The sequence below is a fragment of the Abrus precatorius genome, unplaced genomic scaffold, assembly GCF_003935025.1.
Source record: "Abrus precatorius isolate BTA unplaced genomic scaffold, Abrus_2018 Scaffold10, whole genome shotgun sequence".
Lineage (NCBI taxonomy): Eukaryota > Viridiplantae > Streptophyta > Magnoliopsida > Fabales > Fabaceae > Abrus > Abrus precatorius.
Genome location: NW_020874292.1, coordinates 32,320,867 through 32,386,811, shown reverse-complemented (window position 1 = coordinate 32,386,811; position 65,945 = coordinate 32,320,867). Strand labels below are relative to the sequence as shown.

Below are 65,945 nucleotides of genomic sequence, written 5' to 3'. Positions count from 1 at the left end.
TCGTTTACATTGACGATGTTTTAATTTTTTCTCAATCCATTGATCAGCATTTTAAACATATAAATGTTTTTATCAATGTTATTAAACAAAACGGTCTCGCCGTTTCAAAATCAAAAATTAGTCTTTTTCAAACTAATATCAGATTCCTTGGACATAATATTCACCAAGGTACTATTATTCCTATCAGCAGATCCATTGAATTTGCTGATAAATTTCCTGACAGGATTCTTGATAAAACCCAATTGCAAAGGTTTTTAAGACTGAAAGGAAAGTAGGCAGTAGCAGGACTACTAAATGATATGCAGAAATTAAAAGTGCAGTATGTAAAACAGTTAATTCATAAAGAAACTAGAACGGTGGTATAACCAACACAGATCTAGTAAAGAGAGAAGAGAAGAAAGCCGGAGCGACGGTAGTCCGAACAGGACCGGCTAAGAGGGAGAAGAGAGGAAAATAATTTGAAACAGCAAATTTTATTGAAAGATCTCAAAGAAGAAGAAGGCTTACAAGAAGTTTTTCTCTCAGAGCTTCTCTCTCTTAAATCTCTCTTATCTTGCTAAATGAAAGGGTACCTCACAATATAGACGAGGCCTCCTTATATAGAAATTTTTAAAGTACTATTTCTACAGTTCCGGTTGGTGACTGGAACTATTCACTATAGTACCGGTTACTAAAGATCTTGGATATCAATACCGAAACAATCATCTTCATTCTGATTATCTTCAATATTGGCATCTTGGTTAGAAGTTTCTCCTTCTTCTTGGCTTTGCAATAACAGGAGAACATCTTGAAGATTTTTCTTCATTTTTTCTTTGGTGTCGCATCCTGATAAGAATGCTGCAATTTTGGATTTCTGATTAAGGAATTGAAATGTTGCTGGGTCAGCAAGATTTAATAATTTGGGATTTTTTCCAAAATATTCAGCAACTCCTTCTGGTCCGGCATGATCTGCATTGAATTGATTCCACCACTTTACAAAGGAATACCTATGCAATAGAGGGAGAGTGTCTTCATTCTCTGTCTTGCCATATCTGTATTGCCATGAGAATACCCATGCCAGGGCAAAGTCAGAGAAGTATTTAAGATCTGCTGGAATTCTTGATTCTCGCAGATATCTGCCTTTGTAGATCTTGTATCCTTCCTTGACAGGGGTGGGAAGGATTTCTTCTATTGGCCCAAAATAATCCCACCATTGGAGGAACCAATTTGGAAAGTCATAATTCTGATTCTTTTTAAAATATATTAACCAAGAATGTCGGTTAAGTTTATTCTGGAACCAGAAAGTTCTTGTCCAAGCGTCAATGTAATCCCAATAATTGTATCCTGCTGGATCAAATGGTTGGGAAAACTTTTTATAAGAATTTAAATTTTTTCCAAAAGCCTTTGGAGTTAAGACTTTCAGGAGTGGTTCTTTCAAAATTATAGGGGAAAAGACAGGTCTGCTATCCAAGAGAAATTCTATCAATTTCTCGAAAAGGTCAAACAAAATATTCCATTCTTTGATTGGTATCATGCTTATACCATTCGAAATAATATTAATTATCCCTGGCAAGAAGATGTTATTAGCACCTCCTCTGCTAATGTTATAACCTGGCAAATCAAAGATGGACAAATAGACCAAAGTGATTTACCGCCCACATCTCAATACCAATTGCCTAATTTGAAAGACAAAAGCGGTAACCCTGTTACTGCCACTCCTTTCAAGTCTAAGAGTGCTGATGAGTCTATCACTCCTCATGACATCCAAGGCCTTATGGAACAGGCCAATTATACCAATAAATACCTTCAGGTTTTAGGAGAGAAAATCTCTGTTAATCCTGTCAAAACGAAAATTGAAGAAACTGCTTCTTCATCCTCCCAACCACAACTAGAAAAACCTCTTTTTAAACCTTTTAAGATCAGCGCCAAAGCTAAGCAGAAAATCTTAGAACTTAGGCAAAAAGAGAAAACCAAAATAAATGAGGAAAATCAAAATGAGTTGCTTAGTAAAATTATTAGTCTCCTCACTACCATCCCAGACACTCCTCGGCAAAGTCAGATTAGCTCTGACTTTAAACAAATCAAAATCACAATCTGCTTCGGCAGACCCAAATACCTCTTCTTCTGGGTCATCTACCCCCATTGAGTCATCGACTCAAAAGGCAATCCAAATTGTTGAGTCATCAACTCAGCAATCTGGAACTCCAAAAGAATCCTCTAAAAAGACTGATTCTGTTGTAAAAACCACCAAACAAACCAAAGCAGACTATGCTCTCCCAATTAGTACGCTTTTGGTAATGAGCCAGATGTTTTTATATCATGTCTAGACTCTTACGCTCTTTCTCTCGTATTTCTTTTCGTTCTGGCTCCAGTTCCTCCTCCTCCTCTCCTACTAAAACCAATCTCTTGGCCCTTTTTGATACAGGTGCTGATTCAAATTGTATCTTAGAAGGTCTAATTCCTACAAAATATTTTGAAAAAACCTCTGAAAAACTCAGCACTGCTAGTGGTTCAAAGCTGAAAATTAATTACAAACTTTCTAAAGCCGTGATTGAAAATCAAGGGCTTAAGGTTGAAACAAATTTTCTTCTTGTTAAAAATTTAAAAAATGAAGTTATTTTGGGAACACCGTGCTGATGAGTCTATCACTCCTCATGACATCCAAGGCCTTATGGAACAGGCCAATTATACCAATAAATACCTTCAGGTTTTAGGAGAGAAAATCTCTGTTAATCCTGTCAAAACGAAAATTGAAGAAACTGCTTCTTCATCCTCCCAACCACAACTAGAAAAACCTCTTTTTAAACCTTTTAAGATCAGCGCCAAAGCCCACTAAAGCCAGACCAATTCAGATGAATGAAGAACTTCTTCATTATTGTCAGAAAGAGATTACTGATCTCTTAGACAAAAACCTAAGGGTTTCCTTATCTATAATGAATTTATGAGATAACATCATAAGACTCATTAAGGGAAGAGTAAGTTGGAGATTGGATACTCTGATTTTCGATGACAAACCTAAGGATTTTTTATGTCTTTTGCTTAATTTTTCAAATTTCTTCAATTTTGAGTGATATTTTTCTTCTGATTTCAATTATAAAATATATCAAAAAGGAATTAAAATACTTACATTTGCATTCTTCTCCTCAAATATACAAGTAATTGTAAAAGTTCTAAGTTTAGGAGAAATTTAACTAAAAAATCTAAACATTTAACATGAAAAGTGTTTAAGTCATAATCTAAAATTACCTAATTTATACATTTATCAGTAGTCACGACATACAAGTTTGTCATAAATTATCTAATTTCTCTCCTTTAAACACTCATTCCCAATGTACTGTGATAATAGAAATACAATGTTTCCAGCACTTCTCGACGTCTTACTCAATTAGATAAATAGTTATCGATCCCATGCACACTAATACAACGTATACAATAATGGCCCCTAAGCAAAGGTAGATTCCAAAGTCCAGTCAAGAAACGAATGTGAGGCCATGTGACGTATTCACTCTTAGAAAGAATGTGTACACATATACGAATGTCGTTCACTACTCTACGTTCTCATTAGATTTTTTATCGTCTTCGGACTTTATATCCTTAGTGTATCTCTGTAACTATTTACATTAGATTTATTCCATATTTGACACTTATATTCATCCCAAGAATCCTTTCATTCTCCCTTTCATAAGATCGTGCTTAGTAAAACACCTTCGAACTAAGTCCATATCATTCATAACATAGAAATACAACTTTTTTTTCAAACATGTATTTTCAAGGCAATATAGTCATTTCCAGCCAACATATACCATGACACATTCAACATTTTCCCTATACATCATCATTTTCATGTGCCATATATTGAGTTCTCATCACATATTTCATACCAACATAATATGATTCCTTAAACCAAACAATCAAACACTTATATCACTCAAACATGTATTCTCATACATGATCATATAACAATGTCTCCATAAGTAGAAAATATACACTTAACTAAATGATAAAATAGAATCCTCTTTACTTCGAGGTGAGTATTCGGAGAGACATTTATGAAAGTTGTAGTTCAACACACAAGTACTTCCTGTGTATCAAGAGATATCCTTGAGAAATGAAAAACAAGAATAATGAACAGATAAAATAGAGTTGAACCTAGATAAACTTACTTGGAGTCGTTTAGATTTGATGTCTAAATTCGGATTTAAGGAGTGATCAGAGTTTGGAGGAGTTTTATCTAAGAAAAGGAAGTGAGAGTTCAGATAAAGTTGAGAGGAGAAATGGGGTTTGGAATGAATGAAATTTTTATATTGAAAATCTCTTAAATATACTTCAGCTTCGTGCGCTCTCACTTGAGCGAGGAACTTCTCGCTTGAGCGGGGTATATCTTGCCTAGGCAAAAATACCAGATAATGGTCTCCCCAAGCATTTTCTGATATTCTCGCTTGAGCAAGATCATGCTCACCTGAGCGAGACAACGTCCAAAGAGTTAGACATTTTTCATGTGAGTCATCACCTGAGCAACTCAACTCGTCTGGGCGAAACCCCTGCTCGCTTGAGCGAGATCTTCTACACCAGACTTCAACAAAAACATCCATAAATCGTTGTCAAACACATTCCAACACTGTTTAATATCAAATAATTCATCAATTAATAAATAAATGAAAAAGAGAGTTTTACAATAAATGCCTCAAACTAGTTATAGATAAATAAAAGAGTGGTCTACAAAAAGTTAAATAAAGATAAATTTTTAACTTCAATCTATAATATTGAATTTAAATATATAGGTTGAGTGTTTTTTATAAAAAATTTATTTTTATATTACGTTTAGATTAATCAAAGTTTTTGGAGAGTAAAAATAAATGAGTTATGCTTGAAAAAAGTGATAATAAAGTAATAACAAAACTTAGAAGAAGAATAAAATGACAGTAGAAATGAAAAGTGAAATTCTAAAAGAGAAGAAAGTTATTATAAATTTTGAAACAAAAATAAAAAAATTAATAATTATAAGGATATTTAAAAAAAAAAGTTACATAAAAAATTAATAGGATATAAAAAAAAGGTGCAAAACGCAATCTCCATTATAAATCTCATTTTTTTGAATATTTTCCGTTTTCTTTTATTATAGAGTAGATAATTTTTTAATCAAATTTATATAATATTTTAATTGCACATAGCTTTTCTTATGTATATATAGAATCTTGAATAAATTCTCTAAAAAAATAAAATATTTAGTCGACAAATCCTACATCCTAGCTTATTATGTGAACATTTTAAAATCTTATGTTTCAAAATTCTATTAATATAAAATACTAATTCTTTGATATAAAATGTTGGATCTGAGTAGAGCATGAGAGGTCTACATATATCAAGTAAGTGATACAAGTCACTTAGACACTATATTCACCTATAACCTTTAGGCAATAGATATTAAGACACCGCCTTTTATATACATCTTTTATTTGACTTATACTTGATTTCCAACACTTATCCTTAAGTACAAGTCCTTTTTCTTTTCTTTTTTATTTTTATTTTCATCTCTTTTTTTTTTTCCTTTTACTTTATCTACCTTGATGAAGTCACAAATTCTTTATAATTTTTTTTTATCATATTTGTTGTTGTTGTGTTGTTTTCTATACATATATGTGTCTAAATTTTATGTAATTTTATCATAGTTAAATTTAATTCAAAATTATAAATTTTTCAAATGATTGCTTTTGTTCTTAATGCTTTAATTGATTTAGATCATTTAAAATATTGTAACATTGCTCATAATAAGCACTTTGATTTAATGTTCAGATTTGGAATAAGTTTTTCCTGCTTATGCATTGCTTAGACTTAGGAACGAAGATATATTGTGATTGTTAGCATTTATTGCAACACATGCTACTATTAGTTGAAACATCAAAATTTTATAACGAGAAATTACTATAAAATGCCAAGATATCGTATTTTACCTTGCTAACAATTTGAATTATGCAAAGATGATCACTAAACGAAATTAAATTTTCTTCTTTTGTTTTAGTTTTACATGAAAAATTGTATAACTTTATTTTTGTACCTATTGCTTCTTTTAAATAAATTAGGAGTACAATTTACAATGGAATACTTGTATGAATATTTAGAGAATTATAGATCATGCAATACTTATGTGAATATTTAACTAGACATTTAATTTATATGTATGTGTGTATCATCAAATTTATGTTTATTAATGTTTGTGTGTGTATCTATATACAATGGAAGTAAATAGATAGCACTTAGACCTATCTTTTAAACGTGTGCAAACATTTACCATTATTCAAATTCAAATCAAAGCCATCAAACAAATATTTGCATTATCCGAATTCAGATATTTACTTTTTCCACTGTATATCATTTTCTCAATATTAATATTATTTTATTTTTATATTTTTTAATTATTGTTTCTTTCTTCAGTTATAAGAGATAATAAAAATAAATTTAAAAAATCAGATTTTAAACAATGGTCACATAACTTGTTCACTCAATATAATTTACCTTAAGCATTTGACTTTCTCAAAAGTTTTATAATTTAAATTTAATTTTTATAAAATATTTTATTGAATTTAATCTTTACTTTTTTCAAATTTTTATTTTTATTTCTTTCAATTAGTATGATTTAATTAAAAGTTGACACTTGACATTTAATAAATTATGTTAACTAAAGAGACTAAAAGTAATAATTTAAAAAAAATAAAGACAATATTTAACAAAAAATAAAATAAAAATAAATTCCAAATTATAAAAAATTTAATTTGATATGTTTTAGAAACATCTTCAATAAAAGAAGTTTCTGCCAAAAATATTTGATAACACAGTCAAATTGTAAACTATTGTCTAATTTTATTTTATTTTTAAATTGCTCGAATTGCTATCTCGTCAGTTGATTAATTTTTTTAAATATATTTATATTATTTTATAATATTTTTATGATAAATTATATATTTATACACTTTTTATACCATTTAATATTTTTGTTAGATACATATCTTAAAATTAATTTTTTGAATTAGTTTTTTTATCCTATAATCATATCTATATGATTTTATATAAATTAAAAATTATTTGATATCTATTTTGTATATAGAAAAGAAAATAGTATAACTATATATATTAATTAATATGATGTATAATTATAATTTAAAAGTTAGATTATTAAAAATTATATTTTATTTAAATATATAATTTTTTATTTTTGTATATAGAAAAAAAAAACTTATTTGATAAGTGTAATTTTTGAAAATTTGTTTTCGAAAATTAAAAAAAAAAAAAGTACAGCGAAATACTCTTAACTTTTTCTTTCCACTTTTGAGTTTCTTACATTGTGGTTTATCCCTCTGAGTATGAGTTGCTTGAGGTGGAATTTAGTTACCATATGCTATTCCGCGCTTTTATCTTTTTCTGTTCTTTTTTATTTCATAAGGTACATTATTCTTTCCACTTTATGAATTTTGTTTAAATGAAGTTAGGCTAAATTTTCATTTTTAAAAGATAAGATTGATATATTAAAATTATATAAATCTATGAGTTTATTTTAAAAAGTTATTAAATTATCCGATTGTGTGTCTAAGAACTGAATATAAACATGAAAAAATAATAAAATTGGTAGGAAATATGCATTGAATAATAGAGCGAAATTAGTAGTAATGAGATGGAAACATAAAAGTTTGAAAGACGATTTTGTTGATTGATTAACCTAAAATGTTAAAACAACATAACTCGGGAATTAATGACATGATACATTAACAGAAGCATCTCCACTTAATTAAAGTGATGCGTGCTACCTAGCTTGCTTACACACTATAAATACGCAATTCCTGTATTGGCTGAAAATATTGTTATGAGCAGATAAATGAGAATGTCGGGTGTGAACGGAATCGTGGTTGAAGTGCTGAACAAAGAGAACTACTCAAACTGGAGCACGCTGGTGAAAAACTACCTAATGGGGGAAGGGCTATGGGACGGCGTCGTAGAGGGTGACACAGAGAAAGAGAAAGGGGACAAAACATGGAAGTCGAGAAACAGAAAGGCTTTACACGCCATTCAACTCTCTTGTGGGATCGGAACGGCGAAAGAAGCGTGGAATCAATTGCAAGTGTCGTACAGTGAGGACGTGGCAGCGTGGCACGAGGAAGCTACGCAATCACGTACCTATGACCCAGAATACGATCTCCATAATTTGGTGATGAAGGGGTTTTGGGACGACGCAGAATCGAAGATAGAATAGAACCCTAACGATATTTTCGAGAGATCCCCTGATGGAAAGACCGTTCTCCACGCCGCGGTGTCCAAAGGGTTAACCGATGCTGTGAATGTGTTGGTTAATTTGGGGAAGGAGCGGTTGGTCAAAATGCAAGACAAGAAGGGGTACACAGCTCTTGCTCTAGCCGCCGAGTTAATTGACGATGAGAAGATAGCTGAGTGTATGTTCACAGAAGGAGGGGATGAGTTGCTTAGCATTGCCACACACAAAGGTGAAATCCCTCTGCTTCTTGCTGCAGCTAAGGGCCACTCCCACATGACTCGCTATCTTTTCTCAGTCACTCCTCCCTCTGTCTTCACCGGAGAGAACAAATTTCTAGATTTGCTTCTTTCCCAATGCATCGCCAATGAAATATTCGGTAAGGCTTTTCTTCTTTCCCAACGCATTTTTTCGCTGTGTTTATATCCCATTTCTTCTTTTACAGATGTTGCAACAGCAATAGTTCAACACCCCAATGCTAAACTATTATCCCTGAAAAAATCTGATGGAAACATTGCGCCCATATATGAGCTAGCTAGCACGCCATCTGCATTTCAAAGTGGCGCCCAACTTAATTTGTGGGAGCAGTTTATGTATAAGAGTACGTTCACCTCTCTGCATTACCAAAGCCTCTTACGCTCTGTAAATAATATTATTGATTTTTAGAAAATTAGTTAGAATATTTCCAGTTTAACTTCAGAAGAACCTGGTGACAATTTAATTATATTATCATTTCACTGAAATTATCTCTTTTTTCATTGCAAACTAAATGACGCTTTTAATAATAATAACAAAAAACCATTTCGTTTCGATTCTGCTTCAAATAAATAATAAAAGCAGCATTTTTTTTTTAAGTTTTGTGTGAATAAATATGTCAACAAACAAACAAAATAAATATTTGAAGATATTATTTATTTTCCTTCATCTTTATAAAAAATCCTTTAAAGATCATCAATTTGAAATGGAAGGTGTATAATATTTGAATATAGATCGAAATAATAACTTATCCTTCAGTTTTATTATATCTACAAATCGGATTTCTCGCTTCTCAAATTTTTATACACACGTCTCCACAATGAGGATTTTATTGAATAGTACCCCATATATTAATTAGGTATCAAATTGATAATATTTTTTTAATTTATCAATAACAAAATTTAAGAAGTAATTATAATATTTTATTAAAATATAAAATTTCAGTGCAGAAATAACTTATTTTCTCATATTTTCTTTACAGTTTTGATAGTAAAAAATGAGAAGATACACGCCTTTGAAGACGAAAGAATCGAAATCGTATCCCATGTTGGGACTGACTATGAGGACGAACCAAATACAATCACAGGTACTTTAGCCGGTCAACTTCTAATTAAACTAGAATAAATTATAGTAATATTTTTTTATTATATTGTTATTATTAACATTTAATTTAAATATAAATTTTTATTTACTCATAAATTATCATAAAGTTAATATTAATTTTTTAATAACTAATATAAAAATTATATTTATGGTGTATTTTAATTAATTAAAAGTGTAAAAAAAAATTATGAACAGTGCACTAAAATTAAACTCATATTATTATGAGATAAAATTTATAAACTTTTAAGAATATGTTTAGATTATTTAATAAAATTAACATTTTTTTTACTATCAGTAGAGACAATTATTAGCATTGTTTCAAATTATCAAAATTATATCTTTCATAAGTCGATTATAGCTTATGGTAAGTTGTTGGTTGTTATCATTTGAGAGGTTTTATAATATGTTTTGATTCTTTTAGAAATAAAAATATTTTAATTTTTTTACTGGAACTTATATCTCTTTAACTTTTATCGCTTGTAAAAAATTATCTAACTATATTTATAGCTTTTAAATATAAGTTTTTGTTATTGGTTACAAGTACTTTCTTAAAAAAGAAAGAAAAAGTAAAGTAAACGAATGAGACATTTATTATTTTTTGCATAAGGTGCAACCCTTATTTATATATACAATATGTGCCATGGGTTTTGTACAATATTCATTTTATAATGAATTAGTCTCTAAAGTGAATAAATAAAAAATATTAACTTATTTAAATTAATGTGTCTCATAATTTTAACTCTTTAAAATTAACAATGAATATATCCTTGTTTAAAAATAATCTGAAAAATGCAATATTCATTTTAATGATTTTTTACTTGGAAAGTATGTTTCTAATTAACACTCCTCTACAATTACTTTATGTAAAATTTGTTCACTCCTCATACTTTGAGGAAAACATTTTCAAGGGAAAAATAAGAAATCAATCTCTTCTGCAATGTCATGTTTAGGTCGATTCTTGGTACGAGTTCAACAGTTCGTTTCAAGATCAAAGCTTCTAAAACTCTTTGTTGGTAAGAACAACACGAATGCTCCTAATTTATCAGTGTAGTATTTTTATTTTTTTAGCTTGAATTAGTTCTTTATTTAGCTAAGACTCACTTTTATTTTATCTATTTAGAAGAGTTGTAATATTCTGAAGAAGCATATAATATAATTAGTTCGAGTAAAATTTAAGAATAAAAATATGCTAGATTAGACTTTTTACAAGTACATATAAATTTTTTTGAAACTTGAGCTATAATTATTATTTATTATTAACTTTTTATTAAGTCAAGCTTAATATTTTTAAAAGTTTAAAATAGTATATTAACTTTTTTTAATGACTTACTTTATATTAAGATTTTTAATAGGCCATTAAATTTGTCTATAAATAAACTATTAGATCATATAAATAGGTATATCTCTATAAATGTCATAAAATTTATATTTAAATAAGTTATAAAAAAAGTTTCAATGTTTTTAATATTTATGATAAAATTATATATTTTTATTTATCATTTTTAAATAACATATTTAATTTAAATAAATAAACTATTAAACATATAACAAACACGAATATATGTCAGTTTTATATGGACAAATTGAACAATACTAACTTAAAATTTTTTTACAAGTGACACTCTTTCTTTAAGATAGAATGTAGTAAAGATACTTTCTAATTTTAATAAAAATTATTAAAATTTTTAATTTAAAATTTTATTCATTTTAAAATTTAATTTATTTAATATAATATTATAATAATTTTTATATAAAATTATTTAATATATTATTATAAATTTTATGAATCTTAAATAGGTTATTCTATTAAATTTAATAAATTTTTTCTTAAGTTCAAATTTAATCTATTCAATTAATTAAATTTTTAAAAGTTTAAATTGAATTTATTACTTAAATAAATTAAATTAGACTAAATTTTTAAAAAAGTTAAGTCATAAGCTCTTACTAGAGAGCTAACTTATTTTAATCCTTAGAAAAAAAAAAGCATAAATCAATTACATTATTACATCTGTAAGTAGTTAATTAGTATAATATTAATTAACAACTCAACACTGTACATGTAAATAGGTAGATGACTAAGTTTGACAATTGGTAAAATCAGAAAGGAATAAGATTGTGCAACATTATATGAAACTTACCGAAAAGACCTAATTTACTAGATATGAATGCAGAGTTTTATTTTTAATTTTATAGAAAATAAATTGACTACTTACTTTAATAATTATTTTTCTTGAAACCTATCATTCTAATATTACTTTATTGCTTTATGCAATTGCTTACTCCTCTCTACACATAAATGCCACTCCTCAATCATATTTTTTTTTAAAAAACATTTACGTGAAATCAATCTCTTCTGCAATGCCCATATTCAGGTCAATTCCGTGCGGCTCAAACTTTCGTGCTTGTAAATCTGTGTGGTAAGTGCAACCATGAATGCTCTCAATTTTCCATTCCTAGTCTTTTTTAGGCTTGAATTAATTCTATTAAAATGTGACCAGTGAGTCTGTGGATCATCTGACACGGATGTTAAAGTCTTGAGTACAAAGACTTGAAAAAAGAATTTTGTCACTACTATAGTCGTATCTGACTCGAACATATTGTCTCTACCGGAGCAGAGTATACTGAGATATTAAGTTCTTCTTAAACTTTTCAATGCTTTCAGGAAATATGAAAGTATATAAGATGAAAAGGAAGCATCACTTAGTGCTCGAGATTCTAAAATACTTCCAGAAAAGTGTGTAAAATAACATTAGAACATGAGTTGCGTTCGGTGCGTGTAGAAGACGCTATGTTGAAGGCAGCCAAATGTGGAATTGTTGAATTCATAGAAACAATGATGGATGCAAATCCTGCACTTTTAATGGTGGAGGACCGAAATAAAAGAGGCATATTTTCACATGCAATTTTGAATCGTCAAGAAAAGTTGTTCCAACTCATAAAGAAGGTAAAGGGTTCAAAAGAGATTATTACATGGAGTACAGATAAGTTTGAAAATAACATGTTGCACCTCGCGGCAGACTTAGGACCTCCGCCATACCTTGTCAGCATATCCAATGCAGCTCTACAAATGCAAAGAGAACTTCAGTGGTTTGTGGTACTCAAATCCATTATTCTCTCTTCACCATACCTATATATGCACAAATCAAGTGTGTACATATGTTAGATGCTTGTTTGGTCTCACATTTTTTAACTGAGGATGTGCCTAATGCTACTTACATTAGCTTTTGAGTTTCAGATGCGTTTATACAGTAAATTGAACGCATATTACTCTATTTAGTAATATCGTTTAATTTATTGACATTAAATTTCATAATTTAATTGTTGGATTCGTAGTTTTTTAAGCTAATTAAATATATAAAGTTCATATAATTTAAAATTGGTTGTTTCTTCATTAATTAAAATTAAAATAATTAAGGGTTACACAGTTATCTAAGAAAATACTTATGTTTTTTTTATTAACCAATCTCAGTCATTCAAAAAAGATCTAATTATCAAAATGAATTCATATTCTTATCAGTAAAAATAATTATTTAACTTAAAATAACTTTTAATTTTAAGTATCTAAATAAAAATTTAACGTTTGTAGTATATCATTGATGGTGAAATGCATTTGCATAAATGTTACTAACCCATCTCCTACCTTCTAGTTGAAATGCATTTTCATAAATGTTAATAAACCTTATGATTGCATGCATGCAGGAAGTAAAGAACATAGTGCCTCGGTGGTACCTAGGAGCTAAAAATGTAAACGAGCAAGTGCCTCTTGAAGTATTTATCAAAGCACACGAAGGACTTCTAAAAGATGCTCGGCAGTGGGCAAAAGATACATCAAGTTCTTTTACACTTATTGGTACTCTCATCACTACTATAATGTTTGCCGCAGCCTTCACTGTCCCAGGGGGGAACAAAAGTGACAATGGCGAACCCATCTTATTAAAAGAACAATATTTTCAGATCTTCATCATATCAGATGCAATATCCCTTATCACATCTTCATCTTCAGTGTTGATGTTTATTGGGATCCTCACATCACGTTATGGTGAGGAAGATTTCTTGATACGGTTGCCCGTTCAGTTACTCTTTGGCCTTGTCTCCTTATTCTTTTCAGTGCTATCAATGTTAATTGCTTTCTGCGCTGCGCTTGGTTTGATGCTAAGGGGACACCGTCGGATGGTACTACTAACCATGTTGCTTGCACTTCTTCCAATACTGGTATTTGTACCCTCTCTGTTGCGCCTCTTTGCAGAGATTTCCAGATCTACACTCAGGTCGATTCGACAAATATACCGTCCACAATGATTGAAATTATATGGGTGCTATATTGAGTCTTTGAGATTTTAATTTATTTATTTTTATATAAAATGTCATTCATTTTAATCCTTTTTTATTATTTTTTCCATCATCATTTTACATTAAAAAGGATTAAAATAAATGTTGTTTTATAAAATTATAACTGATATATAAACTAGTTTCAAATCTCAAAGATTTAAATATATGAATCATATAATTTCGAGAATTAAGTTACCAGTTTTTCCACTCATTCACATAATAAACAGCACATGAATATAGAAGTAAATAGGAGTGTTTTCTTGTTCTTGAAAGCATTTATTACTCGTGATTGTCAATTCAAAAAGGTGTTATTGTTGATGCAGCTGAGATTTTTAATGTACAGTATTGTATTAAAATATTTGTATGTCGTGTTTTCAATAGGTATTTAATTGTTGACTTATACATAATTTTAGAGTATTATTTTGTTGTGCAATTACGAAGTGTCAGCGTAATACCTTACTTGTATACATATTTTGTTTTCTTAAGATCGAGAGCTTTTGTTATGTATTTATATCTGAAACAAAAACGTCAACAGCTGAATCAAACCATTTTCACCTTTGTAAAAACTAGCTTCAGTGCTACCAGTTTTTATAATACTTACTAAATATTTTTTCAATATGCATGAATAATTTAATATCTTGTTTTATTATTAAATTGAGAATAAGTTAATTAATGATGATTGGAATATTACATAAAAATTTTAATTTATATATGTGAAAGGGATCAAATTAAGTGTACACACCTTTGTACTGTTAAAAACTTAATATAAAATATAATTTTCATCAATTAAGCTGTTAAATTACAGTTATATATTATCTTAATTATTTATATTAAATTTTATTAAATTAAATGATTAAATAATATAATTTAGAATTAATCTTTATTTTTATATATTTTAAAAATATGCACTACGTTAATTTTGATATTTGCAAAATAATCCTTTTTTATTTGCTGTAAACTTTATAACTGGACTTTTCTGGTCAATCCGTTACTCGTTTGTAACCTTAGCCTAAACCCAATAGTTCCAACCAACAAAACCTGTACAACGAGGCAGAACATATTTCTCAAAAGCAAGACCCAGTTTCTGCACATCCAAACAAAAAAGAATAAAAGATACATAAAGAAAAAGGGATTGAAGGTGCATTTTAATGACCTAAAAATTTCAAAGGGTCAGAGTTTGCAATGGTAAAAGGGTTTCAGATGGGAGTCTCCATGGTTGAAACAACATCGACTTTGCATGTTCAAGTTCTCACGTCTTGTGACTGCGATAAATAAGCGTCCATTTGCTTATTTAACTATTGAGCTCTGATTAGTTTTTTCTAGCTATGTAGTAAACTCAATTGATAACATATACTTGAAATTATCAACATGAAGGACCCAGCAATGGTCATATATTTTTAACAAACGAGAGTATACATCATTCTCAAGAATGTGAATGTCATGAATCTGGATGAGCAATATAATAATGACCAGAAAGGTACTTCATAACTTGGCAACCGGGATGTTGTACAAGGTAGCATGAGCAATGTAAAACAAATCCCCAGTCTTCTTCAGCTTAAACTCTAATGCAACCATAGTTACATTTCTTCCACTCTTCACCACAGTGGCGTCAGCTAGAATTTCAGCCTACATAGACAATGGGGCAACAATCCACTTATTGAAAAGAACATGAACACGTTGCTCAGCATATCTGATGTAAGAATCATCTAGGGTGACATTGCAACTGAGCTACATTATATATTGAATGAGCAGATAATTATATCTATAAAAATTCCAGCCTATAATTCGGCATCTTTGCAACATTATCGGGGAGGCCTTAATTATCACGAATCAAATATCTCGAAAGGTTAAGTTGTTAGGTGAAGACACGTAATGTTTGATATTATGGGTGTGTTTGGGTACACAACTTAAGTAAACGCTTATTTATTAAGCTTTTTTTCAACGGTAACTTATGCCATAAAGTTAACCATAAAAATTATTAGGATAAACTCAAAACAGTTTATTTTGATAAATTATACTAAGAATCTTGTTGAAATAAGCTTTAAAAAGTTTATAAGAGTTGTAAGTTATTTCCATAAAGTGTCTATAAACTTTTCCACATGGGCTCTATATCTCCAGCACACCTCCTCATGCAAGATCTATTTGGGATTAAAGCATGGATAGTGCACACGCCAACAGACAGTGTGCTGACATTCAACTCTATTAAAAAAATGGAGGTGGTAAGGATTGAATTCTAGACCATTTGGTAATACAGCCTCTGATACTATCTCATGAACCAAATATTGCAACATGAATGATTTTATGTTGTATCTTTAACATTAATCACGTTGAAACCAATGCACCAGGTACGTGCTAAGTAACTGTGCAAATGCAGAAGATTTATGCTAACAGCTAAGCAACACTTTTACAGTTCTAAGAATTCCAAACCCCAAGTTCTTACATCCCATTGCTTAATGTTGAGGTGTAATACTTTTTTGAAGTCCTAAAGCCTTTGTTTCAAATGTAAGTTAGGCTAAAAGCATTAATTTCCTAAGGCAGCATATTAAGTCATTCTGTCATCCACTGATTTGCAGAACGGGAAAAGCAGTAATGCCCATATCACAGTAAAGAGAATCAAAAGCCAAAAGTCATTACACAGGACTCACATTGATTGGAGCTCCAGAGAGGTAAGACACGCTAATTTCCCCGAGAAAAAGTTCCCTGTCCTCAGCAACAACAGTTCTTGCACAAGCAATCGACAGCAACTCAATGAAAGATCCAACAGACCCTCCATGCAGTATTCCAAACAAATTCTGCAAGACCAATGAAGAAAATGAAAAGTCCATCTACACCCATGTAACAATTTACAAATTCCGTCCAAAGCCCCAAATAAATTTACAACTTACACCACAGAGAGAAAATAAGTTCAGCTGCACACAAAGAAAATGGAAGAAATTTCAATTTTAACCAAAATTACAGCCTCTCAATTGACTGCATTACAATTACTGAAATCGCAAACAAATGCAGTCCATGCTGCTGCAATTCCAATCATTTGCAGGGCCTCCAAAACATCAATATTGCACCCCCAATTTTCTTTTATAATAAAAAATTTTAAGCGAGTTGAATGCCAAGAGCTCATCAAGACCAAAACATATCTCAAGACGCAAAAAGCATTTACGTAAGTACTTACAGCTTGGCCCGCAATCTTGAAACACTGGTCCGACCCAGTCAAAAACATGCATTCCCAACCTAATAGCAATTAGATTCTCTAACTTCGTAATGGAAAAAGTCACAGATTTTGGGTGAGTTTGGATCATTGATTTCAAAATCAATGGGCAAGATTTCACCATCAATGGACAAGAAAAGAAAAAAAACTCAACACATTCCCCATTTATGATGAAATCTTGCCAATTGATTTTGAAATCAATGGCCAAAATATATCCAAAGTCAGTGATTTTTCCCACCACAAAGTTAGAGAATCCAATACCAACCTAATCAAGCTCAATATAACCAACGGGGAAATTCCCAACAATCATCTAGAAACTCATCATTAATTTCGGTCAATCCAATAAACAGAACATTCCAAGAACAAAAGCAATCTATCCCCAATTTTCAGAGCTACCAAACAGGATATCCACAGCAACAACACAACAGCGAATACAAGAAGAACGCGGCATCTTCAAAAATGCAAACTAGGAATCAGCAATTTCGAGAGACCTATTTAGCAAAACATTCTTCCTTCCCAATTTTCTAAGCAGCTAAACACAAAATCAATAACTTTTATGACAAAGTGTTACAAAAACACCCATAGCCAGTAAGATGAAAAGAGTGTTACCGTGATAAAATACCCCGATTAAAGATACATGTGATGTGAAAACATAAGAAGAAAAAGGGGTTTACGGAGATTGGAGCTTTGACAGTAATAGTTGAAGAAATTCGTCCCCTCTTGATGTGATCGACCTTGATGAAGCTTCCAAAGAAGTTGGAGTAGAAGCCGCTGGTATAGCAACTCTGAGGAATGGGTTGGTCCATGCCCATTCTTTTAAGGAAAGTGTGGGTTAGAGAAACATGGTCGGAAGTTGAAGACACTGTTTTGGTTTCAGCAGCAGAGGCAGACGATGCTCTTTCCGCCATTCCTGTCTCTACCCACACATACACTGTCCGTTCTAAGTTTCCTTCAATTTTGACTTTAACATTCCTTTTCTGGAAAGTTTTTATATCCTCGTACTCCTGCGAGTTGCTCCTATTTGGGGTTTTTTTTTTTTTTTTTTTTTGCCTGTACAGGGTTAAATCAAAAACATTTTATTCGTATAAAGTTTTTTGACAAAAACTTCGTAGGGTAATTTGTGAGTGTCGTAAAAAATGTTGGCGATACATGATCAAGTATCGGCTGAAAGAATACCGACAGGTGTCAAACTCGACTATTTTCGTGGGATAGGTGATGGAAGATTCAGTTGCTGGGACATTATTTTCAGGCGAGAAGGTGATAGTTCAACATTTACCGCAGGAAGAAAACAAAAATAAATAAAAATGGCTGGACCATCAACCATTAACAGCATTTTGTTCCTGTTGCTAAAATGAATACAAAGAAAGCCGTAAGAACAACGTTTACTAAGATGAAGAAACACAGCAAATATGAAGAAACACCATCATAAACACTCTTTTCTAGTCGTCTGTCTCTAAAATATTTTAAAATAATATTTTACATGACTTTTGAGAGCGGTTCGATTCGAACCGCTCTCTAAAATGCACTTCTTAGAGCGGTTACTTTCTAACCGCTCTCTAAAATTGATTTATGAGAGCGGTTTGAAAGTAACCGCTCTAAGATGTCTATATTAGAGAGCGGTTCCTTTTGAACCGCTCTCAATAGTCGGGTCTGACACCTGTGTCGGCATTCTTTCAGGCGATACTTGATCATCTGTCGCCAACATTTTTTACGACACTCACAAATCACCCTAGACAGGGAATTTTTTGTCAAAGAACCCCATACGGATAAAATGTTTTTGATTTAACCATATACAGGCAAAAAACCCTCCTATTTCTTCTTGTATCTTTTTATAACAAAAAATAGTGAGTTATATTCTTGGTAATAGTAATTAATTCCCTGTTTGGTATGAATTTTTATATTTATTTTAATGTTATTATTGATAATTTTTACATTATATTATTTTTTATATATTTTAACATGAATTCAAATACATTTTAAGTGCTTTTTTTATAAAATAAAATAAAATTTATTTACAGCTCTTTGATCATGTTAATATTATTTATTAATAAAAACTAAAATATTATTTTATTAAAAAATATATTTAATGTTATTAAATATAATATTAATGAAATAAAATTTTATTTTAATTAATAAATAACACTTTAAAAAATATACTTTTTATAAACAAAATAAATCAGTAAATATAAATATAAAAAAATATAAAAATCATTACATTAAGTAATTTTTAACATAATTTGATAAATTTATTAATAATTTGATAATTAAAAAAATAATATCTAAATAATTATATTTTGATCAGTTAAAAATATTTATTTAATTGATTAAAATTAAAATTAAAATATATTAAATCTTTATTGCACAAAATCAAAGTATTGTAAGTAAACATAAATTTTATTAATTTATACTACATGATATCAAAGAAGCTAATATAAAATCAAATTGTATCAACGTTATGAAATTATACAATATAATAAAAGATAATAATGTTAAAAAAATAAATAACATGAATAAATAAGTAGAATGCAAAAAATGAAATAGCATGGAAAATTACAGTAATAGTAAATATAATATGATTAAAAAAATAAAAATTTATATTATATTTTAATTAGTTTTAATCATCTCTTATTATTATTATTTAAATTATTTTTATTTGAAAAATTAATAAATAGAATTAAGAGAATTAAATATAAAAATAAAAATAAAATAATTTAATTTAAGATAACCTAAATTAGATAAAATAAAACATGGGCTAAAAATAATATAAAAAATAAGAACTCATTTTTAAAAAAAATAAATTATTGGGCTGTTATAAAAAAGAGTTACTGTTTAGCGCAATTTTGATCACTAATTAGCCCAAAAACAATTTTGGGTAAAAAAAATGTTGTTGTTTAGTGTATTTTGGGTCACTAGTCAGCCTAAAACTAATTTTGGACGAAAAAAAGTAATTGTTTAATGCATTTTGAACAACTAATCATGCCAAAAACAATTTCAGAGAAAAACAAAAACGAGAATTGATGTTATGTGTCCTTTGTGTCACTAATCAGCCCAAAAATAATTACGGACAAAATGAAAAGCTATTGTTTAATGCATTTTAGGCCACAAAATAGCAAAAAAATGCTCAAATTTTTAAAAAAAATTTAGATTTGGAAATTCTATAATTTCAAGGCACAACTAGATTTTTTAAAGGAGTGTCATGGAGAGGGATATGGACAAAGTTGATGGAAGCTATTGTTTGGATAATGGGTCTTAATGTGAGGGAGAAGGAAAGGAAGAAAAATGAACAATTGAGGAGTTTTCATGGTTGGAGATAATAGTTTGAAGGAGACAAAGAGAGAAAGAAAAATGAAGAAAATGGGAGTTTTTTCATGGTGGTTTTAAATGGTTAGGGATGATGGGGTGAGAGAGAAAAGAAGAAGAAGTGTTTAATATTTTTTTCAATAAAATGTTATAAGAAGATATAAATTTTTTTGAATATTAAAGTGGTTATTTGAACACAATTACTAATTATTTTCGCTTATTAAAAAAGACACAAGAAGGTTTGAGTTTATATTCAATAAAACAATAAATTCATGAACCCAAAAATCAAAATTATCCATCGAAATGAAATGCTCATAATTTTATAGAAAAATTACAGAAATGTCATTGTGTTGATAAATTCTTGAGCAGATTTATCATATTATATATTATGAAATATGCAAAATCTACTTCACTGACTATCTCAATTAATTTAAATAAACTAATTTATTCAATTTGTAAAATACTAATTAAAAAAATATAAAAACTGGAGCATTTATTTGAAAATTAAATATTCTGATGTCTAGACACTTCATTCGTGCCGTTTTGTTTTATTACTCAAGCCGTTTCATCTCACTAAAATTTACACATTCAAAATTCTGACTCAAAAAGAAGGAAATGCAACGCATGTAAAACAATTTAATGATTTGACATTTTGACCAGTGATAAAGAATAATAATAAAAATTGCATCTAAATTACTTTGTGGTGTTTTGGTATCCTTCAAACATTTACTTCAATTTCTAAGGGAGAGTTTTGAGCCAAAGATGCCTCGTGGGACGCTTGAAGTTATTCTCATCAGCGCAAAAGACCTTCATGACAGTGATTTTTTCAGTAAGTAATGCAAATTCAAAATGTTATCTCAAAATATGGTTTTTAAACTTCTGGTTTAAATTCTCATATCTTTGAATAAATTACTTTTAAGTGAATGAAAATTTCCCATTTTTTTTATTTCTAGAATTGTAATCCATGCAAAGGGTTGATTCCATGTACCATTTTTTTATGAGCAGAGAAAATGGATCCTTATGTGATTCTCACTTATCGGACACAGGAGCACAGAAGCAGTGTGGCCAAAGGTGGGATTTGCTGTTTATTTTGCCTTATTCACTATTTTATTTGTTTTGGATTGAATTTGATTAAACTATCTTCCATCTTTGTTTCTCTATCTGTTCTTGATGATGATGGATATGGCTGAAATAGTGCAGTTATGGAATCACTGTGTTACAGGTGCAGGATCTAAAGCCCATTGGAATGAAAGCTTCCTTTTCACAGTTTCTGACAGTGTTTCTGAACTTAATCTGAGGCTAATGGACAAGGATTCGTTAACTAATGATGATTTCCTTGGCCAAACAAAGTGAGTCAAAAATCCTCTACAAACTTACCAAGTTAACTATTTTTTTTATTATTAATTATAATTTATTTAAAAAAATTATACATTTTTTGCTTCTAATTTAATAAATTTTACTTATATTTTTATGATTTTTAATAAATTTTAATCAATAACTATATATATATATATATTAAAAAATAAATTTTAAAAATAGTTTTTAGCCCTCTTCATTATTTGGATATAGTACAAATTCCTAATGTACATTGACGTGGGATTTGATTGTTTTTTTACTTGATTACAAAATTAATTTATGGACATGATTAAACTCTTTGTGTAGAATTAATCATATCAAAACATATGGAGATCACAGGTGCCCTCTCTCTCTTATTGTCTAAAACCAAACAAAAATATTGTCATTTTTGCATATTTATTATCACTTTAATTTAATTTTTTTACTTAAAAACCTTCACTATTGACATTACTATATATGATATTTCAAATAAAAACCACTTAAAAAGTGATAATAAACTTATCCCAGAATTTCTCATAAAGAAAAATAAACTAAAGAAAGAACGCTAAAAACAAGGCCCCTAAATTAAGGTTGTGACAGGGTGAGAACATTCCATGAGCAATTAAGTAACCTTGTAGCCAGACATATCTTCAGTAGTGTACATATTAGCTATTCAGAAATTAGGTGCCCTTCATCCGATTTTGTTTCATTTGTGATTTGTTTCTGCAAATATCCTGTGAAGTTGTTAGATAGTTGATAAAGATACCAATTTGAGGGCTTTTTGAGAAGCTAAAGTGCAACTTTTTCTGACATATGCAGAATTAATCTGGAAACAGTGTTTGCTGAGGGGACCATTCCAGAAACTGCTTACAACGTTGTGAAGGAGCAGGAGTATTGTGGGGAGCTTAAAGTGGCTCTCACCTTTAATTCTGAGGTGTGTTTATTACTTACCATTAGTTTCTATTTTTTTAAAGAAATTTTGCTTTTAATTCTCGTTGTTGATTTGGTATATTAAAAAAGTGTTAAATGTCAGCTTTTGTTGATGATAGCTCCTAATTGATTTTGTAATTTCTGGTTGCAGAGAAGCAGTGAAGTGGACTATGGCAAAGACAATTTCAGCTAGAATTATATTTTCGAATAATTAGTTGCTACAATTTCGATGGAGATTCTTTTGAAATGCTTCATAGATTTTATATTTTAAACTCTAATTAATTTAATATTGCCAATTAGAATGAAAATTGATATTAAAACATGTAAGGCATATTTGGCATTCCGAATAATGACCTCTTCTATATTCAAGTTTTCACAATATAGTTGACTAAAGTATTCTCACACCTCATGCCTTATTGTTCTTTGACCAAATGCTTGTAATTTTTTTAATAAATTATAGATTTATTGTCTATTTAATTTTAATTTTAATTTTATGTGTGATTTTTTGTATTTTTTTAGCCATTACAAATGTATCCATATAATTTTAATTACTTACATTTAGTTCATGTAATTTTCATAATGTGTAATTTTGATTTCTTTAATTTTAATTACTCACATTTAGTCTTCTTAATTATTAACTTTATAATTTTTGTAAATCTAATTTCAATTGTTCACATATAATTTTTAAATATTTAAATTAAATATTTTATTTTATATTTTTATTTAAATATTTTGTTTTTTACTTTTTTTATAAATTAATGAAATATTATAACTAATTATATAAAATTTTAAGATAAGAGATTTAACTTAAATATTAAAAAAATTAGAGCGCTGAATATGAATAATGAAAATTAGAAAAATAAAATTTTATTTCTAAAAAATGAGAGAGACTAATCATAAAAAAATAAAATTAAGAGGATAAAAAAATGACACGTTAAAAAAAAATTAGAGGGACCAAATTAGAGTTATTAAAATTATGATAATCAAAATGACATATTTAAAAAAGTAAAAAGATGAAATGTGAGCACTCAAAATTAAATAACTTATGAATAAAAAATACAATTAAGTCTAAATTATACTTTTTTTTCTTAATATATTTTTATTGGAAAAATTTTCTGTGATTGTTACGACCCTGCATAGGCAACATTATCCCGCCCATTGGGAAATAAGGTATAATTTTTAATTGTATAAATATAATAATTTTTTAATATTTTTATTAATTGTAATTTAAAATTTTTAAAGTTACTTTTATTACTACATAATAATGATGCGACATGTATATATACCACATAATTAATAAATAATAAAATAACTATTTTAAAAATTTATAAAAACCACTTAATTATACTTTTAATTCTTATATTTTAATAATTTTTTTGTTTAATCCTGTTAGATAAATTTTTTGCTATAATCTCTATTTTTTGTAATTTTTTTAATCTCTAATGTTGATTTATTCTATTAAAATACTACTACGTGTTAGTTTTTTATTTGACCACATCAATGATGAAGATTAAAAATAAAAATTATTAAAAAACAGAGACTGAAATAAAAAAAATTATTCAAAAAAATACAAATAAAAACTTTGTTAAAATTTGAGAACTAAAAACATATTTAAATTAAACTAAATAACAAAATTTATTTTAAAAGACTAGAATTACATTGAAAATATTAAAATAAAAATTTACTATGATAAAAGTGATATTGTTAATAAAAAAAATATACTTTTCACATAAAATTTAAACTTAATTAAAACTTTATATAACTTAAACAAACTTTGTTTTAATATAACATGCCATATAAAATAAGAGTATAATATATAGGAGGTAAAATATTTAAACTACCTCATTCATATAAAGAGTTTAATGTTTGAAAAATAAAGTATTCAATGAAATTGTTATCGTTCATAGATCATTATGTGTACATTTTACTAAAGTAATAAAAGTAACTATTCTTATAAGAATTGTTAGAATCACAATTTTTTATTGTTAAGAAAATTATATAAAATTTTAATTTGTTTGAAAGTATAAGAATTTAATAAAGAAATATGTTAAATATTCTTTCTTTTATAATAATAGACTAATGACGTTACTTACTGATTTTCTCAACCTATGCTACAAAATATTCATTAATGAGTATTAAGTGTCAAATTTAAATATTTATATTACATAATAATTTTAATTATTATAGAATATGAGATTGATTAATTTAACTTTTGAATTATTTTATATTATTTTTAAGGTTATGTATATCAAATTTTATATAATTTAAATATTTGTAAGAATTTTTATTTAACATTTGATATTTATTTATATTTTGAAAAATATTTTACATTTTTTTTATCAAATACTTGTTAATTTTTATCAATTTTTAAAATTAATTAATTTGATAAGAAAATTCAAATTATTATTAAAATAATTAATTTTATATTTTATAAAAAAATTATTGTGTAAGTGTATGAATTTGTACCTAGTGTCATCGAAACTCACTCTTCATTAAACATGAGTAGATCAGTTTTATAATAAGGTTAATTCTGAATATTTTAAAACTTTGTAAAGTAAATTTTAAATTATTTTTAATTATATCTATGTTAACATTTTTTTTATAAGGTTCCATTATTAAATGCAGAAACTTGAAATATTTTTTAAACAATTTAGGGATTAGGAAACTAATTTAATTATTCAATAAATTGAATAATTTAAAAAATTATAATTAGATTCGTGCATTTAATAGAAGTTTAACAAAAATGTAGTCATTGACTTTAAATAATTTAAAAATTCATAAATGTATTTATAAATTTTTTAAGTATAAGAATTTATTTAAGTTATTTAAAAATCCAAGGATTTATTGAATAATTTAACCTTATAATAGATTTATAGTGATGATCTGATTATTTTCTTTCGTCACACTACATATTTTACATAATAGAGTTAATTTTGATATAATAAAAGATAAAATTATTTAAAATCGAGTTAGTTTTGTAATGATGGTAATACAAAGAACACGAAAAATAGTCTTAAAAAAATAATTAAAAAAATTATATAACTCAATTCCAAGTAAATGCAAATAAGATTTTTCTCACTGGGTGGAGACCCACCCCATTTATATTAATTTAACCAACAAAAAGAACGATCTAAATACCTTAAAAAATCTCTTATGTGGAATGAATGAAAAGTTAAAATATATGCATTTGCTGGATAATTATCAATTTAAAGTAACAAATAAATTGAAAGTCAGTTACATACTTTTTAATATATTTTTTTTATAGTTAACTAAAATTTATTAAAAATAAAAAATAAAAAATATTAATTTAAAAATGAGACTCATATAAATTTTTTATAACTTTAAATAAATTTTAAACCAAAAGATATGTTATTAGTATTATAAAAAATAAATGTCGGTGCACACAAGAAGTAACGTAGGATGTGTTTCTGAAACTATTATAATAAATAAATAAATAATTTTTTAATCTAAATTCAAAGAATTCTGTTCAAGTCAAAAATATATAAAAAAAAAAAAGGTTTGAGCTGGGCATTAAATGCATTCAAACTATTTTATTTTAAAATAATGCCATATTAAAATCTCTTATGATATTTCCAATGCTTTACAAAGAAATATTAAATGAAAAGCAATATTATTTAATATTTTAGAAATATAAAAAATTCAAAATCAGTCAACACTTTATTCAAATATCAAGATGGAAATTAATGCATAAAAATGCAAAAGCATTTATCTCTTAACATGGAAGTGACCAAAAAGGTTTGATTGGTTAAAAAAAAAAAGGAAAATATATTTATTAAAAGAGTATTTATTATATTACAAAAATAACTAAGCTTTAATATAATAAATGAAAAAAATATTTACTATATTAAAAAAAATTGAATATTTATTTTTAAATAATATTAAAAATAATGTTGTAAAAAGAGGAGAAGCATTAGACTACGTGGCAATGGCACACGATGACGCTCACACGTACGCCACCAACAAACGAATACACAGAAGGCTTGAGTTGCTTAGTTGATGCGTAGCCAACTTCATGAGATTATGGTAATAAGGACAAAATAATCTGAAATTTGGCATTGCCGTTACATAGGAAAGCTCGTGGTCAATTCAAGGTCTTGTCTTCTCTATATATATTCTAGAAAGTAATTTTCAATTTCACTCTTCCTTCTGTTCTTCATATTATCTAAGAGTGAACAAGAACACAAGATAATTAACTTCACTGCCTAGAGTTGAGACTTGAGGTAAGAGGTGTGTTTATTCCTTTGATTCAGTGCATGCATGTTCATTTCCTTTCTTTTATCACCCCTTTCTGCATTTATATGTATATTTTTTAATCTTCGTTACTGGGTTTTTGTTTATTTAATTCGGATATCATGGGGATGATTGATGAATGATGATTCTAATAAAGGGTTTATGAGTATTTTTTGTCACCCTCACCCGATTTTTTTATTTTGACTTTCTTTTTGGGACTTTAAAATGACAGATCTACAATTTTTTTAATTTCCTTGTGACTGTAAAATGATAGATCCACATCAAATATTATATTATAAGATCGTCTGTGGAATGACAAGATTTTATTTTCTCTTTTTTAGCCGAGTGGGGTTCTAACAACGAGTTTCTTCATTTTGTTCAACACATATACCCCTTTAAAAGCCAGAAAATTCCCATGATTTTTTTTTTTTTAGGTTTCTATTAGGATTTCAAGACCCGATCCAATCCGAAAATTCAATTTTGCCTAAAACAAATTGATTTTTTTTTTCTCGTCGACTCGTTTCGTGTTTTGAGTTTCTCGTTCAACAAAAATTCTCGCATAATAATTTTTTATAAAATTAACAATAAACTATTATTTTTATTAAATTAAAGTTACTGTGTTTTACATAATATATAATGGTTTTATCTTGATATAATTCATTCATTTTGAAATATATTATAAAATATTGTTTATTTTTAATGTCTTTTTACTTTGAAAGTTTTTTAATTTAACTTTCTATAAACAAAAACTCATTGGTGCACTTAGGATGGGATTACCACTGAGTAACTTAGACAGACCCCATTTAAATATAGTTTTGTACAAGTTCCAATTAGGTAAATAACCTATCTTTAGTAGACTGAAAAAAATTAAGACATAAAATTATATCGATTTTTGTTTAACTATTTATCTGATGGGCTAATTTTATAACAAATCTTCTCTAGACGAGTTTGTCTAAGTTATCATATTAGATAAATAACTTCAGTTTAAATGGACCAGTAAAGTTCATATATGGTGTTAAAAATTGCATAAATATTTTTATTAGCAAAATGGTATCAGTTTCACTTAAGACAATATTTTTTTTTTATCTCGTAGAGTAGCATAGGCAAACTCTTCGTATCAATTTGGGCTAAAAGCAAATAATCAATTTCATGTTAGCTTGCCTAGGATGTATCTCCAGTCCAATTTAGGGTTTGAGGTACAAGTTGATAGACAGTTTATGACAATAATTTGTAATTTTTATAATTTTTTTAAAAACTTATTGAGTTTTTTTATAACTTTTAAAATGAGTTATTTTTATCTTATTTCAATATATTTCATCATTAAAAAAAATTATTGAATAAGAGTTTAAATAAGTTGTGTAATGCACCTTAAATTTCACAATTCTTTGTTTTTGAAACCTGAATTGTTCTTCTTACAAACGATGATAATGATTAAGAAAACAAATTTTAATTTCGCTAAACAAGTTATTATTGTAATTAATTATTTCTTGTCATGATTGCAGAAATATCTTTGGATAGAATTTTACTCCTGTTTTCGTTTCTTGGATATTGATTTGCATTTGCTGTGTCATGAGAAAATTTAAAACCAATGATCATGTGAAAAATTTTATAATATTGTGTTAATAATGCATGCAGGAAACATTGACAATGAAGAAGAGAAACTCAGGTGCCACAAGCCCGATTAATCATTTGTGCGATGAGATTCTGGTAGGAATTTTTATGCTTCTCAACGTTGCGGACATTGCAGCAGTCTCATTGGTTTGCAAATCCTGGAACCGAGTTTGTCGTGAACCTTCACTTTGGCGCAAGCTTGATCTTACTAGCCTGGGATCTCCCTATTTCTACATACCCAACACACGAGAAGCGTTGCGTGACAAACGTTCAAGCACAAGAGTCACTCAGTTCTTGAAATATGTTTTAAGTTTGAGCAATGGAAATACAAGCTGCATAGTATTTAACTACTATATATACTTAACTGATGTGCACTTGATCTCTGCTGCTGAAAGGTATCATTTCTTACTTACCCTTTGTACATTTACCTATATATGCTAGTTATTTAATAATTTAGGCATGCCTAGGTAAACAGTTTAACAAAATACTTTTTTTATAAACAAAAAATTATCATATGAAAGTTTATTCATAAGCTTTACCCCAAGGTTTACTAAAATAAACTGAAAGATGAAACTTATATGACAAATTACTTTCACTAGTCCAAATAATTTCATGGAAAATGTTTTTTGTATCATCGAAGTGGGAAATCTTTTGACGTCCTGTTTGATAATCATGAATATTTTTTATAAGTGTGCATATGAAAGCAATAATAGAAGTAAGAGACAGAAAAAGGTAATACTATATATGATATCATATTGGGTATTAATTTTTAGATGTTCAAATAATAGAGTTGATTTTGAACTCTTTCAAATGCTTCCTTACTCTATATTATAAAATGTGTTTTCTTTTGTAGGACCCAAAATCTCAAACGACTAATTCTACCAATTACAGGCTCCTTAACAAGAAGGGGAATCAATGCAGCAATGAGGTGTTGGAGAGGCCTTGAGTCCATTACCCTTACCTCCATGGTTAAGCATAATTTCCTATTTCCTGCAATTGGCAAATACTGCAGGAACATCACTGAGGTGAAATTTACTTGCGGCTTTCTAGAAAATCATGCTGATGCCTTGGTTAAATACACCCCAAATCTAAGGATCTTGAGTATTCGGTACGTGATAGTGAGCATGAAAGGTTTGTGTACCGTGCTCAATTCCTTGCAACGTTTGGAAATGGTTAATATATGCCATAGTGTCATTATGGATAAACCACATCCTAGGTCCGAGGTTTCGGTGTATGGTATTGGTGATCTGCGAAGCCATTTGGACATCTCGTGTATGAGAAAGCTCATCTTTTGCCAAGGAAGAAGATGCCTTAGGTGCAGGAATGGGCATGAAGATAACAATAGTCCTAGCAGGCAACCATATGGGCACTTTGAGGATATTTGGCGCGAGGATGAGATAATTACTCTTGCGCATTGATTAACTTGAATCGATGTTTTTAAGGCGTGTCTAATGCACGTAATAAGATCTTATGAATAGTAAGTTTTTATTGGAATTCACAGTATATCACAAAATTTATTGTGTTAACATAGTTACCTGTTAGAATTTCCAATAAAACTTATTATTTATTGATGTCTTATTATATGTCATTAGAAACATGTTAAAAAATAAATAACTTTTAATATCCATATGACTGCATGCATGAACCTTGTCATTTTGGTCTCTTCTTGAAATAAGTACTCCGTGGACATTTCCCTTATTAGTTTGTCTTCAAACCATTTGATTCAGTTAAGCTTGTCTGCTTACTAGTGTAGTTAATACTTCAGTTGTTATTGCTGGTTTGGCTAAGGATTTATATAAGTAGTTATGTTGAAAATGTGTTATTTCTATGGAAATTTAGTTGTGTGGTATTTATCAAAAAGAAATTAAGATGCGTAATACAACCCACAAAATGAAATTTAATTAATTGATGAAATGAATATAGAAAATGTTTTTTCTTTTACGAGCACAAGAAATTTATTAGAAAATGATGCTTGAATACAAGTTGTATTCTAGCCATCTGAGTGTAAAATTACAGGAGGACACTCAATAGAAAGCCAATGTCGAAAGTTTTGAAAGAGGGAGGGAGTACATTTCCAACCATCCTTATATTTTTTCTGCACTTGACAAAACCACAAGATCGAACATCACTAATCTGAAATTTACTTCCTCCTTTGAAGAGTATCATGCTGATTCCTTGATTAAATACACCCTAAACTTAACGACCTTGATTTTTGGGGCTATATATAGTAGTGAGCATGAAAACTTTGCGCCGTGTGCTCAATTTCTTGAAAAACCTTTCGAGGTAGTAAACTTGTAAGCATAATGATGGATAGTCCAATTATTATGTGATTAAAATTCATAAAAAAAAAATTTACAGTTGCATCAGAAAATCAGGCCACAAATATTAGAGTCATCACAGACATTGTTATTCATTCTTCTTTTAGATTGAAAAGCTAAGAGATTTTATAATGTTATATAGTAAGCTAGTGATGAAAGAAATCATAATTTGGAAGAGACTAAAAAGAGGTGTGTGATTTTGAATATAAATAATAAGATGTTATATAACATGTGAAAACATAAAATAAATTTACACCTTTCCCATTTATACTTAAATTTACAGTGGAAAGTATCTAGGGCAAATAAAATGTTTATTAGTTGATTCAAGAAAAAGCCTTTTCAGTTTTCTTTTTCTTTCCTTTCTTTCATTAATCGTTCAAGAAAGAGGCTGTATAAAGATAGATCACATAATTTTTATTTTTTTATACATAGATTTTCAGACACAATTTTCAGAAAAGCCGGAACACTACTTACTTATACACTACTGGTATAATAAATAGCAAATTTTGTTGTATAATACATCCTCTATAAAACCATTTCAAAATATCGTTAATGGCTAAAATATGCAGAAGTGCTAGGGAAAATATTAATCAATTTTAGAAGAGATACTTAACTCGCTTACTAAAGTTAAAAATAAAAATAAAAATAGGTGTTTCACGTAAGGAATAACCAGCAAGAACGTAAGAGATATTTTTGATATATGTTTTGTTAGAGACTCCATATATTTGAAAATTACTTTAAATTTGAATAAAGTAACTTGAGTTAGGTGAATTTCTATAGAAAATATTCTCTAAAGATTTATTTTCTCGATTCACAAGAATCAAAATCCAAAATCTCTTGTTTAATAAAAATTAAATTTATTGGCACTTAAACTAATTAGAAATAGGATTGTAAAATCATTTGATTTAATAAATTTAGACTTGTATAATGGTTATATAAATAAATTACAATTAGTGTTGATTTCACAACCAAATTCTTTAAAATCTCCTATTCGTAGTTGAAAAGATATAGTTGCACTCAAGTAGTGATATTGCATTTAACAAAATTTTGAAGCGTTAACTTCTATTAAATTTTGGTCTTATTGGAACTTGCCTCCTGAGAGTTAACCATAAACAAAGTGCATCTAATATGGCAATCATAAACAATTGCAGCTAATTGAGATGCCATTGAGGCAACTCAATTTTGAAGAGTTGGGGCGATTGGAAACAAAGGCTGAGTTTTTGTAATTGGATTGCATTTATTCATTCATAAGTAGTTAGTTATTCCCTCTTATTTACCATGCGTGAAGATTTTTAAGCAATTACTGTTCTCTAATTTATTCACAAGTAGTTGCAAACTCTGCCTTCACATTTGATGTTCTTTGATTCAGTTTTCTTTTAGTCTTAATATTTGGGTCAGTATTTATTTGTATTCATAACTTGTGCATTGTGTTGGTTTTTATAGCACAAAAATTTTAAAAAATAAAATAAAATGTGTAGAAAATGAATTCAACTTCATTAAGTGATAACGATATATTTACAGTAATACAAATAAAATTATACGTAACTGAAATATTTTTAATAAAATTAGATAGCAAATTAAATTATTTCTACAAATATAGAAACTACTTATTTACTAGAAAACTGATTGAATATACTAAAATAACTTAACGCAGCTACAAAAGTATATTGTTAACACACTGAATTGACCCATATAGTGTGTTAACAAGATTCACAATGTAAATGTCAAACAACAAAATGCAACAGACAAGGTAGTGCATGACTACACAAATAATTGAACTATGTTATACATAGAACACTTATGCTAATATTTGTGTAAAATTATTCTCATATTTCTCATTTAGCATATAACTAAAATTTAAATATTTTTATCTTTAATAAAACATTAATATTTAACACAGAAAAACTAAAATTTGAATATGATACGTTAATTGTATCTGAATTTTGAATTGACTATAATTAGTCAGGAACCTAACATCTATTTAAGAGAAAATTTATCAATGGAGGAGTAGTTTATGCTTAAGCTGATTTAAGATTACATGTACATTTGTGCTGAACTATGTTAAGGTTTTTGGTTTCTTGTGGTTTGTCTTGCAGGAGACCAATGTTTTGGTCCTGATATAAAATTGAAAAAGAATGATGTGGTAGCTTTTACTTTTTATATTAACTTGCATGGTGTGGATAGTATATAGGTGATCATTATATTTGATGAATTATATATCCCTTGATAAGCTCTGTCCTTGTTGAAGTCTCTCAAATAAAATTTGGCAATCAAATTGGAGAATCAACTTGCATATCCAAATACCATAGTATGCCATATGTACTGTGAGAGTCTTCACTCACTAATTACTTTTACAATTTTTTTGAGTATGCTGACTACTTAACTATTGTCTAACAACAAAGTCCAATTTACCTAATATTCTGTTCCAAGAGAAGGGGTAATATATGGATATCTAGTCATGATCTTATATATTACTGTCCACTTTAAGGCTTCATTTTTACTCAGCCAATGTGATGGATCTCTTCCTATATATTTGCAAGATGTGAATTTTTTTTCATGATTTTTATTAGTAACATTGACTTAGCAATTTTGTCATGAGGTATTGGAGGTTTAAAGACTATATCAGGGCCTAGTATTAGGAATTCCTCCATCAAGTGTGTATGAGTAAAAATGGCAGCTTGAAAGTTCGATACATACTTCTGATCCCAAAAAAAATTGTTTGGTAGAACATTGTCAAAACAGAAGAAACTGTAAAGGAGAGAATCCATAAGCTACTAATTGAAAAAGACAAAAAATTGAATTGTTGAGAGTGGGATTTGAACCCACGCCCTTTCGGACCAGAACCTTAATCTGGCGCCTTAGACCAACTCGGCCATCTCAACATTACTGAAAGATTATGAAAACGATAAACTATAAAGTACTTCTCATGGGCAGCAAGATCAAACAAAATTAACGCAAGCTTTGAAAGTAAAATTTTATAATTGTAACAAGGAGTTTTTTTTATTGGATAATTGTGATGTGAAAATATTTAAAATATTATTATAAATACTTTCAATTACTAGCTAAAATAAAAATTGAATGATTTTACTAATTTTTTTATTTTAAATTCTTATTATCATTTATTGACACATAATAATGAAAATTTAACAATCAAAGTTATTAATAGGTGATTGGTTTATGTAGTTTGTATTTAATTTTCATTAAGTAAGATTTTAGCTTCATGTAAATTTTATCATTTCTATACTACCTACACCTTGATGGTTATATTTTCTTTATTTATCATTTTTATTTTAAAAAATAAAATTAATAACCCCTTTTTTAGGTCCATAGCCATAATTGTACCATTAAGAATTAATGACTAAATTTTAAGGAGTAAACAATGGAATAAAACAAAATCATATTAAGAAAAAAAAACATTTTAATTATATAGGCTGCTAATTGTACAAAGTTAGGAAGAGTTCTTTAGTATTGGAAGCTGAATGCAAGAGGCTATAAGTTAAAAAAAAAAAAACATATTGGGTTAAAATTTATAGAGGATTGATAATATAGAATTTCAAGCTCTATTAATTAAAGCCTGCGATGTACTTCTATTCATGTAACCGTATGAACAAATAGTAAAATATTTTGCCACTGTGAAGAGACTAAATATGACCTCAAGTTCTGAGGATAAATCATGATAAATATATTGTATTGATCTTTCGTTTGTTTTTTTCTTAATATTGTTGATATTTATGTTTTAGAAGATTATGCTGTTCTGAGCCAAAATTGTACCCGCAAAAGTTTCCATTTGCGGTTGGAGACTAGTTCAAGAATACATGGTGTGAGAGCTCTAATCACCTTTTTTTCTCTTGCAAATTCTCATATTATATTTTAAATAATTATTTATAACTTTAGATTTTAGTAAATTATTTTAACAGTTTTCATCTTTTAATTTAAAAACAATATTTTTATCAAAACCTTAAAAATTATGCAAATTATGAAACTGACAAAACTTTGAAGTCCCAAACCTAAGGCTATACACGGTGTGATCCATTTAGGAGAGAAACTCCTGACCCTTTTGGTTTCTACTATGACTATGCTCGCAACACAAATTGGTGAAACTGCAAAAAGCAAAAACATCTTCGCCACAACCATCGTGTACTAGGTTTCGTGGTGTCTGGGGTTTTAATTTTGTTGCCTGAAGCATTGGTCTCTGTTGTTCATTTTCTGTAGTTTGTGAAGTAACCCAAGCTATGGACACTTATAAGAGATGGGTCAGGCAGAACAAAGACTTTGTCCACTCCTTGGAGTCTTTGGCTAATGTAATCTCTATTTTAAAGAATATGTTTTTGTTGCTTTTTATGTTTAATTGGGTGGTATTTTTTATGTCAATTAAATTTTGGGACAAAAGGGTGTTTTTGATGTGATGTAGACTTACAGATTGGGAAATGGGTTTATTATAGGTTTAATTATAATTTGATTTCAGTGGCATAATAGCATTAGCATTAGGTGTTATCTTTTGAATTCTTTTACTAGTTTGACCCATTCCTTGTTCATATGAAATCAATTGACTTGGTGATTATTAAAAATCTGCAGGTAGCCTTTTAAAATTTAGTTTCAATAGTTTTTTTTTTTCAGTTTTTTGAAGTTGTTTTTGTTGTTGTTGTGGTTTATGAGTCTAAGGAGGGGTTTGTGTTGAAACAAGAGTTGTTGCTTGTTGAGCTGTGTTAGTCAGGTTAATTATTGTCTTATTGAGGGATTGGAAATGTGAACAGGGGTTGACGTGGCTTCTTCCTGAACGATTCTCTGACTCAGAGATTGGACCAGAAGCAGGTTTTGTGAAATTTTGGTAACTTTTGGCTACTTCTTTGGAGTTTCAGAATTACATTAGACTTCATCTCACTTTAAGCATTTCTATGTTCTTAGTGACAAAATGGAAAGAAAAAGTTTCAAAGTAGAGAAAGTTTGTGACCGAGTTGCCACAAAGTAGATGCTTCTATCTCCTATCATATGTTTATGTTAATCCTGAAAATGCTAATTAGAAAGAATAATGTCTGGAAGACATTGCACCTTCCTAGATTCAAAGTGTTGTAATGCTTCAAAGTCACATGGCATTCCCCTTCTAGTTATTTTCTTTATAATAGAACAATTTCTAAATGTCTTTTTTTTTCTTCTACTTGTTTTCTCGTATTATATGTAGCTGCAATGTGGAAAGTAATAACTTCAACAAAAAAATACTATGATTTTATGCAGTGACGACCATTCTGGGGATTATCACGGCTATCAATGAACATATAATTGATACAGCCCCTACCCAAGATGATAGAGGCTCTGTTGGGCCTTATTCGTTTCCTTATTCACTAGGCTTATCGGCATTGAAGGATTTGGAAACATTAGTTGAAGTTGTGGCACAACAATACTATGGCGATGATAAGAAATGGAGTTTCCTTGCTGTTACTGAAGCTACAAAGTAAGCAGGGTAGTGTAATTTAGCATATTTCCCTTCCTACTATCCTCAGTTTGTCATTATCTCTATGGCCATTGACCCATGCTTCTTGTAATCTTGATAAACCTGACTCAGGATACTGGTTCGGTTATCTTTGTTTCGGAAGAGTGGATATAAGATGCTGCTCTCTGGTGGGGAGACTTGTAATGATGAGACAGATTCAAATAGCTTGACTTCACAACATCAAATAGGATTAAATCATGGTAGGAATCAAGGCTCCAGTTTCATGAAAAACAATCCCGGTCTTGACCCATGGAATCTGGAAGGAAGAGCATTGTCTGCTTTGAGTAAATTTGGAGAGAATGCCAGGATTGTGTCGACACCAGTGTGGTTGCAGAGTGTTCAACACCAACAAGCAATGATGGAGCCTCCAGGCAATATGTTTTCAAGATTTTTTTGGCAGTAATGTGATTGATTACAATGCATCAGAAATTCAACTAATACTTTCCCACTGCATCTTCTTTTTCGGCAGCAAAGAAGCCAACAACACTCTTCAGCATATTCTCTGAAAAGGGTCTTAGCGGGGCGCTGTTTTTTGTTGGAGAAGCACTATTTATTACAAGACCTCTCATTTATGTTTTATTTATTCGAAAATATGGTGTTCGGTCATGGATCCCTTGGTTCCTTTCACTGGCTATTGACTGCATAGGGATGAGTATTCTATCCATAGTTACATCAGTGGCTGGTGGAAAGGAGCAAATGTTACATCTTTCTGCCCCAGAAAAGGATGAGGTTTGATTTCGTTTTGGGGATGTAAATGTAAAGATATAAGCTGCATTGGACTTTGTGGTTTTCTACCTGAGTATTGGTTGATAAAATTGCTTTTAGAACTGTCTTAATTGTCATTGATGTTAAATCCATTATTTTAGGTTGGTACTGACATAGTTTTGCTTCAGGTTAAAAGAAGGAAGCTGTTGTTTGTACTATACCTAATGAGAGATCCTTTTTTCAGCAAATATACCAGGTAGCAATGATTTACTTATTCTCTCACTTTGTTCGTCCATTCACTCCCTTTTCTAGAAATATGCTTCCTCTAGTTAAAATGAATAATAAAATCCTGACTTTAATATTTTAGGCACAGACTTGAAAGTGCTGAGAAAGTTTTGGAACCAATTCCTTTCATAGGATTTCTTACTGGTATGCTAGATACTAATTTATTTCCTTTGTTGTTGTTCTTCTGCTTTAATTTCGTGTCACTATTCTGTCTTGGTCGACTACTTTGAGTGTCTGATCTGTTTTTTTCATATATGTTTTATTGCAGCAAAAGCTGTTGAACTAACGATTGGAGCTCAAACAAGATACACTTACATGTCAGGATCATAATATAACATTAAATTGAATGCTTCACTACCCTCCAAGATTCTGGGAAGATATTCTGTGCGTTCTTGTGCTTCCACAGTGTCTTGTTTCAGATACCTTAAATTTCAAGAAGTCAAAGTTGCTACTATTTTGATTAACAAGAAGGCAGCAACACTTGAACAATAATTCAAATTGGGATATTCTTTAAGATGTTCTCTTATACTACACATTTGGGGTGGCTGGGATTGATACAGTTTTTCTGAGCATTTATTGGCAACTTAAATTTAATCCCTGCTTGTTAAGCTCAGAAAATTGTTTTGTTCCATCTGTTGATCATTAAGCTTGTCTTCCATGATCATCCCTTCTATGTTTGAATGTTCTTACATCGATTTGACCTTTTTAAAGTTTAACCATTTGGAAAATGCTTTTTGCCTTTGAAAGTAAGAGATTAAAACTAAATAGTGTTTGATAACATACATTTCAAAACTAGTTATATTAATATAAAAAATCATGACATAGTACAAAAAAGAAAAGTAATTTAAGTCAAGAATTAACACTATTTAGCATTAATTTTTCAAAAGAATTTTAAATGACTGTGCTGTTGGACAAGGTTATGCTTAATTGAAGTCTGACATAAACAAAATCTCAAAATACATCGGAGTTTAATTTTTATATTTAAATTAAGCCTAATAAACTTTTAATGTGTCAAATGATTAACTTAATATGGCTTTTAAATACCATTTTTTTGCCTTAAAAATAAGATAGATCCTTCCGAAAAAATAAAGTTAGTTTGGTGGCGGCTTTCTTATTTTAATTTTTCAGTGTTGCGGTTATTTCTTATTTCTGTGCTTCTCTTTATTCAATTGATGCACTGAAACCATTATGCAAAAAAACTCAAGTGAAAGAGTTTGTAAATGCAGCAAAGAATAACAAACAACGAAAACAATATGTAGTTTTTATACTGTCTTGGACGAAGTTGTACTTCATTATTGTGCCGATCTTCTACAAGTTAATACTATAATAAAATTCCCGAGACAAATATTACATAATAAATTGCTATAACAATGTTTCTCGCTCAATCACATTTTCATAATTTTCTTGCAAAAGCCGAACATTTTTAACAATTTATTTACATTGATAGTATTCCTTAAAAAATAGATACATTAGATCCTGTTCAGAAAGCGTTATGATCAGCTAGTGAAGTAAAGATAAAATGCTCTAAGATCTTTGGGAAAATGGAGATACTGCAACATTTGCACAAGTTACGTCCATCCCAGCTTCCATAAGATAGCGGTAAGTTTTATATTTCCTATAACAACGTTCTGCTTCAGAATCAAGCCATAAGTTCCAAAACAATAAAGCCTCTGGATGCATTTGTTGATCAAAGTCCACCGTTTTCCCAAGACATCTCCTAATGATCTGCAGCTACAACAATTCAAACATTATTTTCTGAGTTTGAAAAACCATAAAACCTGATTGGATTCTGGTTAAAACAAAACATAGGTTACCTGAGTACTTTCATTATCTTTGTCCTGGTCCTCAACAATGCTAGATGCTAAAGAACTCCGTCCATGCTGACCAACCTCTTTGATAACTCTGTTTTCCCCCGCATAATCATTTTGCAGATAAGGCTTATGTAGAACATTAAAGGTCTCTATACTTGTCAGTTCCAGTCCCTTGAATGTAGACATGCACATATCAGTTTCATGAACAATAAATATTAAGCAGAAAAGAAAAATGGCACGAATAAATTACTTAGAACGTAGAAGAGAAAAATTCAAACACACCTTACAAGATGGATTATTTAAAGGAGTTGAAATCTGTTGGCCACATTTTTTCGAGCTAAAAGCATTCAGATTGTTGAGTATTTGCTGGATCATAATCACATCATAACCCTGTTCGTTGTATGAATATACTCCATCCATACACGTTTGCACAAGTACTTCTGAAAGAGCATGCATTGCGTTGACTATTATACCAACATCAGGTTTTGGAGATTCTATCAATGACTTCGAAACACCTTCAAATGTTTTCAAAAGATCAGTAACAACACCAACTCCAGATGATGATGATGTTGTTGGAGTTGGAACTGAAATTGGAGAAAGACCCTTAGTGGGGAAAACCTCACTGACTGACTTGATAGCTTTGGAATCTTTACTTTTTGGATCATTAGACATATTGAATTCCTTTCCCATTCCACAGGTGTTACCAGATTGCTGAACCTCAATTCCGTTATTCAATTCTACTGGGTATTCAGCCGTAACGGTTTTCACAAGCATGTTTTCTCCTGACACTATATTAGTGACAACAGGTGCACAGGAATTGGAAGACACAAAATCATCCTTTATGTATCTAATACCAGGAAAGAAATGAGGAGCCAGAGGATTTAAATTGTTATGTTTTTCTGTTGCCTTCTCAACATTACCAATTTGTGGCAATTCTGAAATTTCTATTGGACTACGAGGAAAGGTCATGGTTCCCTTCCAACAAGGAGAATCCACATCAGAGTCACTTTCACCTATATTCTCAGAAGACTGATTTTGGGGGCTGTTTTTAGCAGAAGAAATATCAATTGTTGACAATTTGAGTGGGGCAAATTTACCATTAGAACTAGGAAAGGAGATAGATTCATCAGCAGCAAGTATTGTGCCATTAGATTTTGATGGAGTGTCTTTTGCCACAGTTGTATCAGAGCCTGTTGGGTAAACATCATCGGATCCTGCTAGAGAAGGATTCAACCCATCAGCAGCATGCTTAACTGTACATATATTCCACAATTTTCTCAATAATTGATCCTATTTTCTTTAAATAAAATTTTCTAAGTAACATCAGATTAAGACTTAAAAAAAAAGATATCAACGTAAAAGTAAACAAAAAGTATACATAAATCAACATTGCCCTCAAGAATCAAGACAAGAAAACCATAATCAATGTCAACATGGATGATATACAAAAAAAGTGTAACACAATCATTACATTCAAACATAAAAACCTTAGTCATTTAAACAAAATAAGTACCTTTCTCAAACATGCCGGTGACAGCAACTGAAGCAGTAGTAATGCGAGGTGAGAAAGTGGGCAGTGAAAAATCCTTCACAATATCAAATTCACGTTGTTTTGACAACTGGTGAAAAGGGTAGTGATCAAAAAGAGAACTTGAAGTGGGTTGAAAGGTGGAACCGTTGAACGTGAAAGGTTTGGCCAACGGTGACAAACGTGATGTGGTGAACAAAGCTACCTGCGTGTTCCGATTCTTCATCATCTTTTTGCTGTGTAATACTAATCTGTAAGTGTTAAACACCAACAGAAGTACTCTAGAAGGAGTATCAGAACTCAAACAAATTCAAAAGTCTAAGTGTGTGATTCCATTCACGTTGAAGGTCTCCATATAGCACTTAAAAAGGGTCAACATATAGCTTCGTTGCTAAGGAGTTCAAGTAGTCTTGCTTTTTTGAAACTATAATCAAATTAATTACAGAGTGTATCAAAATTGCATGTGAGGAATGAAAAAAATAAGGTAAATTAAGTGGTAACATAAAAAAATTTTTAGATACCGTATCTAAGACTAATAAAAAGGAGACACATATTACGTTAAAAATAATTATTATATAATTTATTTAAAATTATATTATTTATTAAATAGTCTTAAAATAAAAAATATAAATAAATAAAATAAGAAATTAAATATACATAATAATAATAATAATAATAATAATAATAATAATAATAATAATAAATAATATAACTTTAAATAAATTATATATAATATTTTTTTAATTTGACACATATCTCTTTTTTATTAGTCTAAATTTTTTGAGTACAACAATTATAAAATTTTTTTAGGATACCTAAGCATACACTTGTCATGAATTAAACCTAGAAAAATGTCTTCAAATTTTTGCTTCCCTAAGCTTTTTATTCAAGTTACTTGTGTTATAAATGTGAAGTAATTAATCATGAATGTTAATTTATTTATCATTATATCAAGGGTTAATGCAATATGAACTATAGATGCGCTTATTGTAACTTGGAGCTTGATAGAAGTCATAGAACTAGTCCCAAGGATGCAATATTTTCTTTGGTACAAGTACGTGAAGTCTAAATAATCTCATTATAAGATAATGATGAACAACGTAGATAAAATGATTTTTTTTCACTTACTTAGAAGAACTTACACTTTATTTATTGTACTGATATTCTATAAGATTATATTATAATAAAATTATATCTTCCAGTCTTTTTTATAAAAAATAAGATGAAGTATTTTCTCAATCTTAATTATAAAAATAAACGATAAATTCAAGATACATTAATTGTTAAATTTCTTTTATACTCTTTTTTTATTAATATTATTAAATATAAAAATTACTAACTATATTATTTAATATCATAGATATTTTTAGAATAAAATTTATATTTATAAAAAACATATTAGATTTAATTATTTTTCTTGATTATTATAATTTATTCTTTTATTTCTTGTAAAAAAACTAAAGAAAGTATAATACATCAAATTGGTATAACATTTTTTAGCAATTTACTTTCAAAAGTCAAACATTAAGCAATTTATAAACATTAATCGTAATAGGAGTATCGAAACTCAAACAAATGCAACTGTCAAAGCGTGTGAGATTCTATTCACCTTGGAGGTCTATATATAGCTTCTTGCTAAGGAGAGCGTTCAGTGACACTTAGTTTCTTGGGTTTTTGCTGATAGCTTCAAATTAAATTAAAATCACAAAGTGGATCAATATCTTAGTTGCAATAAATTAGGATTCTTATGACGGTCAGACTTATCACATTTATACAAGATTCTTGCTGACTCGTAGACCTCTTTCTTTAAATGAATACCATGGCAATTAATTTTGTTATAAATTATTTTTAAATTTATCTTTTCTATGTATAAATTTTAAACTTTAAAATTTCAGTTATTTTTACTGTCTTAGAAGAACATATACTTGTATCGATTTTCTACAAGTTTATATTATAATAAAAATTTCCAGACATTGTCACAGGTTAAATTGCTATAACAATATTTCTCGCTCAATGAAATGTTTGTAATTTTGTTGCAAAAGCCAAACATTTAACAATTTATATACATTGATAGCATTCCATAAGGTAATGACAAGTTTTATATTTCCTATAACAACATTCTGCTTCAGAATTAAGCATAAATTCCAAAACAATAACTGAATGCATTTGTTTGTAAAATTCCAGAGTTTTCCCAAGACATTTCCGAATGACCGCAGCTACAATAATGCAGACATTCTTTTCAGATTTTGAAAAACATAAAACCTGATTGGATTCTGATTAAGACAAAACTTCAGGTACCTGAGTACTTTCATTGCCTGTGTACTGGTCTTCATCACTGCTAGATGCTATTAATCTTTGTCCATGCTGACCAACCTTTTTGATAACCCTGTTTTCCCCCTCATTATCATTTTGCAGATAAAGCTTATGTGGAACATTAAGGCTCTCTATGCTTGTAAGTTCAAGTACCTTGAATGTAGACATACGCTTGTCAATTTCAAGAACAATAAAGATTAAGCAGAAAAGAAATGACATAAATTCAAACATACCATACAAAAGCTCTAATGACCAATCAGATGGAGTATTTGCAGGAGTTAAATCAAGGGTTGGAATCTGTTGGCCACTTTTTTTCGAGCAAAAATATTCAGACTATTGATTATTTGCTGGATCATAATCACACCACAACCTTGTTCATTGTATGAATCTACTCCATCCATACACGTTTGCACAAGTAATTCTGAAAAAGCATGCATTGTGCTGACCATTATACCAACATCATTTTGGAGATTCAATTGAAGACTGAGAAACACTTTCAAATGTTTTCAAAATGATCAGTAACAACACCAAGTCCAGATGATGATGCTATTGGAGTTGGGAGTTGAAATTGGAGAATGACCTTTGTATGGAAAACCTCACTGGTTAACCTGCTGCTAACATGTTTTCATGAGCATTAGTTCTCTTGACAACGTATTAGTAGCAATAGGTGTACCGAAATTAGACGACACAAAATCATCCTTAACTTTTTCTGTTGCTTTCTCAGCATTAGCAATTTGTAGGGAATCTGAAATATCTACCCGAGTTCTACTAAAGGTAAAGGATATATTGGTTGTTGATAATTTGAATGGGGCAACCTTACAATTAGAAAGAGGAAAAGAGATAGGTTCATCAGTTGCATGTATTGTGCCTTCAGAACAGAGATACAAATAGCAAGTTGTGTTTACAGTCACTTTGAAGGTTTATAAATTATTTCTCCAATTGCCAAGGACAGGGTTCAATAACTCTTGCTTTCTTAGATCTTTTTTATATCTTCAAATCAAATCAAATAGAAAGTGTGTCAATATTATAGTTGCAATAAATCAAGATCTTTGTTATGATAAAAATTTATCACTTTTAGCTAAGATTGTTGTGGAGTTATTTATTTTCATCCCCTTTTTTTTAATGGATATCTTGAAATTTAGTTTTGTTGTAGGTCATTTTAAAATTTATCTTTTGTATATAAATTTTTAAGTTTAAATTTATATTAATTTATCTTTACATTAATTTTAAATAAATATTTTAAATTTAAATTTATTTAAATTAGCTTTTAAATATTATCCATTTTACAAAACTAACTCATTGCATTAACATAGGGTTAAATTATTAATGAAAAAAAATTGAACGGTTTATTTATTAATTTTGTTTTTAATTTACATTTTAAAGATTAAAAGATAGTGAAATTCATAATTAAAAAAACAGACAAATACTTTTATTTTTTCTAAATTATGAACTTTTATTATATTTTAATATTTAAAATAAAATTATAATAAGAAACCGCCAATCCTCTCCGGCAATTTCTTCCATTTTTGCGTCTATTTCTGCCAGTCTCACCCAATTAGATTGTGGGGTGTTCGACTTCTTCGTCAAAATCCAATTTTCATTTTGAAATTTCACATTTTTCTTTCAATCAAGCAATGGGTTGTGATGCACAATTTTTGAAGTACCCCGTATTAGAAGATACCCTTCAGTTACTCTTTCAAGTTTCCAACTCTTCTACCTTGGAAGAGTCCTTAGAGATTCTCATTCAGAATGCAAAATATGATTCTGGGCGTTTGGACTTAGCTTCCAAAAGGGTTCTCCCTGCAGTGTTGAATATAGTTCACTCACTCACTCATGCTTCTCACAATCATCATCATCATCATCATGATGTTCTCTCTCTGTGTTTCAAGCTCCTTAGAAACTTGTGTGCTGGTGAACCTGCAAATCAGGGTTCGTTTCTTGAGCTTAATGGGGTGGTTCTTGTTTCCAGTGTTTTGAAGTCAGAGGTTGGTTCTTCTGGCCCTGATCATGGGTTGCTTCGTTGGGGTTTGCAGGTTCTGGCAAATGTTTCTTTGGCTGGGAAACAGCATCAGCGTGCTATTTGGGAAGAGCTATATTTGCTTGGGTTTGTCTCTCTTGCAAGACTTGGCTCTAAGGAGATTTGTGACCCTTTGTGTATGGTGATTTATACATGTTGTGATGGACGCCCTGAATGGTTTAGCAAGTTGTCTAGTGATGATGATAATTGGCTTGTGATTGAAGAAATTGTGAGGACTGCTGCTTCTGGTCAGTTATTAGTTTTATTTATTTATTTGCGTGTGTACTTTGCTGTTTTTTCTATTATGTTATTCGGGGTTGTGAGGGTTTTTAAGCTGGGGACCTGATTTTGTTGAATTAATTATTTGTTTGCCTTTTTTTCCCCCTTGTAATTATTTTCTTTTGTTTAAATGGTCTTTTTAATTATTTGGTTTTTGACAACACACAATGACATCGGGTTATTCATTTATTGAACCTCAATTTGTGGGATAATGCTTGCTTTGTTTTTGTAGTTTTGCAGCTTATTGCTTGTATACTTATGATAGTTTTCAAGCTGTAACACTTTGGTTTCTTCTACTAAACCAGCTGGTTCTGATGAGGATTGGTTAAAATTGCTTCTTTCAAGAATCTGCCTTGAAGAATCTCAATTGCCTGTGCTGTTTTCTAAATTATGGTTTGTGGACACTCCTGAGGGTGAAGTTGCCGAGTCAAGAGATGATCAGTTTTCATCTGAACAAGCGTTTCTTCTGCTAATTCTATCAGAAATCTTGAATGAGCAGCTCAGAGATGTTACTGTGTCGAATGATGTTGCATTGTTTGTTTTTGGAATATTGAAGAAGTCTATTGGGGTTCTTGAACATGCAATTAGAGGAAACTCTGGTCTTCCTAGTGGCTCTGCTGCTATTGATGTTCTTGGCTACTCTATAACCATATTGAGAGACATTTGTGCTCAAAATGTAAGAGGTAATAAGGAGGATGCAAAGGATTTTGTTGATGTGCTATTGCCATTTGGCCTCATAGAGTTGCTTTTGTCTTTGCTTGGGGACCTTGAACCTCCAGCAATAATCAGAAAAGGAATCAAACAATTTGAGAATGAAAATGGTGCTAGATGTTCCTCAAAACCATGCCCTTACAAGGGTTTTAGGCGAGACGTAGTAGCGCTTATTGGAAATTGTGTGTATAGAACGAAGCATGCACAAGATGAAATCCGGCAAAAGAATGGAATTTTATTGCTGTTGCAACAGTGTGTTACTGATGAAGATAATCGTTTCTTGAGAGAATGGGGCATATGGTGTGTGAGGAATATGTTGGAGGGCAATGAGGAGAACCAAAAGGTAGTTGCTGAATTGGAGCTTCAGGGATCTGCTGATGTGCCTGAAATTGCTGCACTTGGTCTCCGAGTGGAAGTGGATCAGAGAACTAGACGTGCTAAGCTTGTAAACATCCCATGAAAAATCTCTATAACTTGGCTGTATCCAACTTTTTTACTTGTATGGTGTCTTAGGAAAAATGCACAGAAAAATCTTAGGAGGTTAACAACAAAAGTAATGCACCTTTTTTGGTTCAGGCGTTTAGGACATATTTGGTTCAGTTCTTGACCAGTTAAAAGTGTGTAAGGTCCATTGATTATGTAAGTTAAGGTGACAACCTTATGTGGCGGAAACAATGACCCTGGATAGAGACCATAAATTTACAACTGTCACTTGCGTCTCTAATTTTGCACCACCAAAATGATGCTTGTTTAGACTTTAGGTTGGGATTTTCATTTTATTAATTAACTTTTTCTTTGCAAATTGAAGCTGTTGTTTATATTATCAATGGAAGCTCAAAAGAAAATTCATATTCGGATTGGCAGTGTTCCTTCCCTGTCAATGCTGCCTAATTTTCCTTTCCCTGTCCCGACCCCTTCCCTGGACTCACGATATGAATTTTGGTTTACCAAAATAAAATTAAATAAGAGTACGACACATGATCACCAAATCAAAATAAGAGAACAAAATCAACCAAGATCATGATTTTTAAGTAGAGCAGAGAACGATGTTATCATATCAAACCTTGGCAGTGTAAATTACAAAACAAATCCACTTCCTGTAAAGTATATACGCACAAAAACCAGATTGATTTTGGGAAATTTTTCCCAGGATAAGTGTACTACTATGATAATCAAGAATGTGGTGGGACAGGTTGTAATGCATGTTAATCCTCTAAAAAAGGAAAAAGAATAACCTGAGTGTGTACTACTATACACTGTATGTGTTTCTTCAACTATCATGCTTTTCAAAATTGTTTCTATTTTGTAGTTTACATACATTTTATCCTAGTTCCTAGCAGAATTGAAAGAAAAAGTGATCAACTCATCAAATGGTTAGATTCTCCTTCATGGCAAGAAAAGATCCAACTATTTTTCCTCCCACATCAGGGAACTCTTCATAGCCTGGAAGGGGTCTAACCTTGCCCTTTCGATCAACTTCTACTGGGTATTTCAGTAGATGCCCTCTCATTTCTGTTACTTCATTTTCTGAAAATTGTTTCCAGTTCATCTCACCCATTTCTCTGACCCTTCGCACACACTGAAGGCTCTCAGGTTGCAAGTAGCAGTCTTCAATTGTTCCTGTATGTTCTGCCCAAAGTGACATCCTATATCCATGGATCTACATGGCACATTATCAATATAATACATGTTAATGCATTCAGTAACATATATGTTAAAAAAATCAAATCAAACCAAAATCAAACTTAGTTCATTTAAGTTTTTTTTTAATTGCTTATGCCTCGGATTGTCAGGAAGAGAATACAGTCTGAGTACAATATAACAAGAGTTAATTACACAGTTGTAAATCTTAACTATTGACATATAGTAGTATACCATTGCATAGTTATGAATACATATCTCTTGACAAACCTTTCTTTTTTTTTGATTAGAGTTGTATTTCTGATGGCAGGGAGTTATCATCTGGATTTTAAGCAGTGTTTTTTATGGCAGTGAGTTATCCTCTTTATTTTTTTGTCTCTTGATTGAAATTTAAAAGAGAGAAATTTGATTTGATATTTTTACACGACTATTAAATATTTAATGATGTTTTACATGACTACCGAAAGTGAAACATGAAATTGATTATATTAGCAATATCTTAGTAAACAAATATTTGTAGCCATACAGTAATGTTAAAAAGGCTTACTTGTCCATGTGGATAAGAATGTTTTCTTGCCCAGGTATGATGAGGTTGGTAGGCTCCCATTGCAATCTCACTGTCCCTTGTTCCTTCCATTGATCGTTGGTTGATGTTTGCAGAGCCCAATATCACATATTCATCGTCAACTATCATGCCTTTTGAATGAACATATATCATGAAGCGTCGGCTATTTCGACTAGCTGCCTGGAAATGGAGCACCAACATACAAAATTTTTACCAGTGCATTCACTAAATAGAGATTCCATGTCATTTAGAAAGCTATAAAGACTGTCAGGAAAATATCTCTCAAGAAATTCAGTTAAAAATATTAAGATACTTGGATAGAGCATTAGAGAACTATGTTAGTGTCAAGGAGCAGTTTACATGCTAATATATCAGACAGCTATCTGGAAGCAATATTTATTTCTAACATCAGTATTCAGTACTAGATGTCTAGAATTTTATATGGACTCCTGTTTCACATAGTGGGATTCATAGTTTAAATGTGGTATGGATATGGTTGCAGAAAAATGTAACTGGGAAAGGGTGTGTGAGTAACATACTTGTGGACTATTTGCTGGGGGAGGAGTTCCGGTCACAGTGACATTATCATACATATTTATGGGCTCTCTATTGCCGAGACAGAAAAAGTTCAAGTAGTCCTGTGGAGAGAATGCTGCTTCAAGTCCTGCCTCAACCAAAGCCTTGTAAATTGTCTCATACATCATTTGCATTGTTTTATTCTGCAATTTTAAAAAAATATTACATTAACAATGACATAACCAAGTAGCAGCAGCTGCTACAAAGTTCTCTTTGACATCAGGCAACCACAAGTTTTGAACAGTTGAGTCCTACCCCTAATTTGACAGGCCATAAAGATATCTTAGTTTAGGAATAATTTAAGGGAGTCCAATTTCTTTTTCCTCTATACCTCAGCAGTTTGGAATGATGAAATCACAATTATTGAATGAAAAAGAAAAAGGATGTTATTCTAGTTCTTTAAAATCATGATGGTCACAATGGTATTCTCTTTTGCATGACTATACATTATAATCCTTTTTCAGTATAACAGGCACCTGAAACAGGAGGATAGAATAAGAAGATGATCTAATATGATAAGATAGAGCTGATACACAATTTGACATCAGAGTAAACAATTTCAAATTCCAACCAATTAAATAGTTCAGTAAAATCCTTTATAAATTAAATGTTTGCTTATAGTGTATTAAATCATACCTGCCAAAATAGAATCCTTTGTGTGGCAGCCCCTGTTGGAACACCCTCTGGCCACATTGGAATGACAATATACACTGCAAATCTCTCATTTTCTTTTATCTTCTCAGCAATCTTTAGAGCAATTTCCATTGGGATTAAGTTATTAGCACCTGCCAAAACATGAAAATTAATATAAAAAAATATTTTCAAAATAAGTTTGTGGCATGTAAATCGCATTTAGCAATATTTTTTCAAGATTCAACCAGTAAATGATAGAGAACATAGAAAAGATAACAGTTGATAGAAGCTTGTCTTGAGCATTCTTATAGTTCATTTTTCAATAAGTTTTTTCTGGAAACTATGAAACAATGTGTAGAATTGTAAATTTGGCTGTTTATTTTATTTTATCAGGGCTAATTTTATTGCATTTTATTGTTGCTGTAACTTTTCTCTACTTCAGGAAACTAATCATAGGCACCGGCCAATAATTTGTAAAGCCTATCGTACAAAATATTCATTCAGAAACATAAAAATTTCTCCCTCCACTTGAAATTAGTAAAATAAACAGCAGTTACAAATGTACATATCAACACATATGATCTATTGGTTATAATATACTTGTGTAACTTCCAAAGCCTATTATGTATATAAATCCAACAACTAAAAAAATACCATACATCTGAAAGATTGTTTTTCTATACCAAAGCTGATACACTGTCTTAGTTTATGTTCTACAAAATCTTCAGGATAGTACCAGATGCAAGCATTCACACTTAACTGACAGTTATGCATCAAGAGGAGTTCCATACCAAGGTCTTTATGTTGACTCCAATTATATGAAGATCCGATGAAATATTGATTCTCTATATAAATGTAATGCTGTGCAGCACGAATGGCTTTAACATATGCTGTATGTATGCTCATGTCAATCAGCACATTCTTTCCACATACTAGATTCTGTAAAATACAATAAAATTTAACATTCTCATAGTGCATATAACACAATTTTGATGAGTTAAACCAAGTCCAAAAACTAAAATTCGAAACAAGGCTTTCATTCACCTTGCTAGTTGCATCTTTTGGATCCTTTGGAAACCTCTTAACGGAATTTGAATCAATTGAACGAAATATCTACATTCCAAAGAGAATAGATTTTATTTTTTTTTTCATTTTAGCACAAAAGAAAATAATTGCTTCCAGAAAAGTCAAATTACCTGCTGAGTATTATTAAATAAGTAATTACCTGAACATGCCAAACTTCAGGATTGTCATCACCAACACTAGAAGCATCAGTGATGCCAATAACATCCGGAATTCTCTCCAGGCTTAGCAAAGCATCATCATATGAAATCTTCAACTTTTTAATCCCGTGAGGTTTTGAAGCTTTTAACCAGCGCTCCTCAAAGTTAGTTAAAACATCATAAGCTGCTGGACCATCAATTTTAGAATGCAAATCGTGCCATGGCTCTCGTGGACAACCACCAACACTACCCTGTTATGATATTACTCTCATATCATACGAATTAATTGGTCTACATATTTCAAACAATAATCTTTAGAAATTGCACCATATTAATTCTTACCGACAGAGTCCACCATGATTTGAATTGTCTAAATTCTAAATATAGCTAAAAACATTCCTTCATAAATTGTGGTTTTTGCAGGAAAATTTCAGATATGCAATTAGGCTTGGTGGATTTAAATAAAAATATTGTTTTAATAATATGCTTATCATATCACTAGCAGGTGCTAATTCCACAATTCAATGTGTGCTGCACTATTTTCCAAACATCAACTTTAGGGATAAAGACTTGATATTCCTTATAGAAAAATAGAAAATATTTCATGCATATGCATTGACTTCATTTAGAACTTCAAACTTGAATTTATACATTCTAGCGCTATATTTTTACATATGCGCTTTCATTCATCCCTTGCTTATCATATCAAGATATTGAAGGATAACTCTAGCTAATTAGTCTTGATTGGACAACAAGGGAGTCTGAAATAACAATTACCGTAAAAGTAGGGTTGTGGTAGTCATCCTTATGTACTGTCTGCAATGTTCTAAAGAGTGGATGATGAGGAGTATCATATCGGCCATCACACAAATCAAGTCCACCAACAAATGCTATAATTTTTCTTCTGTTACTTCCAGCATCAGCATCCACAATAACAGTTTTCTGATGATGAGTATATATTGTTCCAACTTCCTGATAAGAAGACAGAGAAATTCATGAGGCTACCTTAGCATGTAACTCTCTTAATTAAGACTTGTTGATTTTTTATTTTATTTTATGAGGAAATATGTATTTATTTAGTTGTGTTATCAAATACTTATATCCAGTGCAGTCATCACAAAAAATTAGGTAGGTAACCAAATTGGATTACACTATCAGCAGTAATAAGTGCGGGATTAAATGTACACAATTGCCAAAGCAAATCATCTTACATAAGTTTAGATCCCAATAATGCAAGCTTTCAAAGAATGACTGAATGACATAAATGAGAAACAACATTCCAGAACAATTTGTAGACAGCTGGGCATGAATTAATGTAAGAATATTTCAATAAGTAACGTGGTAGTCAAACCTAACCTTTTGCTTGATCCAGCTATGTCGTTTTCCAGCAATGCGAGGACAAAGAAGCACATGCACTGAAGAGTGCTTGAAAAATCGTCGAGTTTCCTCATCATGAGTTGCCATGACACCATCCTGAAAAGTCCCAAGGGTTTTTCAAAATTAAAGCTAAAGGGAAAATATAAATATTATATTCATATTGATTACAGCAACAAAAAAGATTCACTCCAGAATCTAAATCTTACCTGAAATAAAGTAAATATCAGCAGTCACACACAAAAAAAAGTATTAGTGCATAGGATGAAAGAATGGATTTGCTAGGTCACTTATATTATGTATATTACCATCTAGCTAAGAGCATCGACAGGTTCACTGTCAGTTAGTTTGACTTCCAAGACAGATTTTAGATACAGGATCCTAGTTTAAAAATATGACAAGGCAAAGTTATAAATGTACAGACATCCAAATGTCAACAAGTTTGAAGATGTTCAACTCTGATTTAGAAACCATTAGCCAATGGATGGACAGAAACAAACATTAACAGGAGGAGGTATGAAACTAATGGACCAAGAAAAATGTGCTATGGAATCAGTACCCCACCTCTGCTGCCCACTTGCCCAAAACCAAGTATCTCTTAAACAATAATTCTTGTCCTAACTTTCTGTTTATCAAAACCAAAATCTAATTCTTTAAAACTAGTTACAATTAACAAAGTCCAAAGAGATATAAAAAGTGTATTCATGATAACAAACATAAGGCAAGGTTTTGCACATGCAGACAATTGCCAACCAAATCCTACCAGCCCTCTCAAGTATGGAAATGCAAGGAAATGTAACAGAAAAAGTTGTATTACTTACTGTTTTATAACCCAAAATGCTTCTTGATGTAGGATCATCCCAAATAAGTAGAAGCACTCTTACTCCTTCCTGTGACTTTGACCTCAGAAGATCACCCAGGGTATAATCTGATGCATAACCAGCAGTCTCCCTGACTAACCTAACTTTGTGCCACACTGACCACCCAGTAATATAAATCAAACGCCGAGCTTGACTTATGGCATCAAAGATATCATGCCAACACTTTCCATTAACATAATACATCCCATTGTCAAGCATTACATTGGGAAGGCTGCCATCTGGAACATGAGCATCTTGATATAGAGTAACAGTTCCACCTTTTCTCAAAGGAAAATATGTGGCAGGAACCCCAATGTATTCAGGGCCTGCTCCAACTCCTTGGTGATAAATGCTCAGTTTCTCCATTGGTATATACTGAATGGATAGGCTCAGGACAGCACCTTGCTTACAAGGCTTCCCATTACTATTAAGGATAGGGTAGGCTCCTTCAACTCTTTCCCCTGAGTATATTTGTTCCACTGGAATTGCCACAATACCAATGAGCTGTGAACCCACAATATCGCTGTCTTTAACGACAAAGTGCACTTCAGCCGCATGATGTGCAACAGGAACATAGAAATGTTGCATCCAAACAGGATTTTCACAGTTGCTAATGACATAAGTCCTCCCAATTACAGCATTTGATATGGAAATTGATACATAAGGATCACTGGTAATCTTCCTATTCATAGTTCCTTCAATTTTATTGCTCACACTACCAGGTAATCTACCAAACATATCCCCCAATGTTTTGTGAAACATGTCCATATTTGGAAGATTTTTGGCTTCATGAACCCAAATATCTAAATTTCCATGTAGGAGCAAAACTCTCAAGGACCCTTTATTCTGCAGTGGAACAATCTGCAAACTCTGACTATGCACTGATTCATTAAATGAGCCAGAAAAGTCTGAGAGTTTAGATGAATCCACCCGAGCAGGGTATGACGACCCCCAACCTGAGAAGGAGTTATTGGAATGTCCATAAAACTCCTCCTTCTTCTGTTGTAACTTTGGAACTGAAATGGAATGCGTCAGTGGTTGCACTGCTGGTGCAGATGGTGATGCAAGTGCAGTTGGCTTGTCATCAGACAACTGAACATTGCTCATGAGATCATCCAAAGGAGGGTAAGCAGAACCCTGAGATGGCTTGGAGTTATCACTAGTCTGTGATACTCCACCACCTGGGGTGCTTATGTTCCCCTGCCAGTAGGCACTAGAGAAGCTATTGGCACGTGAATGGGCATCTGGACGGCCTTCCGGCGATGAATATGATTCATTTTGTTGATAATAGTACTGAGATGATCCATGTTGCAAACTAGCATGGTGTGAAAGGGAAGGCCTGGGAGAAGCATGATTCCCTGGAGGAACATGGTAGGGATAAGGATAAGATGGGGAATGAGTATAAGATGGTGGAGGGTAGGGAAAGTCCAAAGGGAGAGGAGGGGGATAGGAATACTCCAATGGGCCAGAATGTGAGGAAGGTCTAGGAGGTGGAGGATAGGAATAGTTGAATGAATGTGAAGAAATGTAAGGATATGGATAAGGAACATGTGGTTGTGGATCAGGACCTGAACCTGGAGGTGGGTATGGTGGATGAGGGTTGGGAGGGTACATATATGGGTTTGGATATCGGTACGGAGAGGATGACCCATAATTGTCCATTTTATTTAACACAAAATTCTCACCTTTGTGTTATTATTAACAAAGAAAAATGATCAAATTTTGGTTCTCAATACAAAAGGGTCATAGAAGAGTGCATCATCAAATCATAATCAATTAAACAAGAACCGTGCCAATTGGATTTCAATTTATACAAGAGAAATGCACGCAGATAGAGAATTAAAAAGAGAGAAAGTGAATTGCAGTGGTTGAAGCCTGAAGGATGATAATTGATATTGATCAAACAGTAACTATGGAAAATTTGGAAGATTGCTATGATAATTAAAATGGGTATTCAATCAAACGAAGAAACTTAGCTGAAAGATGAGATTTTTACCTTCGTTGAAGAAGAAGATTCTGGGGATTAGGAAAATAGTAAAATCGAAGAAGAAGAAGAAGTGTCTCCCTCCCAACACACCAAGTCAGCAGGTGACGAGGTACACCAAAGTCCACGTGGAATACCGGCATGACACGTTACGTAAGACCTTCCCTTTTCTTTTCAGTTTGCGTATTTTTACCGATACAACCAGTTGTCCATGTCGTTCCTCCACGTGGATGAATCTGATTGGATGTCATGGGCCGGAAACAGCTGAAAGAAACAAATTCATAACCTTCTCGAAGAGTTCGAGTTCTTACAGAGGAACTTGCGGAGCTGTTGACAACTTTTTTATGTAATAAAAGTACTATTTTTAATATTGAGACAGCTTCTGCTTTTCTTCCATTTTACAAACGAGAAATATATTTTTTTTCTGAAATTATAACAAAATTAATCTTTAAAATGATTAAAATAAAGTTTGAAATTTTTGAAATTATAAAATTAGACGTTTTAGTTTTTTTAAACTATATATATTTATCAATTTAGTACTTAAAATTATCAAAAAATAATTATTTTTATCGCTAAAATTACTAAATCGGAGATTTTAATCTTTAAAATTATAAATATTTATTAAATTTAATTTTAAAAATTATGAAGAAAATAGACTCTAATTTATTTATTTATTAGAAAAATCAATCATTTTAGTTATTAAAATCACCCACATCATTTAAAGATTAAGTGGATTGATATTTATTATTTAGAGATTAAAATAATGTACAACTAGTTTATAAAAAATTATGAGACGGTTATACATGACTATAATTGGTTTTGACAATAGGAGATTTGTCGCTTTAAAGTATAAGTTACTACATTTTGTTGTCAATAAAGTTGACTAATTTGATTTGATTCTTATGTGACAGATTGATTCTCACTTTAGGATAATTCCTTGTTCTGTTTAATGAAGTAAATTTTTGTTTTAAAATATTCCCTAGATTCTGGAATATTGCTCTCGTTTTACATTTTTATTTAAGAAATTGCCGCGAACATCTGAAAAGAAAACATGTGAAAAAGAACCTACAAGAGATTAGTGTAGGTTAGCCAACTCAATTTATAATCTAAAACAAAATATTTTCAAAGAGGACAATTTTCATAGGATTGCCAAGTTAAAGGATGATTACAAAATTTATGAAATCAGTCTGAATAAATTAATAAGATATAAAGAAAATTAACATAAATGAATCATTCTAAACAATATAAATAATGCAAAAAGAAATTACAAATTATGCTTATGCTACTATTGAGCTTATTATGCACATGATATAACTTTCAACAATAATGTAATGGGTCATCAAATAAGCTTTGCTTCTCTCAAATACTAGCCTTTCAGAAAGATTTTTATTATTGCCAGGTTACTGCTATAGGACTTCTAACTTTATATTTCCCAGACACCCAAATCAGTGACCCAAATGATGAGGTACCCATAACTCTTGTGCCAAATGCAAAAAATGTCACGTTGTAGCTCAATTTCTGACCCAGTTTTTTAAACTTCAATTTCCTTGGTTCAACAGTAACTGAGACTCCATTTGGCTGTTCCATTTTAACTGCATAAGCACTTTGCGGTTTTCCAACATTTGTGACTACCCTCATGTATGTCACACTAGCATTTAAGGCACTTCCTCCAAATAAAACAGAAAATGAAGGGTAGTTCAAGTCACCAGCTTGAAAAACTGCTTCATTAGAACACCTAAAGTTACCTCTTGATAATAAAGCAACCTGGGAAGAGGTATAGTTTATGCTGCATAAGTAATTTATATAGTCTTTAGTGGTGATATCATAGACTAACCCTGGATCAGAAGCACTCTCAGGGTTAACATGGCCTGAACCAAATACAAAGGGGTTAGCAAAAGATGAATTCTTTGAGCCCAAGTCTAAAATTGGAGCTCCTTTATTGTTCAATGTGTAAGCAGAAGTCATAAGAGCAGATTTGATCGCTGAAGGTGACCAATCTTTATGAAAAGATTTAAGCAGTGCTGCAATGCCACTAACATGAGGGCAAGACATTGAGGTACCTGAGAGAATGTTAAATAGTGTTCTTCTTTTGTCACTCATGACCAAGCTTGGGCTAATTCTGGATGGCCAAGAAGCCAAGATGTTCACACCAGGTGCTGTCACATCTGGCTTAATCACATCTGGTCCCACTATACTTGGTCCTCTAGAAGAAAATGCCGCCATTACTGGTGCAGGGTCCCCATACATTGTGCCCATAAAGGAAATTGAAGCTGTTGGTTTTTTAACAGATTGAATATAGCTTCTAATAATGTTACTTGCCGAAGCCCCCAAGGAAGTGGCTGGCAATATGTGAGGGTCAGCAAAAAGCTCTTCTCCTTGATTTTCAGTGTTAAGAAGTATCATTCCTTCTCCACCTGCCATTTTAACTTCCTCTCCCTTTTCAGTTCTACCATTTATTCCTCTTTCACAAGCAACTATTTTTCCATGCACAAGCTTTGGATCAAGTGAGCCTCTTGTACAATACTGAGCTTCCTTTTCTGTGCCTGCTGATTTGCCATAGACAAGGGGCAATTGGGTTGTCTTCTTGCCTTGGTATAGAGATGACCCTTTGAAGATTTTTCCATTTCCAAGCTTTACTTTTGTTGGAAAGCTTCTGTCGGTGTAGCTAGCAGCAACAGTCATGATCCATGGAGCACCATTTCCAACTGTTGATTGAAAGGGGCCTGAATTGCCTGCAGAGCAAGCAACAAAAACCCCTTTTTGGATTGCTCCAAATGAAGCTATGGCAATGCTGTCATTGTAAAAAGGCTTGGGAATACTCCCTAAAGAGAGTGATAAAACATCAACCCCATCAGAAACTGCTTGGTCCATTGCAGCTAATACATCAGAATTAGCACAACCAGAAGGCCAGCATACTTTATAAGCTGCAATTCTTGAGGTATACCTCATTCCACTGGCTGAACCTCTAGCCAATCCAAAAAGGCTTGCATTTTTTACTATATCACCGGCGGCAGTTGAGGCAGTGTGTGTTCCATGCCCTTGGGAATCTCTTGGGGAAAGATAATCCACTGTTTCATTGATTTTTCCAGCATACTTCTCATACCCCTTGAAATAGGCTCTTGCACCAATAAGCTTCTTGTTACAATTTGAGGCAGAGAACTTGGTTCCTTGTTCACAAACACCTTTCCAATGAGAAGGTGCTGGGGACAAACCTGAGTCTCGGAAACTGATATGTTCAGGCCATATACCTGAATCAAGGACTCCAATAATCACATCTGAGGCCAAGTTAGGAGCACTCCAAAGTCCTCTTCCATTCCTTAGGCCAAGGAAATGTGGGGTGTATGTTGTGTGGAGGGTTGATAGTTCATCAGGTATGGCTGAAAGGAAACCATCAACTTGGTTCAAATATTTAAGTTGTCTCTTGGAAAGCTGGACAGCAAAACCAAACATGGTTTTTTCATAGGCATAAAGGAGCTGAGGGGGCAAAATCTCTTTGTCTTCTGCTGCTTCTTTTTCTATTGAAGCTTCAGAAATGAAATCAATGATTGATTCAAACCAAGGTTTTGAGCTACTTTGAGAATGAATTGAGGCTCTGATCTTGGTCTTGTCTATGTGTACAATGTATGTCTGTTGGTCCGAGAGAGCTATTGAATTTGTCACCATGTAGGCCATGACTAGGATAAGTATCCTAAAGATCATGATGCCTGCAAAAAATGAAGAGTAGAACACTTCATGGCTGGTAAAGGTCTTAATACCTACGCATAAGAATCTTCATTTTAACAAAAATTAAAGTAGTGATAGGATACTATTTCCAAACTGCTATAGAGTATTTTTCTTTGCCATATTTTGCTTTCAAACATAAACATAATTCTTAGCTACGAATGCATCTCTAATCTTAAAACATTGTGTACCTTCAAATGTAGATGATTAAAAAGAAATTTTGCTAGTGAGTAGGCAAATTAGCTATGCAATTAATACAATTATACAGTGAGATAGAGCTCATCGATAGATAAAGGTAGCGGTCCATACCTAGCTGGGCTTAGCAGAAGAGCACGAGAAAAAGTTTATTGAATAAGGAATGCTAATAACTCGTCACATCACATCTCAAATAAGCACAAAAAGTGTAAGCTTTAACTTTCTATATATGCTCATTAATGCAATCATAGAAAAGAGTTTACCTTCTCTTTACTTTTCCTCTACTTCAAGATTGGACTCTTTGAATTAGATGACAGTTATCCAAAGACTTTTAAAGCTATATATAGAGATGGAGAGGTAAAAAGTCTAACTATATGGTGTTGGCTGTCGAAAATAGAAATATCTTTCTCCAGTCTGTACAAAATTATATCAATCAACTTTCCAATTTTACTTATGGCACACTTTTCCCTTTGGAGAACCTTTTTATGTCTTATTTATGACATTGGTAAACATATGGTTGAGACAGCATTATGAGTTATGAGTCATGACAAATTTTACTTGGCCTATCAATGGAAAATTTACATGTATTATGAGTTCTAGCATCTTACATGTTGACTTTATTTGGTCAACATCTTCATTTGGATTCATTGGCTCAGTCCCTTAATGTTTCATGCTGTGATGAGAAACTATATGGAAATAAAATTGCACCCTTTTGCCATTAGCTATATATTTTACTTAATACTCATAACCTTAAACCATAGACTAGTATGCATGATTTAGTTTCATTGTATGTGTGGAAATATAACAGATCATGGGGCTTCATGAGACAACCTAGCTCATTTATTTCAAGTTAGTTGAGTCACGTGGGTGTTTGCTTCAGATACAGAAGGGATGTGGGGCTAAAAAGCTCTAGGAGACTAGTGAATAGGAATATAATGAATTGAAGTTTTTGACGTCTCCTCAATTCTCATTAACATGTTCACATTCCTGTCAATGCTATAGTTATTATTATTATTGTCAATGTCACACCTAGTGTTCATATTATTGCCAATGTCACGGCTAGTGTTCATACCTTGACATTATTATCAATGGCACAGCTAGTGTTTGTAAAATTTCTTCTTTTGTTTTAAAAGGACCACTAGTTTAAGACTTCAAGTTCTGTATGTAGCATGGATCTGAGAAATTTTCTGCTCTCTCCTTGACTCCTTGAGATTTTCAGACCATTTTGCACTTTCAGTGTAGTGATATTATGTGGTTTCGTACTTTGAGTCCAATTTAAGGCACTCCTTTTACTCTTTCTACCTTCTCTTTTTGAGAGGTACTATTTCTCCTTCTTTAATTTGAACTTCTCTGAGTCCATAAATTGTACCCTTAAAATTAAGTGCGGTTGTAAAAAGTGTTATTAATGCAGTATTACCATGATTTGTAATGCACTTTTATCATGATTTTCAGTAAAAAAATATTTATTTATTTATCAGTACTTCTTTTTTTCCATAAAAATTTACTACTTTTGAAAGCTTAAACTCTTAACAAAATTATTTATTTATTAATCAATACCTTGAAGACAATTTCATTAGTTAACAAAACCATATTATAATTTACATATGATTTTTTCCGCATATATAAAAACAGACATTCAATAATTAATTGAATTTAAACGGAGAGATTCATAAATGTAACACTTGTAAAACACTGTAAAAGAGGGGCATCTCTTAGACTTTTACCATTATGGTATGGGGTATGTACTAGAAAAAAAGTAAATACATGCAGTCGTATCCTGTGATGGATCAAGATATTTTCACTACTATAAAGTCCATGAAAATATTAATTCACCACCCTTCAACAAGATCACGCCAAGAAATCCAAAGTTTGAAGGAACCATTTCTTAGATTAACATGAAAAAGGGGCAATTAATGCTTTTATTTTCAGGTTTGATAAAACACACTTACTTAACCATGTAGGTTTATACGACCTAAGAAAGGTTTAGCTGGCATGTTTCATGCTATTGGGTAATAGTTGGAACATAATTTAGTGTGAAACTTTAGGGAATGAGTGGTTTCTTGCTTAAAATGCCAATGCACCAATAAATGCTTTATATGGCCCATGGACAAACTGTTCTTACAAGGACGCATTCACATCAAAATTGAAATTGTTGTCTTATGGAATGGACTGAATTATTCATTCAGACACACAAACAGTATTTCGGGTATCTCGCAATTTCTATGTTTTAGTTTACTTGTTGTGTCTCTTTCAGATTTCTCTCTCCTTTAAATTAGATCATATAAAAATTAAACAAAAGTAAAACATTAATTTTGGTCCTGATATTAACATTATTATTAGTCAATTCAATCCCTTGATGTATAGACCAAATAAACTTACACAAATCAATTTTAGAAACAAAATTTTGAGTAGCACCAACATTGAGCATGGAATTGACTAATAGTTACTGAAATCAAGATTAAATATTGTTTGGAAGAGCTTTTAGGAAATTTATTTGGACTTAAAGAAGTAAATTATTACCTCTTACCAGCTTTTTCTAGTATATCTTAACAGCCGTATGTTAAAATAAGTTATTTTAATTATTTTAATAATTTTATGGTCAAATTTATAACTTCAAGTGAGGAATTTGTTTATAAACACTTAATTAATTAAGTTACTTATCTAAATATAATTTTTATATTTGTTTTTTATTATGTCAAATATCAATTTCAATCATTTACTTAAAAACAAAATTAGTGTGAGATTGTGTGGATTAGCCTATGTAAGTAGTTTTGCTCGTTTGTATTGGATATTCTTTTCACATTCGATTGGCTTTTTTTATCAGAATTACAGAATAATTTAAAATTTAAAATAATTTTTAAAAATGTAAATAATAAATAAATCATAAATTTTTAATATGGAGAATTTACATGCACTGCGTAACTGTAGCAGGCACAATAAGCGTCTTACAAAATGCACAATAATTAAAACAAGAAAAATATTAATCAATATTCTTAGAGAATTAAAAAAAAACATTTTTTTCAAAAGTGTGACAAAGAATTTTTTTCATAACTTTAACGTAATTCTTAATAAAAACATTATTTATTTATTTTCAATGTATCCTAAAATAATAATTAACAAAATTCTAATTCATATTATAAATAATGTGTTACATTTGCTATGTTATCAACAAGTGTATCCGAAGCATATCGGACAAAACTTTATATACTGTGAGTGTTAACTAGTGGCGCAAAACTACAGTGAGAAACAATAAATAAATAAACAATTTAGAGTAAAATAAATTAAAATAAGATCGAGTAGATTCTCACGTCATTTTAATTATTTAATAAATTTTAGTAAATGATTAAAAATATGATAGATAAAGTATATTTACATTGTTAGTATTTTAAAAAAAAATACAAAACTTCTAAGTTCTAGTTCATAAAAATGAAAATAAAAACTTAAATCAATCTCACAATTAAAAACATACATTTTTAGTTAAATACAGGGAGTAAGTAAAAAAAAATAAGAATGAACTAAAAGAGATAATATTTTAAATTTGAGTAGAAAAATGTTCAATTTTTAAAAATCATAATACTAATATTTTCTAAAAAATAATGACACCACTTGCACGTGTGTGTATATATTAAATAAGTAGAAATTTCAAATAGTATCCATATCATTGAATAAAATTTATATAATTATTTTTTTGTAAACATGTGATTTTTTTTCTTTATTAAATAATTAAATGAAATAAACAAGTTTTTGATAACAAATTGAAAGGTATTGAGGTTATCTGTACCTTTGGAAGTGTACTGCAACATAAAGAAACTACATTGGTAACCAAATGATCATATGTTGAAGAAGTACGAAATATAGCATTCCAATCAACAGAATCGCAAGTTATGAAACTCCAATTTTGTTGAAAATAGTGCACAACATCAATCAACCCATCCACAATAATTACCTCCTGAAATAATCATTATAATTAATTTACCAACACAACTTTTAAAAAATGAATAAATTCACATGTTTATCTTAGTTATCATGTAAGTCAACTAATAAAATTAGAAGTTGTATCAAATTTTAAAATTATTTACTTCATGACATAATTTAGACAATTCCATAACAAAGGAAATTAAAGAAAAAAAATGGACTTAAAAAGTGTTTTACCTGACCTTGAAAGATGACCAGTTTTAAATTGTCGGAAGTTCTGAAAGTTCTTTCAAATAACTTGTCCAGTGCATCAATTACCACTCAAGGTTCTTGAAGCAAAATAAATTCATACCTATGATCTCTTGGATAACATGCATTGACCACTGAAAGGCACATGATTGGCTTCATATGAGAGGAGATTTGGACCCTCAATCTCTACCATTTCTTCTCTACTACAAAATATTTTTTATAGAAAGATTCTTCGTTAATTTTTTTGAAATTTATACAAATTTTTTATAAAGAACAATTAATGTAAAAAAAAATACGATAATATTTTTAAAATTTATACAAACTTTTTTACACTATTTATCAAAATTAAAAAGTATTTTCTATATTGATTATAAAAACAACTAATGTAAAAATTTTTGCAATTTTACAATTTTTTATGTTCATAGTTATAAACTTTTAATGAATATAACTTTTAGTACATGACTTCAATTTATGCAAATTATATTTCATAAAAAATATTTATGCAATAAGCCTTTGAAAAATATTGTGAATCATTATAAGAAAGAATGATTCAAGTAGTTAAGTTATTTGGAAGAAAAAATGGATACCCAAGGGGACCTATTCGATCCAATAAATAACTACTTGTTTATTTTCATATTTTCAATAAAATAAACACATATTCCAATAAAATGTATAGTTGAAATTAATTTATATATATATATATATTAATTATATTTAACCGCTTAAAATTAATTAGAGCCAACTTTAAATTAAATTAATAATAGTTAAATGTTACAAGTTATGAGATTTAAATTAAAATGTAGTTGAATAGAAAAATAAAATAAAATGTAGTTTAACGTGATTTTATTATATTTTTAAATGCGTATTTAATCAATAAAATAGTAAGATTTTTTAACATGAAAGCACAAGATAGTGTATAGGCCAATGATTAGTTTATTAGTTATATTTGATATTTTTTTACAAATTAAAATACTAACAATAATAAGTTATACAATAAGTACTTGCATCCACAACCATCGAAACGATAAAAAAAGTATCAGCACTAGTAACTTGGGATTTAAGAAAATGACATAACTCAAGAATTCAAATAGAATTTTATGGTTCTAAATGTGAATCAATGATAGCACCCTTTTTATTTGATGATCGCATTAGATACAGATCTCGGGAGAGATCCATAATCATATGATAAAAGAAAATGTCAACATTATGCAAAACAAGTGCTACAAAGGTAACTTCAAAAGCACAGTTAGTCACTGCTAAGTGCTAACTACAATATTATGGACGGTAGATAACAATAGGGCTCCTTACAATGTAACGTGGGCTTCTCCATATAAGGGAACCTGATACAATTTTCTTACTTGCAATAGAAGTGGCTTTCACAACTACTTTGAAGCTCTTCTTTTGCAAGGTTTTAGAGAAAATGAGTGTAGTAGGCTTCACTGTGATTTCCACTCCTTTTGGTGATCTAATGGTGGCATTGAAGATGGTGGGAGCAGGACCTACATTGGTCACTCTTCTTCTGAAAACTCCTATTCTTGTGTCTTTGTTGCTTTCCAAGCTGAATTGGATGGTAGGGTAGTTGATAGCATCATGGCCAATCCCAGGAATCAAAGAGGAGCAATTTACAGGAGAACCAACTAATGCTGAAAAACTAGAACCATTGTAACCCTCATGGCATAAAAATTGAATATAAGCTAAGTCATCCATGTCATACACCAAACCAGGGCTCACAGCTCTTGTTGGGTTCAATTGACCAGAACCATAGGCAAATTCTGCTTCATTGTTAACTCTCTTGCTCATAGGTTTGGCTTGACAAAGATCATCATATATATACATGTTAGCCATCTCAAAAAAAATCTCAAGTAGTCACTTATGACTACTTGAGGTGCAAGGCTATCAGATTCTTCATAATGCTGAAAACAACTCAACTAAGAAAGGAGGCATTTGGGAGAGTTTTTGCAAAACTTATTTAGACTTATCACATACATACTTAGCAGGTGTTTGGTTAAGTTTGTGAAAGTGACTAAAAATAAGCTCTTTTAGGTTATTTTAATAAACTTCATGTTAAGGCTTATAAAAATAAGTTATTAGCTCCTATCACTTGAGGTGCATGCTTTTTAGATTATGCATATAATGAAAACAAATCAACTAAGAAAGGAGGCTGGGAGAGTTTTTACAAAACTTAATTAGACTCACCATATAAATACTTAGCAGGTGTCTGGTCAAGTTTGTGAAAGTGACTTATTAACGTAAGTTCTTTTAGTTTATTTCAATAAATTTTATGGTAAGACTCATCAAAATAAGTTATCAGCTCTTATTAAATAAGCACCTGTAGTAATAATAGCAGATCTGATGGCAGCAGGAGTCCAATCTGGGTGAAAAGACTTCACATATGCTGCTACTCCAGCAACATGTGGACATGACATAGAGGTTCCAGACAATAGAATAAATTCTGAAAATTGAGTGTCACCTTTCAAACCTGTGAGTGACTTCATAAGAGTATAAGATGCCAAGATGTCAATGCCAGGAGCTGCAACATCAGGCTACACCAAAAAGATTATAAATCATCCTTAGTCCATTACATACCAGCTTTATGGTCACAGTTACTGGCAGAATAGAGAATGATCACCAATTATAGGAAGGTTGAATACCTTGAGAACATTGCGGGATCCAGGATTCGGACCTCTAGATGAGAATGTAGCAATGAATGGAGCTTGCTTTTGTACTTCCTGGCTTTTGTATATAACCGCTGATGGTGATCTTATTTGAACAATAATTTCAAGTAAACTATATGGTGTGAGATAATCTGATCAAAAGATTTAATTTGTAACGAGAGAAATGGTGCCAACACACACTGTAACTTTTTCAAATAGTACATTTTATCATTGACTAAAATTTATTTAAAATTACAAAAATCATGCAACTCTTGGTCCAAATTTAATGTTTCTCCCTCATATTTTGTAATTTTCAAAAATTTCAACCAATAACTAAAAGTCTGT

The 65,945-nt window shown here is 30.5% G+C and overlaps 9 protein-coding genes, 1 non-coding gene and 2 pseudogenes across 17 annotated transcripts in view; 5 read left to right on the top strand and 7 right to left on the bottom strand.

Annotated features, from left to right (window-relative positions):
• The first annotated feature begins 8,059 nt into the window (after positions 1–8,059).
• On the top strand, positions 8,060–13,894 carry LOC113852310 (ankyrin repeat-containing protein NPR4-like). The gene is made up of 5 exons (XM_027482543.1): positions 8,060–8,615; positions 8,682–8,837; positions 9,474–9,578; positions 12,376–12,689; positions 13,295–13,894. Exons 1-5 carry the CDS (start codon positions 8,345–8,347, stop codon positions 13,892–13,894), a joined length of 1,446 nt encoding a protein of 481 aa, XP_027338344.1. The 5' UTR covers positions 8,060–8,344.
• A 1,278-nt stretch (positions 13,895–15,172) lies between these two features.
• Positions 15,173–18,073, bottom strand: LOC113852555. 2 transcript variants are annotated; one of them, XM_027482864.1, is made up of 4 exons: positions 17,804–18,073; positions 16,570–16,716; positions 15,406–15,550; positions 15,173–15,302 (listed from the first exon to the last, which is right to left on the bottom strand). In XM_027482864.1, exons 1-3 carry the CDS (start codon positions 18,035–18,037, stop codon positions 15,407–15,409), a joined length of 525 nt encoding a protein of 174 aa, XP_027338665.1. In that variant the 5' UTR covers positions 18,038–18,073; the 3' UTR covers positions 15,173–15,302; position 15,406. The 2 variants fall into 2 exon arrangements, with proteins under 2 accessions (XP_027338665.1, XP_027338666.1); XM_027482865.1 differs by lacking the exon at positions 15,173–15,302 and having other exon boundaries at positions 15,314–15,550.
• A 3,118-nt stretch (positions 18,074–21,191) lies between these two features.
• LOC113852309 (C2 domain-containing protein At1g63220-like) lies at positions 21,192–22,887 on the top strand. The gene is made up of 5 exons (XM_027482542.1): positions 21,192–21,258; positions 21,435–21,500; positions 21,652–21,778; positions 22,584–22,698; positions 22,846–22,887. Exons 1-5 carry the CDS (start codon positions 21,192–21,194, stop codon positions 22,885–22,887), a joined length of 417 nt encoding a protein of 138 aa, XP_027338343.1.
• Positions 22,888–28,592: 5,705 nt separating this feature from the next.
• LOC113852308 (F-box/LRR-repeat protein At3g48880-like) lies at positions 28,593–29,974 on the top strand. Its single transcript, XM_027482541.1, has 2 exons — positions 28,593–28,951; positions 29,410–29,974. The coding sequence occupies exons 1-2, from the start codon at positions 28,593–28,595 to the stop codon at positions 29,972–29,974; spliced, it is 924 nt and encodes a 307-aa protein (XP_027338342.1).
• A 3,701-nt stretch (positions 29,975–33,675) lies between these two features.
• TRNAL-AAG lies at positions 33,676–33,756 on the bottom strand. The gene has a single exon. It is a non-coding gene; the product is annotated as a tRNA-Leu (tRNA).
• A 1,068-nt stretch (positions 33,757–34,824) lies between these two features.
• LOC113853325 (peroxisome biogenesis protein 16-like) lies at positions 34,825–37,944 on the top strand. Of its 3 annotated transcripts, none has more exons than XM_027483926.1 (9): positions 35,092–35,175; positions 35,629–35,686; positions 35,780–35,839; positions 36,107–36,323; positions 36,435–36,733; positions 36,832–37,091; positions 37,256–37,323; positions 37,435–37,496; positions 37,621–37,944. In XM_027483926.1, coding segments are annotated over exons 3-9 (969 nt in total). In that variant the 5' UTR covers positions 35,092–35,175; positions 35,629–35,686; positions 35,780–35,838; the 3' UTR covers positions 37,683–37,944. The 3 variants fall into 3 exon arrangements, with proteins under 3 accessions (XP_027339725.1, XP_027339727.1, XP_027339726.1); XM_027483925.1 differs by having other exon boundaries at positions 35,780–35,871; XM_027483924.1 differs by lacking the exon at positions 35,780–35,839 and having other exon boundaries at positions 34,825–35,175.
• An 881-nt stretch (positions 37,945–38,825) lies between these two features.
• LOC113853324 lies at positions 38,826–41,001 on the bottom strand. The gene is made up of 4 exons (XM_027483923.1): positions 40,677–41,001; positions 39,446–40,377; positions 39,167–39,334; positions 38,826–39,083 (listed from the first exon to the last, which is right to left on the bottom strand). The coding sequence occupies exons 1-4, from the start codon at positions 40,918–40,920 to the stop codon at positions 38,877–38,879; spliced, it is 1,551 nt and encodes a 516-aa protein (XP_027339724.1). The 5' UTR covers positions 40,921–41,001; the 3' UTR covers positions 38,826–38,876.
• A 1,748-nt stretch (positions 41,002–42,749) lies between these two features.
• Positions 42,750–43,405, bottom strand: LOC113852307 (annotated as a pseudogene).
• Positions 43,406–44,638: 1,233 nt separating this feature from the next.
• Positions 44,639–46,573, top strand: LOC113852306 (ataxin-10-like). The gene is made up of 2 exons (XM_027482540.1): positions 44,639–45,269; positions 45,606–46,573. The coding sequence occupies exons 1-2, from the start codon at positions 44,639–44,641 to the stop codon at positions 46,469–46,471; spliced, it is 1,497 nt and encodes a 498-aa protein (XP_027338341.1). The 3' UTR covers positions 46,472–46,573.
• Positions 46,574–47,008: 435 nt separating this feature from the next.
• Positions 47,009–54,976, bottom strand: LOC113853323 (phospholipase D gamma 1-like). 5 transcript variants are annotated; one of them, XM_027483922.1, is made up of 11 exons: positions 53,679–54,872; positions 52,845–53,561; positions 52,006–52,122; positions 51,427–51,621; positions 50,652–50,900; positions 50,471–50,539; positions 50,218–50,365; positions 49,430–49,578; positions 48,757–48,936; positions 48,200–48,397; positions 47,050–47,671 (listed from the first exon to the last, which is right to left on the bottom strand). In XM_027483922.1, exons 1-11 carry the CDS (start codon positions 54,543–54,545, stop codon positions 47,378–47,380), a joined length of 3,183 nt encoding a protein of 1,060 aa, XP_027339723.1. In that variant the 5' UTR covers positions 54,546–54,872; the 3' UTR covers positions 47,050–47,377. The 5 variants fall into 5 exon arrangements, with proteins under 5 accessions (XP_027339719.1, XP_027339723.1, XP_027339722.1 ...); XM_027483921.1 differs by having other exon boundaries at positions 47,146–47,671; positions 48,200–48,393; positions 48,753–48,936; positions 52,845–53,209; positions 53,285–54,872; XM_027483918.1 differs by having other exon boundaries at positions 47,009–47,671; positions 52,845–54,976.
• A 1,117-nt stretch (positions 54,977–56,093) lies between these two features.
• Positions 56,094–58,601, bottom strand: LOC113853179 (annotated as a pseudogene).
• A 5,620-nt stretch (positions 58,602–64,221) lies between these two features.
• LOC113852773 (subtilisin-like protease SBT4.14) overlaps positions 64,222–65,945 on the bottom strand; it is a 6,520-nt gene continuing 4,796 nt past the window's right edge. The window contains exons 9-11 of the mRNA XM_027483143.1: positions 65,598–65,706; positions 65,276–65,489; positions 64,222–64,754 (exon numbers count right to left, since the gene is read on the bottom strand). Coding sequence (XP_027338944.1) covers positions 64,222–64,754; positions 65,276–65,489; positions 65,598–65,706 — 856 coding nt within the window. The remainder of the gene's footprint in view (positions 64,755–65,275; positions 65,490–65,597; positions 65,707–65,945) is intronic.

Coding starts and splice junctions, on each gene's coding strand:
- LOC113852308 (XM_027482541.1), top strand. CDS start 28,593: ATGAAGAAGAGAAACTCAGGTGCCACAAGCCCGATTAATCATTTGTGC. Junction 28,952..29,409: donor TTGATCTCTGCTGCTGAAAG/GTATCATTTCTT, acceptor TTTCTTTTGTAG/GACCCAAAATCTCAAACGAC.
- LOC113852309 (XM_027482542.1), top strand. CDS start 21,192: ATGCCTCGTGGGACGCTTGAAGTTATTCTCATCAGCGCAAAAGACCTT. Junction 21,259..21,434: donor TCATGACAGTGATTTTTTCA/GTAAGTAATGCA, acceptor TTTTATGAGCAG/AGAAAATGGATCCTTATGTG. Junction 21,779..22,583: donor GATTTCCTTGGCCAAACAAA/GTGAGTCAAAAA, acceptor TGACATATGCAG/AATTAATCTGGAAACAGTGT.
- LOC113852310 (XM_027482543.1), top strand. CDS start 8,345: ATGCAAGACAAGAAGGGGTACACAGCTCTTGCTCTAGCCGCCGAGTTA. Junction 8,838..9,473: donor GGAGCAGTTTATGTATAAGA/GTACGTTCACCT, acceptor TTTTCTTTACAG/TTTTGATAGTAAAAAATGAG. Junction 12,690..13,294: donor GAGAACTTCAGTGGTTTGTG/GTACTCAAATCC, acceptor GCATGCATGCAG/GAAGTAAAGAACATAGTGCC.
- LOC113853323 (XM_027483920.1), bottom strand. CDS start 54,545: ATGGACAATTATGGGTCATCCTCTCCGTACCGATATCCAAACCCATAT. Junction 50,901..51,420: donor ACCCTACTTTTACGGTAATT/GTTATTTCAGAC, acceptor ATATCATAACAG/GGTAGTGTTGGTGGTTGTCC. Junction 47,672..48,199: donor ATTCTTATCCACATGGACAA/GTAAGCCTTTTT, acceptor TGTGCCATGTAG/ATCCATGGATATAGGATGTC.
- LOC113852555 (XM_027482864.1), bottom strand. CDS start 18,037: ATGGCGGAAAGAGCATCGTCTGCCTCTGCTGCTGAAACCAAAACAGTG. Junction 16,717..17,803: donor CTGTCAAAGCTCCAATCTCC/GTAAACCCCTTT, acceptor TTGGTCTTGCAG/AATTTGTTTGGAATACTGCA. Junction 15,551..16,569: donor TCTCTGGAGCTCCAATCAAT/GTGAGTCCTGTG, acceptor TTGTCTATGTAG/GCTGAAATTCTAGCTGACGC.
- LOC113853324 (XM_027483923.1), bottom strand. CDS start 40,920: ATGATGAAGAATCGGAACACGCAGGTAGCTTTGTTCACCACATCACGT. Junction 40,378..40,676: donor CACCGGCATGTTTGAGAAAG/GTACTTATTTTG, acceptor CTTCTCTAGCAG/GATCCGATGATGTTTACCCA. Junction 39,084..39,166: donor AAGATAATGAAAGTACTCAG/GTAACCTATGTT, acceptor GAATTGTTGTAG/CTGCAGATCATTAGGAGATG.
- LOC113853325 (XM_027483924.1), top strand. CDS start 35,107: ATGGACACTTATAAGAGATGGGTCAGGCAGAACAAAGACTTTGTCCAC. Junction 35,687..36,106: donor AGAGATTGGACCAGAAGCAG/GTTTTGTGAAAT, acceptor GATTTTATGCAG/TGACGACCATTCTGGGGATT. Junction 37,092..37,255: donor CTGCCCCAGAAAAGGATGAG/GTTTGATTTCGT, acceptor GTTTTGCTTCAG/GTTAAAAGAAGGAAGCTGTT.
- LOC113852306 (XM_027482540.1), top strand. CDS start 44,639: ATGGGTTGTGATGCACAATTTTTGAAGTACCCCGTATTAGAAGATACC. Junction 45,270..45,605: donor TGTGAGGACTGCTGCTTCTG/GTCAGTTATTAG, acceptor CTACTAAACCAG/CTGGTTCTGATGAGGATTGG.